The sequence below is a fragment of the Poecilia mexicana genome, unplaced genomic scaffold (genome assembly GCF_051168715.1).
Source record: "Poecilia mexicana isolate PSO_F unplaced genomic scaffold, ASM5116871v1 scaffold_18, whole genome shotgun sequence".
Lineage (NCBI taxonomy): Eukaryota > Metazoa > Chordata > Actinopteri > Cyprinodontiformes > Poeciliidae > Poecilia > Poecilia mexicana.
The window spans coordinates 26,282,498-26,354,586 of record NW_028263387.1 but is presented as its reverse complement, the minus strand read 5'-3'; the positions used below and the strand labels follow the sequence as shown (position 1 = coordinate 26,354,586).

Here is a 72,089-nt window from a genome sequence, read left to right as displayed (position 1 = left end):
CTGTGATTCAGTGACGATGAAAGACGCTGCAGTTTGAGCTCTGATTGCTTCTCAGGACCAACCAGGCAACATGCAGGCGGAGGCAACCTGATCAACATCTTCACTGAAAACAGACTAAACATGCAGCTCTTTTGTCTTTGTGTTGCTTTGTGCGGCTAAAAGGAGAAAATGTTCTTCACAGAGAGAACCAACAAAGACGTCTGTTGATGTCTTGTTGTGGTTTAAAGATAAGAGTTAAGAAAAAAAACATCTTTTGTACAGAGACGTAATTTTGAAGTTAAGCTCGTAGTTTGAAACAGAACCGTCCTTCAGAAAATGTCTGGCCATGTCCGTCTGTTTAGTCAGTCTCTTTAAGAAGCTCCTGCTCTTTCATTTTGCTGTTTAAAACCGTTTTCAGGAGCGTTGGACTGAAAACGCTGATTCATATGATGAGCTCAGCAGGTTCACAGTTCCACCAGGTTTTTGCTAATTGCTGCTGCCGCTAGTCTATAGGAGCCATAAGATGGGCTTATTCTGCAGAAAGTGGATTATTTCCTATTAGTAACTCATAAATGATCAATCAAGACAACTGCGGCTAAAAAATCCAAAATTTAAAGCAGCCATGAAAGCGATTGTTCATGATTTTAGATACAACCAGTAAAGCAGTTTAATCGTTTAAGATGAGTAATGTCTTCGTGCATGAAGTCCTTGTCTTTCTATTTTTGGCCTACTTTTCAGCTACAACAGAAAATCACCTTTTAAAAACATTCAAATACATCTAATGTGACATCAGTGGTTCAAAACTTAGTAAACATCAAGTCAATACAGACATTTTACTTAATTTTATCTCCATTCTTGTCTGTAGCGATGCAGGTTTATGTAGCCAGAGTCCATTTATTCTGGTCATCATCTGAGATTAAATTCATTCATTCATTCAGTTGAGTTTATTTATGAATTTACAACAAATGTAGTTTCTTTAAATAGAACAACAAACTTTTCATCAACAGAAATACAGATTTAATTCAATCCAATCAAACATCCAGACTCACAGTTGATCAACATGATCCAGTTTGATCCTCTGCTGATGGAGGGCGGGGCGGTTTGGTGGGTGGAGAGCTTAACGGTGCGGCAGATCAGAGAAATGAGAAGGAGAAGCTTGTAATGTCTGGGAGTCCAGCGGAGTGAAGCTAAAACGGGGCTGAGCTCATGTTTACGATGCGCTGGGCAGCAGAGAGGGTAAAAACTCGACCAGCCACAGGAAGCGCAGGACAGTGATCCAGCTGAGTAGCAGTGAAGGTGGGTTAGCACCGCTCATAAAATAAAATATAAGACCTACATCCACTCAAAACCCGAGGTTTTTAATCCTGACTCCTGATATTTGTTCAGATAATCGATATCTGCTGAAAAACTTCATGTCAGTGTGACTCTGGTTGAGTTTTAGGAAGTCGGTTTGTTTACAGTCCAGTCCGAGAAGATGTCTATATTTATGTCTGGATGTTAAAGAGTAACTTCCTATCCAGACAACTTGTGTCGTCCAATAGAAGCTTCCCAGAAAAGGCGGGAATCGTCATAGCAACCAGTGACTCGGCAAATTCTTTTGTCCTGGTGGATAAATTCCATCATGGCCGCTGAGGCGACTGTGTTTAACTGTTCTGCTGTGTTTTCCTTTCATTAAAGAACTGAGGGACATGATTTATTTTTTAAACGCTTCATCTTCATCTCGTTTAAACTGATCTGAGTTTCTGCTGTTAAACTAAAACAAAGCGTGACAAACTAGTGGCGGCTTCCTGCATCCAGGTGTTCTCCCACCCAGAGGCCCGACGTGACGGATCAGAGAGTGACTGGTGGTCGGCGCCGCCTCGGCCTGCCGGACCGCCGTCCCCCTCCGGCGCGGCGCCCCGCGGCCACCGCTGCATCTGTTCACATGGTTACATAATCAGGAGAAAGCCTGCAGCGCTCCTGCTGCGCCGGGGTCCCGCCGCCCCCCCACCCGCCTCCTGTTACCGCGGGCTGTCAGATACCAACACACACATCCACATCCGAACGCCTGGAGAGCTGAGGCGAGCCTGCACTGACACTTATTTACTTTATTCTGTTCTTTCACCACGTAACGACTGGATCTGGGATACAGATGTCAGGGAGTTAAAGTCACAGGCCTCAGTGTGAGCGGTTTATCACCCCACACACACACACACACACACACACACACACACACACACACACGGACACAAACAGAGCGAGAGTGATCTGATGACTGCTGGCAGCTGAGCTTCATCCCCACGCTTCCCCTCGCGGCGGCCGGCGTTCTGCTTTAGCCCCGCCCCCCGCCACATCTCAATCTCCCGTCCGTCAGTGGGAGGCTCCGCCCCTGCCCCGGAGGGCGTGTAACCCCGCGGACCCCGTCACCACGCACGTTATCCGACGTCGCGTCCCTCGGCTGCCCCGGGCGACAGCGGCACATATTGCCATCAAAGTCGCCGTCTAAAAGATTCTCCGGAGTTTTTTTTTCGTTTCTGTCTCATCATATGTTGAAGGCCGCGCCGCGTTTGGACGGTCTGGATATTTATCCTCTAAGGCTCACAACAAACACAACAAGGGAAGACAGGAAGAGAGAAAGATGAGATATGAGGATTAGTTCTCCGTAGCTGCTAGCTTGTTAGCATGGTGATGAAGAGGAGGGAGCCAGATCTGGGCTTGTCTTCATCGCCCTCTTTCCTCTGGCTGTCTTCTTTTTCTTCCTTTTTCTGTGTCCTCCAACTGTCAACACCGACTACTCGCGTCACAGGACACAATTCACCATTTCCTTAAAGGAGACGTTGGCGCGGCAGGTCTCAGGGAATCGACTGAAACACAAAAGGATTCCAGTTTCTGCTGGTTCCAAACGGAGCGGCTCAGTGAAACCCAACGGTTGTCACCGGCAGTCTAACTCAGACGGCTTTAATAGATTAACAATCGCTGCTAATCCATTACAAATATGCACAAATCTTTCAGTATCCTGCTAACATAGAAAAAACCAATTTCACAATTTCAGTGTTTTCATTAAATAAGAAATTAAAATCGCATGTGAATAAGCTTGTTCACATGTGATTTTTACTAAAAATCATGACAGCAACAGTTAAACATTTACTCAGTTTGAGTATTTTTACTACGCTGTACTTGTTACATTTACTTGAGTGATTTTATTACGAAGTATTTCTTCTCTTACTTGAGTAAATTACTGGATGAAGAACAAACATGTTTTAACCCTTCTAGAGCGGAACGTGTCGCCGGCGACACATCCAAATTTGCAGTACCGTAATTCCGCCACACTTGGCGCTATCTGAAAAATTCCAACGGTTTCTGAAAGGGGAGACGTTGCGCTTTCCAGCCACTATCAGGTTATTACGGTAATTTCACAACTGCAGCTACAGAGAGTGAAATTAATCTGGGAGACACTCGTTTAATAGACGGTAAATTGCGAAAATAACTGGCTGGATATTGAAAGTTCCAGTTGTTATGGATAAATGGATAAGTATATCATCTCACAGGACATTTAAAGAACTACTTATTAAAATAAAGAAGAAATATGTAGGCAGACATCTGAAATTCAGGCGTAAAACAGAAATCCACCATCACAAACACACCTTCAGCTTTTGTTAATGATTTATACGTTTTTATTGAAAGAAACTGATTTGGAAAAAAAATATTTAGCCTGATTTTATTTTTTGTTACTTATACAAATTATTGTCATTTAAATTTTCCCTTAACTTGATGTTTTGATCCGTCTGATTATGTAATTCTTAAATATAAAGTGATTATTAATTTGATCAGTTACCCAGTACTTCAGTTTGACTTTTTACGAAATACTTTTTGCTTTTTCTTGAGTATAATTTTTGGGTTCTCTGCCACCTCTGCAGTTATGATATTTATATTCATAATTCAGCCAATCAGAGGAGACGTTGGTGTCTTATTCAGGCGTTGGCGCTATAAGCCCCGCCTACCTGGGAGTGTTTACCTTTGTGTTGTTTAGGGTAAATTGTAGTTGGCGATTTTACAGTAAAGCTTTCAAAAGTCAAACTGAACTTTTTCTGAATACAAAAATAAAAACAAAGCATCTTCCTCCTTCTACTTCCTGTTTTCCTCTTCGTAGTTTTCGCCAGTAGTAACATCTGCTCATGATGTGACTTGAAAAAAGTGTTTCCATTGAAATTTTACAAAATCCATCTATTTTAATTTGACTGAAAAACCACTTCATTCCAGCACAAAACTTTTTATTGGGAAATGTGAGTTTTTTCAGAACATTAAGCAAATTTGTGTGGATCGTTTGGTTCCACGCTGCTGAGAACGCGTCATTTCTTTTCCTTTAATGGCTCCACTCTGAGAAACAACATGGCCTCACAGTAATCTTCCTCTGCTCCTGTAAGGGAAGTTTGTGCTGCTGTTCACGGCGGCATCAGGAGGTGGGAGGCATGACGGCTTGTAGACGGCAGCATCAGTGACGCGAACACCTTCACACAGCAGGCTGCCACATGCATCTCTGCTGTTCACCAAGCCGCTGCGTGGCTGCAACATGACAAAATGTCACACAGTTCTGCTGCTTTTATGGCTTTCCTGCTGCTTTCCGTCAGAGTTTTCTTCTTGCTAACCCTGTTACCGTTTCCTTAGAGAAAACCCAAAAGCAAACGCAGGGAGGAGGATTTCACAGCATCGAAGTTCTCCTGGGAAAGAGTCGGAGCTGGAAACTGACAGGCTAAAGGAAGGAACCTTTAATTAAATTAGACGTGCGGCGCCAACGCATCTGAAATATGAATATTCTTTAAACTAATTAGAGATAAAACCTCCAGGAATTAATTATTTAGGTTTTAATAAACAAATGTTGGTCTATTTTCTAGAGCAAATACCTCGCTGTATTTAAATAAGACAAAACTGATAAGCAACTATTTGTCAGTATGTATGTTTGTTTTAAGTCAACAATTCCTTAATATTAATGAAAAAGTTCTGCTTCTATTGGCAGATTATTTTATTTATAACATGAAAAATATTTTGTTTTGTTTTGTTATATTTTGTTTGTTATTTGTAAGTGAAATAATCTGCAACTGGAACATTTTCATCGATATTAAGGAATTATTGACTTAAAACAAGCTCACATATCTTTCTGAAAAGTTACTTATCAGTTGATTTTGTCTTATTTACATTAGAAACTAGACCAAAATGAGTTGGTAATATTTAGTGTTTTTGCAGAGCACATGGCTCACAGTGACTAGCATCAATAGCAGTATATACAACAGTTACATTAAAAATCTTGATGTGTTGATGTTATTATTATCAGCAGGCGCTTTAGTAACATCAGTAAGGCTGAGAAGTGAGCAGGCCGTCGTCACGTCGAGGGAAATGCGGAGCAGCCATCCACTGAGGCGGATTAAGTAAAAGCAGGAGCGACAGTAATGCTGCGTGTCTGAAGTTGGAGCGCTGATTTGGGAATTACGTTTAAACTAGGAGTTAGAAAACTGCTGGGATTGTGGAAGTGCTATATATATATATATATATATATATATATATATATATACTTAGTTATTGACTAATTTTAGTTCTTTGTATGGTTTAATGGGATTCACACTTAAAGGAAGGAGCCATGTACCGTATTTTCCACACTATAAGGCGCAGCTTCAATGAATGGCCTATTTTAAAACTGTTGTCATATATAAGGCGCACTGCATTATGCTACAGTTACTGCAGCCACTCCACGTACTCTACAGTTGTGGATGTGTAATAATAAAGACATGGTCCCCTAGTACATTATATATTAGGCTGCCCCAGTCATTGCTTCACTCATGGTGTTGCGATATTGTACCCAACTGCTTTCTGGGTAACACAGACCAACCGACACGCTGCCGCCGCAGTCTCTGTCTCCTCCCGGCTTTAAATGTTTCGGGGCTGGTCCCTTGGTAACCCCAGTCGAAGCACCCCGATGAATGTCTAAAGCCACTTTGTTGACATAAAGAATGTCAACAAAACAGTCCGACTCCGGTCGGCGAGGAGAGCCTTCCTGGGCCGGGCGTGGCCGGACGATGGTCACCCTTCTCCATTGGCGCACAGCGTGTTGGTGGAGAACGTGGTGCTAAATGACCTGCAGATGACCTGATTATAGACGGTCGGTAGGTAAATAGGTCAAACTTTATTAACAAACCAGCGTTCTGACAACTATCCCAGCATGCACTCTGCATCCCAGCATGCACCGCGCGCTTCTTCTTCTACGGGCGAAAATGAAGTCGGCGGCTGCTTACCGTAGTGGCTAGACCTGTTGTGGCTCAATATTGTCCATATATAAGGTGCACCGGATTATAAGGCTCACTGTCGGCTTTTGAGGAAATTGAAGGTTTTTAGGTGCGCCTTATAGTGCGGAAAATACGGTAGATATTTCTGAGTTTACTGGGTGAAATCCGACTTTCTGAGTGGGAAAACCATCTTTAGTGGGCGTTCTTGATACGTTTTTACTGGGAGTTTGGATTTAAGAAAGCAACACAAAATCCAGGACCAGCAGGGGGCGCTAATGCAGCAAACTGTCGAGTGTAAACATGAACGAGGAAGAGTGAATTATTAATTAAACAGCAGAAAATGAGGGGAAAAAAGAAAGTCATTTAGATGTTATTTAACAAAAGCTGTGAAAGGTTTGAAACTAAATATGAAAATAAATCATAAAATTTTCTCAGCTGGATCTTGTCAATTTTGAGAGTTTATTTCTGCAGCTGAACATAAAACCAAAGTACTGGAGGAAACTGTAAAATGTTCTGGTTACAGTGGGGTGTTGGAGCCAGATGTCCTCTCAGGTTGAAGCTTTTTTATTCAGTTCTTTTCAAGCGAACATTTCCCAGGCGGAGAGTCGATTCAGGCTCACCTTCCTCCTCTGTCTCAGGTGTGTTCAGTCCTCAGTTTCAGGTGTTAGAGGTGAGATGGTCTGGAACAGAAAGAGCCTCTTCCTGAACCAAACACCTGATCACTTTAAATATTCTCCTAAAAGTTTTACACCACTTGTTGCGTAATCAGCTTACATAATGTCTGCTGCTTTAGGTGTTGGGTGGCTGGTTCTGCTCTGCGTTTAAATGTTTGTGTTCACTGACGTGGTTTTCCTGATGCTCGGCGCGGCGCTGCGCGGTGCGGCGCGGTGCGGCGCTGCGCAGAGCGGCGCTGCGCGGTGCGGCGCCCGTTGGAGCGTGTTGTCAGTCAGAGCGAACCCAGAGCTGGAGATGAGTTGGAAGGGGTTAATTAAGGTCGCGCTTAAAGTCCGCCGTGTCAACCAACACAAAGAGCCCCATTTATTCAGGCTGTGCAGCTTTACCTTCAGTTCTGCTTCAACCTTTTCTCATTAGCTGCTCTTGGCAATCGTTCGCCGTCTCTTTAGACGTGTAAAGAGCAACAAATGCTGTGAGTAAATGGTTTCCAGCCGCAGAGGTCAAACATGTAGCAGGGAACCGGGATGACTCACCGGCTCAGGCCTCAACATTTCCACTTCATCAAAATTCTCTCCCCTTCTCATTTGTGACCCACCTTTCCGTTATCTTGTCCTCTCCTCGGCTTCACATTAATCCTTGCTGCGCCAATCTTCCCGCTCCTCCTGGATCTATCAGGGGAATTAATTAAAGGCGATTTTGTGATCGAGGTTACAGACAATTTGGTGGGAGCATAAAGCCATAAAATGCCTTGTTTGTCTCCTTATCAACAACCTATTACCGCCCACGTTCACGGAGGTTATGAGTGCTCTATTAGCCAGATGGCCAATGGCTCTGTTGTCTCTCTGCACGCTGCCTTGCCTGGTTAATGTAGGTTAAAGATGTTTTCCTCTTTTATTGACGCTCTTAGTCCATTTGTTCGGTTTTTCCACCCTCAGGGTTCTGGGTTTTCATGTTTTCTCGTCGTGTGAAACCAGTTTGCGGCGTGCTACTGTGACAGTTTTGCATTCTAGCCCATAAATTTCTACTTAATTGAATTTGGAGAAAATAATTTGCAGTCTGGACCTGCAGTCGGCGGATCTCATACTGCCAATGTGTCTGAATGTTTTAGCGTGATCTACTGGATGTTTTATGTTTGTAGTAAACTGGGAATTTACAAAAATATAACAAGAAAGGAAAGATCTGCTTTTATGTATGTCTGACGCAATAAATCAATTGATCGCATGATGAATTAAAACAAACTCAATGATTCAATTTGCATGATTTATTCTTTTGTGTTTTGGTCTCAACTGACTCTTTGAAGGACAGTTTTGGTTACAGAGACTTTATTCTTCATTTTATTTGCTGTTTCTGTTGTTTTGTTGGATATTTAAAATGTCTTCCAGCTCCAGTGTTAAATGTTCATTAGAGTTTAATGTTTAATGATCTGAGAATAAGTTCTTGTTGTTATTATGCTATTATTACCATGATGTTACTTAAAAAAGGTCCCAAAACTGCAGTGTTATCGTTTATTGCAGTTTATCGTCCAGCTAAACGTGTTATTATGACAGGGTTTTTATATTTAATGAAGAATCTGGTCGTCTGTTGAAAACCAGCCTGGTCCTGGATGGTTTGAGGGTTTTGATCGGTTCTGATGTGTAAATCCTGTCCTGTCTTTGCGCCTCTTCGTACATATTGTATAAAATCTCGTTGATCCGTTTGGACCCGGCTGAGCGGAGCTCCAAGCCGTTCACCTGCCAGCCGGTATTGACATTTACAGTGAGCAGGCTGAGTCACGGCTCCTCTCCCTCCTTCCTTCGATTAATTTCACTTCAGTCCACCTCAGCTTTAAGCGACGCAGCAACACAAACCGTCAGCCAGGTGGCCTGCAGGGGGAGCCGCTGCTGAGGGCCAGTAGGAACCTTTAACCTGTTCAACCTCATCGTTTGTATCACCTGATTCAGTGCAGATCATTTTCCAACCTAACCCTGTGAGTCTAACTGCTCTGCAGAAGAAGCTAATTTTATCCACTTTTGTTCACTTTCTGCCTGAGCTGATGACTGAATGTGAAGGTTGGAACATAAACAAGTAGATTTATTGATAATTTCACCTAATTACTACAACAAACCAGACAGATGAAGCTCCTGAGACTCCAACTTAGGACAGAAATGAACCCTAATGAGCTGCTTTTCCATCACAAACCTGCACAAAACTTTATAGATGCTCTGATGATGGTGGAAACACAATTAAAATCACATATGAATAAGTTATTAAAAAACATGCGATGCCATCTTCTTCCTGTCGTCTTCTTTGTCGTTTCTGCCAGTAGTATCATCCGGTTGTTCATCATGTGACTCGTGTGATGTGAAAAGTGTTTCATTGCACTTTTTTGAAAGAAACCCATTTAGATGCAGCTGAATAACAACGCTTCGTCCCAGCGCAAAAACTTTATATTGAAAAACTCAAAATTTTGGCGTTTCCATTGAGAAAGTTAATTTTTTGTAATTCACACTTGTGCAGTTTACCAACTCTTTGGAAATAGAGTCCATAACTCAACCTTTGGTGTTGCACCTGATTTTTTTTGTAGGTTTTCATTAAAATATCATTAAAATAATCAGAGTTCAGACCTCTGTGCTCCAACATGTGCAGTAAAACATTCATCTGTTAGTTTGTGATGTCAGATTAATAATTTCCTCTGTCATCCATGGACTTCCTGTGGTTTCATGGAAGCGGCTTCCTGTCTGCGCCGTGCGCCGCGTCCCGCCGTCTGACTGACCATTTTGGGTCTTAAATCTCCTCTCTGCTTAGGAAGATAAACTTTGACAGTCCATTTACTTTACGGTGTCAGACTATATTTATCTTCGATAAATTCAGCATAAATTCCACATATGAGGTTTGATCTGAGCTTTCTAGTGGAAACATGGCAGCTATCAGTCTGAACCTTTCGAAGCAGTGAATCTGCTGCTTTACCACTGACAGTAGGAAGATTACTCTGCTTTTAACCTCTGAATATTTCAGCTTCTCTTTTCATACCTTTACAGCTAAAAAAATCCCCCAGCAGCTGAGCTGATTAAAGTTCAACATGCTCCTTTTATTTACTCTTCTCCCCGGGATCGGCTCCGTCCCGCCGCCTCTTCCCTCTCTAATGCATTCTCTTTCTGTCTTCATTTAAATCTGCATCTCTGTCCGCTGATTTATTCATCACTCCATTTTTTTTTCACTCCTGTAACTTGCAGCACCTCTATTTTTGTCCCAGGGAGCAGAGAGAGGCCTGGCTGCGGCGCGTGTCACTGAGCTGAGCGTTTGAAGCACCAACTGTGAGATTCAAGATGTTTTTGCTGCTTTCGCTGCTCATCAGGCCTGCAGGTGAAACCCTCCTCATTAAGTAGCTAAATAACCTCAAGCAGAGTCACTTATTTGTTCTGTGCTCCTCATGTCTGGGAAAGCAACCTTATTACATGGACCTTAATTAGCTTTTGGAACAAACTTTGAAATCTTTCACCCAAGTACATGATTTGTGCTTTAACCTTAAAATAACCTGTCAAGTCTCCCGTTTTGGCCTGGAAACTACCTATTTTACTCCCATATTAGCATTATACCGTTTTTCTTTAGTATAATAATTTTAAAAACACTCCTGTTCCTCTCCACATTCTGTCACTAACTTTATAAGAAATGCCAGCGGGAGCCAAGCAGGTGTTGCACCATAAACCCCGGAGTGCATTCAGCCTGACTGAGCGTCTCATCGAGTCGTTTTGAATGTTTTTATCAGACATTTACTTTTTTAGACAAGCTATGTTCACAACAATGACAAACATTTGTCTTGTTTATCTTTTTCTGCCCAGTGAAATGTAATTTCTGCATGAATCACTCAAAGGAGTTATATCTCACAGATATTGTGGACTTCAATAAGTGTTGCACTGAAAAACTGTTTTTTCTTTTCTGACAAAAAGTGTTTAGGCTTCATTTTCTGCCCAATTAAATGAGATTTAAATTTGAAATGGCACTCAAATGAATTATATTCTCCTCTTGTGTTTTGACTTAGGATTACATAGGAAAGACCACAGCAGTTCAGTGTCAACAAAGATTCTGGGCACATGACTGTAGTTTGGTTGACGGGTGGTTATGTTGACAGGAAGTTGTGTTAGACTTCTTGTAAACCAGTCTGGTAATGTGAGGGATCCTGGACCTGGTTGAGCCGGTTGGCTCAACCAGGTCCAGGTCCAGGATCGAAGGCGGCTCACAGAGGAAGCTGAAGCATAAAATGCTTGAGAAGAAAAAAACGTAAATCTGCTGAAACACTGAAAATGTAAATGTTTTATTATGAGTTTCCACAGAGCAGCAGAACATTTTAGAGATAAATTAAAACGTTCTGCTCTTAACCTGAACACATTCAGGATTCAAACCTGTCAGGACCTCCAGATAATCCTGCAAACAGCATCCGTGTTCTGGCCGCCATCTTTGTGAGGTCACTGTCATCATCCATGATGAAAAACGGTTCGGATAATTCACTAGCATGTGAATAAACCACCATTTTTTTATTTTTAGGAAAAGCAACGATTTACTAAATGTCTGAAACTTCAAGCTGTGCCAATAAACTAAAGGAAAAAGCCGGAGTCATTTACTCAGTGGCATTAAAATGTCAGCGATCATTTCTCCTCCCGCAGCTGTTTTCTGACATTTGAATAAATTTGGCATTTGAAATCTCAGATCCTGAGAAGCAAACACTAATCTGAGCCGTATGGAGCAGGACCGACTGCATCCAGAACCTCTCATTGGTTTCACCTGCTTGCTTTTAATTGGCCGTTCATTTAGCGAAAGCAGCAGGAGGCGCAGCTGCTCCTGTTGGGCAGATCGATTATCGATCGATCGCTCCTTCTGGTGTTTCTGTCGGATCTTTGTTTCATTTCCTCTGACTTTGTGTTCAGTCTTCATCCTGAAAGGAACCAAAGTTGTTTTTTAAAAGGCGCCTGAAGGCTGAAATATGAGCCTTTCTCTTAACGGAGGTCAGAAATCATGGATGATTCTGAGCAGGAATGTGATTCGTGTTGAAGGGTGGAGCCGTTGTGACATCCAGAGGTCACTTCCTGGTTCCCAGTATGACCCTCCAGCCCGTCTCTGGGCTGCTGGTGTTGGAGGAAACTGATGTTTTGTTGCCTGCTGACGTCACAGAGTTGCTTCCTCTGGTCGTCGAGGCTTTTTAAGACGTTTGTGACGCCTGGAAAAGTCGAAACCAAATATTGACAATGTTTACTCTGTTTGACATCAGACTGAACGTAAACAGTTTTTAAATATATAATTTTAATTATTTATTTTTTAAAGCTATCATTATTAATTTCTTTTAAAGCAGTTATTTTTATAATTTTCCCAAAGACATCATTTCTATTTTTTAAAACCACCAATTTTATCATTATTCTTTTAAAACTATTGTTTTATTATTTTTAAGGCTATTATTTTTGTCATTTATGTTTTTAAAACTATAATATTTATCATTTATCTGTTTTATTAAAGCTTCTTTTAATCTGATCGGCACTAGCCCAGGGCGGCATGTTTTGGGGTCCACAAAGATTTTTGGTTATTTAAATGAATGCATATTTAGCAGTATTGTAACTTTATATATTAAATAGATATGCACACATAAAGTGACGTGTTTTTAATTTTTGTTGGACTTTTGTCAAGACAAACTACCCTCAAATATTTTAAAAATATGAGGTCATAGGTCATTTTGGTGTATTTCAGAGATCGCATTGCATCAACTCAACCCACCCAGGAATGGTTCCTAAACAAACCTTTGTTTCCATTTATGACATTTCAGTAAAATGTGCTGCTCGGTCTTCTGCATTCTTCCTCTGATCAGTTTGTCCTTCACCATTTTAGAGGAGCGTTGAGTCATCGAATGTTTTGAACCAAACCTGTTTCTCTTTACCTTCTGACGGTTCGGACACCAGAACGGGCTCCACAACAGACCCAGCCTGATCCGATTCCTCTTTCATGACATAATTTGACTCTTTGCTCATGATTGTTTAACTCCAGCATGTTGTGCTGCTATCATTTCCTCTGCCGGAGAAGTCTCCAGCTCTTCGTGCCCAGCGTTGGCTCCTCCGGACTAATCTGAGCTGAAGTGGATCCGCGGCCTCCGGTCCGGCGGCTCTGAATGATGCACACTGATGCGATTTCATTAAATCCTCCTAATGAGCCGCTCTCGGAGGGGATCGGTCCCGTTTCGCTGCTGCAGCTGTGATACGCTCGGCCCACAGAGGCCCGACACAGCAGGCTGCAGACGATGATCATCCGTCCTCCTTTGCGTTTTGTCTCGGGGCCCCTCCCGGTTGGCCCCGCTCAGATATTTCTCCCAGAGAGGTTTTCCCCCCGTCAGATTTAACAGGAGCTGACCTCTGTGGTTCTGGATTCTGCGTTCGTTCAGCGGTCGATGCTGATGGTGAGACTTCCTGCGTGAGAGCAGCGCGGGGCCGCGGGGCCCCTGTCGCCTCCGTCTGACTCTTTTCTCCTTGCTCCAGCATCTGACGGCGCGCTGTGATGGCAGAGGACGAAGCTGTTGGACGCGTTTATCGTTTCAGGAAACAATAGCAGATCTGACCTTCCATGTTTACATTCAAACACACGAAATGCTGAGCTTCATGCTGACATAGAGGAAAGCTGAGGGCTGATGGAAAACCTGGAGGAAGGTTTGTTAGGAAAGGTGGATTCAGGTGGGCAAACAAAGTGCGGCTCGGGGGCCATTTGTGGCCCTCAGGCTGATTTTTTTGAGGTCATCTGCAGTTAAAAAATGATGCAAATGTGGCCTGTAGATGCAGATGGAGACTTTAAATTTGTAATCAGGGTAAAAATTGTTACCAACATAATTTTATTATACAGGAAAATATGGTGGAAGGACTTTTTGTTTGAAAAATGTCTGATTGTTTTTTTATTTATTTATTACTACTTTTTGAACTTGAAACATCAGATTAAGTTAACTTTAGTTTTCAACTCAGTAGTAACAGATTTTTAGTTATTGTTTTGTCCATATTTTTATATGAAATAAAGCATATTGTTCTTTAAACAATCAAGTCAGAAGTGTGTGAATGAACCAACCACCTGTTGCCACGGCAACCTTTGATAGATGTTTTTGGCTCTATAAACTTAGAAGGTTTGGTTTTATAACTGATGTAGAGAGAAAATGTCGGCAATGTCAAAGATTGAGTGACAAATGGGTCAAATATATCTATAATATTGGTAAATGTCGACTATCGCAGTAATATGGATATTGAATATCAATATTGGACCAAGTTTTCGTATCGGTGCATCTGGAGTTCAACGTTAAAGACTTTTCATCTCAAACTTTAGAGACTTGGGACGAATCACAAGAGACTAATTAGCCGGTCGGAGACGGAGTTTGACAAATGTGAAAACTAAGTAAATAAATGAAAAAACGGATTTTCAGTAAGAGACAAAGACCTCTTGGTTTCCAACATAGTTGACATAATAGCTATCGCATGACAGGGGGTTTTCACAACACGGTTTGTCTAAGATGAAGAGCAGATTTACATGGAAGGTGAAAACACAATCATTATCTTTTATTCATCATAAACCAATCAATTAAAAGTGATCTGGAAAAACCCTGCAGATGAAATTCAATCTTCAAAAACCAACACAAACCAAATAACAGGTTCTTAATTACAGGAGAAAATAATCCAAACGCCTCAAACAAAACAAAATGTTCTCAAAACTCATCAGGAGAACAAACACGATGTTTCCTGAGTCATTCCACAGCTTTGTGCCTTCAGATTGGTGTAGATTTTAATGAAAGTTGAGTTCTCAATGGGAAAACCTCTCAGCAGCTTGTTGTTGTTTGGCTGATGGGACTGAGGTTCAGTGGCCCGTCTCAAATCACGTTACTGCATCATTACCACTCCACAGGAGGCGCTCTGCACCATCGACTGGGATCATCACTGCTTCATTCTGGGATCCAAACATTCGGCGTTAAATAACCGTTTCTCATATTTAACAGCCAACAGAACGAGAGTCACAACTGGGTCAGCTGGGATTGAGCTCCACCATTGATCAGGATCCAAATGGACCTTTTGGACTGGGCCAACCAGGCTCTCTTTAGGACAATCGATTAGCCGATTCAGGGTTAGCGCCAGAATGAGCCGCTGTAGTTTGGTTTGAAGAGCGAAGACTGGGAGGTAAATGATCTAATTCACAATGAGTTTAGGTCAATGTTGTGGAGGAACACTGCTCTTCAGAAAATGCTACCTCAGTCCTAAAAGTTGGTTATGATCTTATTAACTTTTTTGGATAATAATTTATCAGTCTCTCTTCTCCAAGACATTTGATTCAGTTAATCATGAAGTTTTAATACAGAGGCATCACAACACTGGATTGTCTGAAGAAACTCTTTGTTGGTTTGAAAACTATCTGACCACCAGGTGGCAGTGTGTTCAAGCCACTTCCTCTTCTATAATACTCAATGGTGTTCCTCAGGGGTCAGTTCTGGGGCTGCTTTTGCTTACTCTCTATAGAAATGGTCTCTACTTAAATGTGCCATATGCGAAATTAAATTTTTATGCTGCTGATGCTGTTTTATATCGTTCTGGTCTCTCGCCCAGCACTGCAGTTCCAGCAGACAAATCATTTTCACCTTAACCTTGTTTTAAATGCAGATAAATTAAAAGTGATGCTGTTTTCTATTTGGAGATTTGGTGATAAGAATCATTACTACAGCTGGAGGTCTGAAAGTTGTGTTACATTGTAATTATTAAGGATTTGTAGTTGATTCTTTATCTTTCAGACATTCTAGAGCTGCTGAAAAAGCAACTTGATGCCACTTTTATGTCTGGAATATGGTGACATTTTCTTAAACGGGTTTAAATGGTTTTATACGTTTTAGCCCATAATATATGTGTAACGGTTTTATTTCAACAATATTATAGATCTTAAGTGTTTTAGTCTTTTGTTGAATCTAGAAGTTGTTTCTCCAAACATTATTATTATCACTATTGTTACTCTGGACAGTTGGTGTTACCATAGCAACCAGGAACAGACCGTTGTTCCCTCCTTTTTCTGTTGCCGTTGGTAACTATGGTATTTACTAGGATTAGCTCTGCTTCCATTACAAGTATTATATTTTAACACATATTTTAGACACATTTAATCATATACAGTGTTTCATGAGTAATTCTGCTATGTTTTGTGTATGTTTTTAACTGTTATCAGTATTGATGTTTTCCATTTTAGCTGTGTTTAATTTCTGTTTTCTGCTGCTAGCTGCTGCTAGCTGCTGCTAGCTGCTCATTGGAAGCTATTACTTGTAGTTTATATTTATTTATTGCATTTTATGTAACGTATAGAGGCAGAAGCTGCTGGACTGATGTTAACCAACTTGATTTCCTCTTTTGTTAGAATAAATTCAGCGAACCTCAGTGTGTCTGTCATGAATTCAACCTACTGGACCTGAGGCAAAGACCGGTTCCGTATGGACGACCTCGGCCATCTGTAGGCTCCATCGTTGGGATATTTTTATTTACAGGGCCGTACTTTGACTTCTTCCTCTGTATTTAATTTTATTTCTCTCTTATCCTCTCTTTTATTTAAAAGAGAGGATATTCTCTAGTGAAAACTTATTTTTCCTTTTGGTGCCTAAAAGAACTTGGACTGAACTTGGTAAGAAATCTTTTTAACTTTCTGCTTCATCTAGTTACAGAAAAACCTGAACTTAAAGTTGCTGTCGTCATAAAATATCTTTAAGGATATTCTTACTGATTTTCAGAAGGAATCATTTGCCAGTTTTTTTTAATTGAAGAATCTTTTTGCTAACTTATTTATGATGGTTTTCCTGTGAATTAAAGCTATATAATTATAATAAATTCCTAGTTGGAGCTTACCGAGCAGCCCAGTGTGTTGGATCTTTTATAGCTGCTGCCACATATATACAGTGCAGTTAAATGTTATTTAACATTTCATTTAAATAAAGTGTATGTTGAGTTTGTTGGAGCCAAACTCTGATGGAAATTGTTTTGACTGTTTTCAGAAGTTAAAGTTTGGACTGAATCTGGTTGAATTCATCTCCTCCCTTCCTGGTTTTCTCTGTTTTTATTCAGTCAGTGGAGATGAAATGTCTCAGTTTTATTTAACGAGGCTTTTCTGCCCTTCTTTAATTGGCTTATTAGCAGTGACTCCATACTTCATCCAGTGGTAATTAAGCTCTTAAGTCTCTGCCGGTGTTATTTTCAGGAACTGAAAAAGTTCCTTAACGTATTTTGGCTCATTGATTTTTCCCAGACTACCAACAGGAATCTCAGGGAGTTTTACTCTGAAAGGTTTCAAAGTCGTCCATAAAAAGAGCGACTTTAATTTGTTTAATGCTTCAGTCGTTACTTGGAGCAGCTTTACTCGTTTCTCCTCAGCAGCATCAGTCAAACTGACTTCTTAGGAGTTTTTAAGAATAAAATGTATCTGGCGGAAACAGGAAGGTCTTGTCTGACATTCAGTGTTTATGTTCTTGAATGATTCGTCTTCAGAATAAAAACCTCTGAGACTAAAAGCAGGATAAGAATCAATTTGAACTTTGTAAAGCGTTTTGTTTTTAATTGTTGCCGTTTTTCATTTCTTCGGATCCGTCAGACGTTTGTTTCCAGGAAAGGCATTTTGATTTTCAGTTTCTAATCAAACCGTTTCTGGTCTCAGGAATGTTGGAGGAGGTTTTTTTTTATGTTCAGTCTGTTTCCAGTCCCCACACAGGGTCTCATGAGGTCAAGGTTTGACCTCTGACCTTTGATTATGCTGAGGATGTCACTTGTCTTAATTTTCAGCTTTTTGTTATTGGTTTGTTTTGGGTCATTTCCAGTGATCCCAGCTCTGCTTCAGTTTCTGATGCTCCTGATGCAGCAAAACATTCCCAAAGCATGACACCTCCACCTCCATGCTTCATACTAGAATGCTGGTTGGTTTTGTAAACATTTCCTCTGTTCTGGTTCAGATAATTCAGTTTTTGACTCATCTGTCCAGAAGAATCATCTTTGTCTAAAGTTAAACCTCTTTCTAGTTCAACCATCTTGTTCTTTCAACTGTGAGATTTCTGCGAGAACATTTTAGGATTTGGGTTCTTCCTTCAGCATTTTGCAGGCAAGGCAAAACGAGCTGCAAACACATGAATGATGCAAACTCCAAAACAAAACAAGCGCAGCAGAAAAACACAGCAAAACCTTGAAACTCACATCTTTTGTAACGTTATAGAACAGCAGCGTATTTGCATCAATAATCTTTCGTACTCCAGACTCCCCCTGGTGGTCTGGAGGGTTTCCATTTCATGCAGCAAGTTTGCAGCGTTTTATACTTGCTTTATATTTGTGGCATTTTCCTTTTTGCTTCTGTTTCCATTTGCATTTTTTCTTCAGATGCAGGATTCTTTTGTTGCATTTGGGTTTTTGTGTTTTGGAGTTTACAACATTCAGGTGTCATTTACTGTGTGTGCATCTGTCAGCCACTGCAATTAAATATGAGAGGATATCATTTCATTCCATGTTGCACTGTACTACAGTGTGTAAGGAAATGGTTTTTCCCTCTGAGGATTTATTTCGACTCAGTTCTGCTTCTTTCTCTCTAAACAACATGCCGATTGCCGTCTTTAACTTCAATGTTTTTCCTATTATTTGGGTGAAACTTAATTTAAAAAATACATGTTTTTCATGCTTACAGTAATGGTAAACAGAGTCCAGGCCTAAATAGAAAGCAGGATTTACTGAAGCTGGTTTAAGTTTTGGTATTTTGTTTAATTCTTCAGCAGAAACGTTGTTTTGTTCTGAGCAGTAAAATCCGAAGCGACTGACTTCTGCTTGGTGGAATCTCTTTCTTCCATGCAGAATCCAAATCATTTGGCCTGCAGAACCGGCGCAGACTGTTTGTTGGCTCTGAATCGCTACATGGTCCCTGTCATGATGAGTCAGAATGAGTTCATCTCTTCGGTTTGACCCCGTGAAGCTCGAGCGAAAAAATAATCGTCCGCAGCAAATCTGACCAGATCCACCATCTGCTGAGTGTCTGTGGAGACACTTGAGTAAAACTAATGAAGCCGGCCGTCTGTTTGCTTGGTGAGAATTAGAAAACGTGCATATCGGTGTCGGGAGGTAACTTGAAATGTGAAATCTGAGTCAAAGTCAACAAGTGTACAAGGTGTGAGGAGAGGATTAGCAGGAGAAAACCATTACGAGGATTTGTTCTGGAGGAAACTTTAAGGTGAGAAGAGACGGAGCCACATTAGTTTATTTTAAAGACTTTTATCCAGAGGAAACATTAGCAGCAGCGGTTCTGGTTGGAGGGATTATGTTTGCAGCCTGTAGCTCCAGCTCTGACTCTCAAAAAGAGGCTTAAGACTCACCAGGCTTTTGTTGGGAAATGAATCCTCTGAAGTTAGAAACTGTTTCTTCTTTTTGTGCAGACTTCGTTCCTGCAGCTGCTTCCCTTCTGAATGGATAAAATGTCATTTCCTGTTATCACTGAAGACTCAGGAGCTCAGAATGACGATGAATTAGTTTAAGCAGGTCGATTCATGGCCTCACTTTACACCCTTTATTATTATTTTTATTCCTCATCTTCAGTCCAACACTTAAAGTATAAACTTGGATCAAAGGCCAGAAAATCCTTCTTTACTCACTCGCTTCAATAGATTAACTTAAACCAGGTTGTTTCCACAGTAAAACAACTAATTTGTGTTCAAAACTAGCTTGGATGCAACAAATTAAGAAATAATCTTGTACATTTTCCTCTATATTTTAGCATTAAAATGTATGAAAATGAGACTTCTTCACACTAAGTTTCAAAGTGGAAAGAAAAAGGAAAATGAGTGCAGGATTTTCACATTAGACCAAAAGGTGAGTTTTTTACTCACCTATTTGAAATTAGTTCTAGTCTGAAATCCGACTGTAGAGTTGAATTTCTGTCTGACAAAAAACAACAAAACTGTAATTTATAAAGTATATTATATTATCTGAGCAGCTGTTTGACCCAAATGAACATTTTTGATTCTATAAACTATGAAATTAAAGTGAATACAGAAACTTTGTTAATAAATGAGAAATCATTTCTGCTGCTCCTCAGATTTTTATTAGATTTTCTTCATTTTGGGTGATCGGCGATCGGCTGTTCCTTACATGTGAAGCTGATCTTTTCCAGCGATCTCATCTGACAATCGGACGTTTGATCTGCCTGGTTTTTGTTGCTATATTTAGTGACTTTTTAGACTCCTTTTGTTAAATGTTGTTCAATAAAATAAAATTGGAATATTGAAGGTATATTGTGACATGTAAAACAAAAATCTATCTTTTTAAAAGACCAGTAATCAGCCAGGTCACTCCTTGTTTTTCTTCTATTTGTAATAAATTTGTTCGTCTGTGTGAATGTCACCCTGAACATCAGAAAGACACACATTCACCTGAAATGACCTTTGACCTGCGCTTTGAAAACACCTGCTTTAAAGCATCGATGCGTCTTAAGAAAACAGGTTTGTATAAACTAGTGGTGCATCACTGCTAACCACATGCTAACATTGGATTTCTAATAGAAATGAAGGCAAACACTTTAATTCATTTATCTTATTTGATTGGTTGCCAGAAATTGGAAAAAACTAAGTTTTAAAGACAAAACAGCCACTTTAAATGTATTCTGCTTTCACATAATTCATACTATGACTCCACAAAGCAGTGAAGCTCTTTTATCCTGAGCCGTAGGAATGTCAGGTTGACTTCAACCCTCCTGCCTCTCTGCACTCATCAGTCCTGCAGCAGACGGACAGATTCAAGTGCAGGAGGCTGAGCTGCAGCTGGTTTGATACTCTGCTGCACTCAGAGGGTTTGTAAGAACGAGACAAAGAAGTGGAACATGGAGCTCAAACATCAGTCAGATTCTGATCCCTCATGTCGATGCAGCTTTAATGTCTGCAGCAGAAAAAACAAGACGATTCCTGGAAGAAGCGACTCAGGAGGCCAAACCGCCACCGAACCGAAGCGTCAGCCTGAGTTTGGGTCAAACTGGGAGAACCGAGTTTGGTGGCCTGCAGAAGCAGCTGATGGTTCGTATTTTTAGAGCAGAGCGGAGAAAATATCTGGCTCTTTAGAGTAAACAAATGTTTAAGCATTAAGAGAAAAACCGAAGGTCTGACAGCTGCTTCATGTCGGCTCTTTAAAGCTAAACGTTTCTGCTTCTAATTATAGGTTTTATTCTCGCAGCTGAACGACTGATTCACATTTTTACAAACTTTATTCATTATTGGATAATCTAAAGTAGCATCATAATTAGCCTTAGTGTGACTGATTTTACATCATAAGGATTAGAGGTGAACAATATGATGAAGTGATGATTAAAAATTATCAAAAAACTATTGATTACTTCTATTTTTGGTAACTGACCACATAGAACAGCATTTATAGGCCCATAAATAACTTTTAATAATTTTAAAATCATGTCATCATTACAGTGCAGAAAATAGAAAAAATTACATTTTAGTGAGTTTTTTAACATTAACTGAATTTATTGTGACAGTAATAAATAAAATTTCTTATCAAGACAAGAAATGGTTGATGATGCAATAAATAATAATCTAGTAATATTATTAACCATGAGAATAAACCTTATTAACAGATAAAAACCAGCTAAAAACCCAGTTCCTGCACCACACCGGATGGTTTTAACTTTATTTAAGCTCAAATATCCTGAACTCACTTTGGATGAGGGTGAACAGATTTACATCATAGAAATCCAGCCAATAAATCTGCAGGATTTTTATGATGTCATCACTTCAATATGGACCGACCCTCTGGAGGTTTACGACACCTTGATGAATTTATACTAGAACCTTTGAGGCAGAAGGCCGTTTAATAAAAAGACCTTAAAAGAAACATTTCCTGTATTTAATTATGTTTTTGATGGTATTTAAATTCATTAAAATATAAACCCAGTTGTTGAAAACCCAGTAAAAACCTGTGAAGATGAAGCCGTATGTAGGAGGATATTTGTATTCCTTCTCTTTCTGTTTACAGAGCTGTGAGACCTTTTATGAGGTGAGCCTGTAAAAGTGTCTTTGCTGCCTTTTGTGGCGATTTGGGCGCCGCCACTGATCCCGTCAGCCGAGCGCGAGCTGAACGCCCTCGGACAACTTGCTCAGTGAAGCGGCTCGGCGTCGATGGGAGGGTTTAATCCCACGTGGGTCCGTCTGCCAGCGCGGCCGCATTCACTTTAACGATGCTGCATCGTGTGTGTGTGTGTGTGTGTGTGTGTGTGGTGGGAGGTCTTATCTGGCCTACATTGCGCAGCAGCCAATCGGAGAGGTCACATCTGTACGTGCAGACGATTGTTAAAAGCTTTCCCGGCTGGTGAGACGTCCTCCCACCTGTAAACTGCAGATTAACTTTCAGTCTCTGCGTTTGAGGCAACAAACCGTCTGAAGAGGCGAGTCGGTTCTGCTGCAGCGGATCAGCACACCGATCAGCACCAACATTCATCTGCTTCTAAACATGAACAGATCTTTTATTTTATGCTCTTATTTAACTACTGGCCTGTTTTATTTAAGAAATTATAAGAAACGTTGATAAATTGTCTGTTTTTGTCTACTTGTCTTTTTTTCACTCTTGTGAAAGAAGTTGAAAAACTGGAGATCACAGGAGGAAACATGTTGGTAAAATTAAATATTCTACAATATTATTGCTATAAATGATGTTATTGTTTTGAGACCATTGTCAAATATTAGGCACAGTAATGCCACTTCACAAAGACTAATAAACTTTAATTTAGTAAAGAATGCTCCACACTGGACCTGGAAGACGTTTTAAATATCCAAAATAAAAACAAAAACAATAAATATAAAAGAAATAAAAACCAGTCACAACTGAAACCATAAATAAAATGGATTATGATGTCTCTCTCTCCCTTCAAAAATGATTAATAATCAGGAGGGAAATTCTGTGATTAACTGATTAATGTGACGGGTTTAGAGCAGAACCTGTCGGATGTGAAAAATTTGTGTTTTTTTATTAACATTTGGTTGAATCGGCATATAAACGACTTGGATCAATGATTTTTTGTTTCTAACTTCTCCAAACAGTTTGCAGATATTTTGACATGAGCTGGTGCAGCAGAATCGGGTTTGCAGGCCGTTTTTAAATTTTAGCTCCGCCCACAGACGTTCTGTCCGACTGAGGTCAAGACAAATAAAAACTTTGACTTCCTTAACCTGTTTTCTGCCAACCTGTCCGTTTCCAGACTGATGGATGCTTCTTACAGTTTTAGCAGATGTGTTCCTGTCTTTGATTTCCAGACCTGCTGTTGTCACCTGGCTGCTTTCCCTCCTCTGAGCATCAGCTCCGCACTTCGAGCTGTAATGACTGACAGACACACTGGAGTCTCTTTTCTACTCCTTCAAGTTAAACTTCAGTTCACATTTTAACGGTTTCTGTTTGCTGAGTAAATAAGCCAAATCTTTGAGGTATCTTTCCCTCTGCCCACAGGCAGTAGAAGCTTATTTAACGCCTTGTTTGTGTTTTCTTTGTAGATGTTAGCAGCCTGAGGGTGGGGGGGCCGCGGGGAGCTGCCCAGCATGGCCGCCATCTGCTGTTGCTCTGCCTCATGGAGTCTCAGAGATCCGCTGAGACGCCTCAGGGCGCCGATAAACTGGAGGGTTTACATCTAGAAAGACGTGTGACTGAACCGGACGCACAGAGAGACGGTGCAGCTCCGCTTTTCAATATCAGGCTGATCAATCAGTAACAGACCGACTTCACCAGAAGAAAGCTGAATGCCGTTTTCTCCGGAGCATTGACTTTGCTGCCCTTAAGCGAATTTGTAATTAATTTGGCCGTGTGCTTTGAGTCATTGACTTTTTGGATGATGTATTTATCCTCAAGTTTTAAGGAAAAATTCACATTTTGCTTGTTTCTGCTTCCTTTAAATCTCTGCTGCTCCTAAAAACAACCCAAGAGCTTAAAAAAAATAAAAACACCCAGCCAGTTTTTGGCAATGACTTTATATTTTCTGGGGTCTTGAAAATGAAACGTCACAAATCAGCAGGAACTTTCCTGTTACCTAGCAACCCCGGCCGAGCACGTCGTCACCTAGCAACCCAAGCTGAGCTCCAGCACATTTGACCAGCTGGTTTTACCACGGTATTCTCTGTACAATGGCTGCTGGAAAAGACAAAGTGTTTTGTTGTTACCATCTACTGCCTTACCATCCAGAAACCACTTTCTGCGCTCTGGCTGGTTGTGCAGCAGGCTCCACTTCTGCTTTTCGAAATGTACAGTTGTATATTTGTGGATGTGTTTCCAGCCATTTTCACATTTGAGTGTAAGCGCTGAACTTGGGGGCGTGGCCAGCAGAAGCTTATTTGGATTTAAAGTGACAGAGCCCCTAAATCAGCTTATCCCAGAATAATGAGGTTTTATGTTTCAAAGAAAAATCACAAATGGCTGAACTTCATCCTGAAGCGTCAGTTCAATAATCCTTCAGATTGATTCGGCAGTAACAGATTATTGACTGAAATGTCAAACCAGTTCTATTTTTAAAGATGAAACCCATTTCTTTCGTTTCTTTTATTTCCAATGCACGTGAACAAAAAGCAGGTCAAGTCTACCTGTTCTGTTCTTAATCCGTTGACCTAGAAAGCAACATGGAATATCAGATTACCGCTCACACGACATCGTCAGATAATCTGGGAACTGGAAGTGTAGATGAGATGGAGAAGCTAACATTCACTCTAATTTAGGATTTCTCCTTTTCATCACTGAAATTAAACGTCCTGCTCTACTGACCGAGAGGAACAACCTGCTCATAATCTGATCAGATTAGTGATAATCCATAACCATCCGGCTAATTTGTAGCAAAGAGTTATTATACAGTAAAAAACATAGATTCTCCTTCCACTCACCTTTTTCACAATATTCACATTTTATGAGACACAAATTTAAATTTGTGTCTATTTAATTCTGTGTCTGATCAGTTTATATAATAAGAAATTTTCACATTCTGGAATGAGATATAAACAAAAATCTGAACTTTTTTATATGAAATTCAGATTCTTTTGAGCCGTACTTGTTTTAACATATTCCTCTCTCACCAATTACCGTGTTGAAACTTCGCCGGCATGAAGCAGTTATGAACAGTTATGCTAAAATTTGCTCTTTTGCATACTAAAAACCTACATTTATGTTCATCATACATGTTTTCAGTCTTTTTACCTGCAGATGTACATGGATTCATCCATGCAGGCAGATTAAAGCTAAAGGTTAGAGTTGCTGCTGGATTTAATCTAGCTGAATAATTTTAGAAGAAAATGCAAAAAATGATGTAAATTATTCATAAAAAGGAAGAAATTTTAAAAAATAAGAAGAAACACATTTTTCAGTTTATGTTTAAAGGAATTAAGAGGAATGAAGTTTTTAGAAAAGTTTTTCACGCTTCACTGAACTGGCTGCATGTTAATCTCATTGTTCACATCATGCAGATCAGATTATCAGTAAGATGAAGTTTGGAGTCGTTTGGCTGCTGAAGCTTTTTCAGAGAAGAATAGAGCTGCAAATGAATATAATGAATTTAAAAGCAGACTGGATGAAAGGACAAATTAATGTAATAAAAACGGAGTGCAGTAATGTTTTATTAGCGATCCTTGGTGTGAAGTGTGAACCGGTTGGTAATTTAGTGGCGTATTTAATCCAGGAAGAGGCTGCTGTCGCTCTCAGTCACCTGATTCGTCCGTCACTAGTTATGATCCACTTCAGGCCAGAATCATCTGCATGCAGGATGCTGTGTGCTTTGCCTCTTCAGATGCAATGAGCATCAGCGGCTGCTGAGTTTTTTTCATAACATGTCAATAGCCACAAATACAGCCGAGCTGAACAAATTTTCCCAAGTGGCTCTTGAAAACCCAGAGAGTATCCTTCATCAGTAATTACCCAGATCAGAGCCCGGGCTGTAAATAGAGCCGTTTACCCGTCATTCATCATCTTCTTCTCCTCCTCCTCCGTCCAGCCGGCACAGCGAGCTGCAGGAGTGAAATGGAGCTGCTGGCCGGACACGTTTGACCGGACATGGAGGCTTTCGGAGAAGTCAACGCCACGCAGGAGGAGCTCCACTTCCTGCCCCCGCCTGACAGCGACCCCAACAACCTCGGTTACCATGACTACCCCCCAAACATCGGCATCCTCCCTCCGGTTCTGCCAGCCGGATTCGAGGGGGTGAATTTTCCAGAAGACCCCATCCGACTGGTGGGCGTTCAGGTACGGGTTTCTGCTCCCAGAGCAGCCTCCATCTTTAATTGGAGCAAAGAAAAGGTTAAAGGTCACATTTCACTTCACATTAGCATGAATACGTCTGACAGCTGTTTGCTTTTGTTTGTTTGAAGGTGGTGTTGATCTTGGCCTACAGCACCATCATCGGGCTGGGGGTTCTGGGTAACTCGCTGGTCATCTACGTCATCTATCGCTTCAAGACGCTGCGGACCGTCACCAACTTCTTCATCGCTAATTTGGCCGTCGGTATGTTTAGACACACACACACACACACACACACACACACACACACACACAGCTCAGCGCTAAATTAGCTGCTTGTCAGTCATCGTTAAACACTTCCATGTGTTTTATTTCTATCTGGACGTAAACATGACAGAAATACATCAGAGGACCAGACAGGAAGTGCAGACAGCAGCTCAGTCGACGCTCCAATAACAGCAGAATGGAGATTTTATGACTGGGGCGAATCTTAACGTCTGTTTTTATTGGGTTTGACGTAACGGGTCATGACATCAACTGTGTTAGCGTCTCAGTTAATAGCTTGTTAAGGTCAAGTTTGGTTTAGAGGAATAATTTAGTTGTTTACGCAATGTTGGTGACGGCAGTCAAATTGGTCAATAGTCTGCATGAGGAAGCTAACAGCTAATAAACTTAAAAATGTGAACTACCAGTATGAGCGCTTGTATTTCTTATAAATAAGGGAAAATGGCTCAAAACTTTAACAAATCCAGAAGTTAGGCTCAATGTTGGATTAAGTTTATTGTTTTTAAGTAAAGGGGAGCTTACATTTAGTTTAAGTTTTGAAAGCCTTTAAAAACCAAAAGTTTCTGTTGAAGATCTGAAGTTTTTCTCCGATGATTTCTGTGTTTTCTCCCTCTAAACGGAAGAGTTGAATTAAATCCCGTCAGAAGTGGGTTTTCATGTTGCATGCCTGGGATTGAGTGTTGAATTTTCTGTTTGTGGAAACTCTTTCATTTCCTCCTGGGACAAAAGGTCCCCATGTTCATGAATTATATATGTATATATGTGTGATGAGATGGCTTTAGAGGAGACTGATGTAAGTGTGCGTAATGTGCTCTGAGCTAATCTGAAACATGTTGGACTTGATTAAGTCGTGGTTTGGTGACAGAAATCTAAATGAATGTTCGCTCTCTTGTGTTTGAAAGAATGAAACCTTTGAGCCGTTTGACGGATCTGCTGGTTTGAAATAAAACTGTCAGCAGCGATGAACCAGATTTCTGCTCCGATGGTGATGAAGGTATTAAAACAGATGAAGATGAGCTTTACTGCAGGCAAAGCTGCATGATGACACGATCTGACTTGTTTTAACCGAAAACACAAATGAGAGAGACGTGGAAAAAGATCTTTGACTTGAATTTGAAATTTTAAACTTTGATCAAACAAACCTGATTGCTTCTTTTTAATGAGCCACATTCATGTTTAATATGAACAAAAGAAAAATATGTAAGACAAAGATAAAAAGTGACTCACTGTGGGCTTTAAAATGGTAACCAGATGCATTTTATGAGGAAAATAAGTCATTTTACCAGCATTTTATCATGGATTAACATGAATATCTGCCTACATGCATCAGGACTCTAATGCTTATCCATATGATGACAGTTTATGACATTTGCCTTCCCTTAGGGATAAATAAAGTATTTCTGAATTTGAATTTTACCGTTTGTTGTTGCTAAAGCTTTTAATATACAGATTTCTGTTGGACTGTGTTTGAGGCTTCCTGGATGCGGCTCAGGGAACGGGAAGCCGTCGGTCCGCTGACTCCTGCTGCCAGGAGGACACAGAGTGGTCATTACCTCTAAAATACAGTCTTTGTGTTGATTATAATTGCAGTTCGTTTCTCGCTTTGAACTTCAAAGTCGGATCATAATGGCATCAGATCAAATGTGATTAAAGAAAAAATCGCCAAAGAAGTGAAGCGGGAGCTAACAAAAGGTGACAGAAATGTGCGTTAAATTGGTTTTCTGCCAAGAAACAGAACTCCGCCTCCGTCCGGACCCTTAAAGGTTAAACCAACAGAAAATGTTTTATACGGTAAATATGATTAAAAACAACCCCATTAGGGTGTAACAATACACCAGAGTGTTGGTTGGGTACTGATAGGTACTTTTCTCGAACCTACATAAAAAGACCACAGACAACGTATATGAATTTCATAGACAAGCTTTTGCAAAAGGAAAACTCTCCATCAACAACCTCATCAGCCGTTCACAGAGAGTTCTGATCTGCTTTCACGTGAGCTCCTTCTTTTATTGTCAAAGAAAAACAGTCACAGGGGGCAGTCAGGAAAACAACAGAGGTCGTAAAACATTTAACCTAAACAAACTAGCAACTCAGTTCCAGGTGTGATATCTGATCTACGGTCTGAGCCCAGTTCAGCTCTAGGTCAAACTGTCAACAAGGAGGGAGGATAAACAAGAGACAAAATACGACTGCTCACAGGCAGTTAGGAGGTATTCTGGTTGATAAGAATTAAAGTCTGGGAAACACAGAGTTAAGTGTCTCACATAAAGATAAACAGACAGTCGTAACCTCCAGGTCAGTTTATACACACATAAGCAAGAGAACACTTTAAACTAAAAATACTAATTAACATTAGACTGAATATGAACTAAAGTAATAATGATAATACCAAAAAATATCTAATATTCCCCCCTTTTTATCATTTTACTATGTGTGTAAACTTTATGCAAAAGCCAAGCATAGAAAATAAAAGAAAAGAAAAGAAAAGAACCAATAAATGCAAGGTTTTTTTTTTTTTTTTTTTTTTTCCTAAGCCAAACACAGAAAATACACAATGAATAAATGTAATATAATGAAATAAATGAAAATAAAAGAAACAGCAAAAATCAAATGCAGGTTTCTCATCACTACACCACTTGTTTCCACATTTTCGGTGCAGGAATCATTCAGCAAATGAATTAATCTGTTTATTGATTACAGAAATTCATCATTGTTCAGAAAATCGTCAGAAACTTGGAACAAGTCATCTTCAGTTGTCTCATAAGATGCTTTTGCCAGCTGATAGTTGATAACAGTTGTGTTAACTGTTTTAAACATCATATGTCGTAGACAAGGAATAATGCAACTTGTGAAAAGACAGAACAGAACTAAAACAATCAGAACAGGTGTCACGAGCTTTAACAGCAAGGACCACCATGGTCCAGATGTAAGCCATGAAAGCAAATCAAAAGAGGATGAGCCGCGTGTTCCGCTCTCCACATACTGTTTTAAATCTTCCAGCTCGTATAGAGCGTCAGAAATAGTTCCTCCAGTTCCTGTTTCATCTGGCACAAAAGTTCAGCACGTTGGGCCAATGATTTTGCAGACCCCTCCCTGAGGGGCAGTGAGAAAGTCCAGGACAACACGGTTTTGCATAACCATGTTTCTCAGTCCAGTCAGTTCTTTCATGGTGCCATTGGCCAGCTGGTATGTGATGTTGATTAGTCGCAGTAATCCGTACCTGTTTATCTCAACGTGGTCCCGAATCTCTCCTAGACCAACCCACGGAAACAGGCTTTGCATGAATTTTTCTCCGCCGTTCCAAATCCTGAATTCCCATGGAACTCCGGTATGTGTTGTGAGGCCTCCCCATCTTTTGACCTCTGACATAACTGTTCGTTTGGAGCGGGTGTGTAGATCATTCTGTGCTTTCCTGATGAACGCAATCGGGTTGATTAGAGGCACCACAGCACACAGTCCTCCCCAATTTTTCGGCAAGAACATGTACGCTTCATTCCCGCATATGAAGCACCAGTCTGCCAACATCCGTGAGCCATAATCTCCTGGCACTATGGCGCTGCACGGTGTTGTCACTTGTCTCCTCTTTGTCTTATGCGTGATGTTGAAACTCCTTTCCTGAAGCAGGTTGTCACAGTCTGGGTTATCCTTCCAGACTTTGCAGTGTGGAGTCGCCCTTTGACCCCTGCAGGCAATGTAGTTGATGTAATCCGGTGTCTGTCGCAGTAGGTGTATGAACAGTTCATAGATCCAAAAAGTCCTTTTGTGGCATCTCCTGTCCGAAGTAGAACAGAATAATCTTTTTTGCACCATTTGCATCCCATTGGCACGGGGACGCTGAGTCGTGGTTGTGTTCTCAGGCCATAGAGACACATCTGTTTGTCATCAGTGATGCTCTCTGGGTGCAGACCTGAGTTGTGTGTGGCGATTGGTAGCTGCACACACACACATAGCTGTTCACCTTGTTCTCCTCGTGAGCAGTCCTGTTCATCAGCTTCCACACAGATTGGTGCTGTCATGCGGGTGGAACTCAGGCTCGCTTCCTCCTCCAAACATCAGACATGCAGCAGTCACAACGCAGTAGAAGATCCATCTGGCATATGGAGTCTCCATTGCTGCTCGGCGTACAGAGATGTTAGAACCCCCAAACTAAAGGAGTGAGAATCTTAGCGTTTCTTCACCGGGTTTGAGACGAACTACACTAAAAAGTAGAACCCCTTTGCAGTCCGGCCTTCCTCTCTACTCCGAATTAGGGGTTCAACACTCTTTGCAGCTTGCAGTGACTGAGATGTATCCAGCTGGGTCTTTCAGCAATCTTTACAGCTGTTGGTGTGGTCATCAGCACCTGGAACGGTCCTTCCCACCGTGGACTCGCTCAGTTCTTTCGTTTGATGACCTTTATGTAGACCCAGTCGCCTTGCTCGATTGGAGCGGCCTCCTGTACAGGAAGAGAATCATAAGGCAGTAACTTTGCTCTGGACACTTCCTTCAGTTTAAGAGTCCTGATCATATAATCTGCTAATGTCTGATCTTCATCAGCTTTTTGTATTCTGGAGCAAACAGAGGCAATCTGTAAGCTCTCCCATGAATTATTTCAAAAGGTGTTAGACCATCAGCTGTCGGGGTGATTCTCATATAGAGCTTCACCAAATCTAAGCATTCTGGCCAGGGCCGGCCAGAATCTGCCATGCATTTTCTTAATCTACTTTTCACAGTACCATTTGTTCTTTCCACCAGACCTGCACTCTGTGGATGATAGGCACAGTGATTTTTCAATGTCATTCCCAAGTGTGTAGCTATGTTTTGTATCACTTGGTTTACAAAATGTGGTCCATTGTCACTATAGACAGTCTGTGGGATGCCATGTGTTGGGATAATAGTTTTACAAATAGCCTTAGCTACTGTCAAAGCATCTGCATGCTTTGCTGGAACTATTTCAACCCATTTAGAAAAAGCATCAATCATCACTAGACAATATTTATATGGCCCACTTTGTGAAAGTTCAATAAAATCCATATGCATGGTTTGAAACGGATAAGATGGTTTTGGGAACCTGCCTCGTTTTGGCCTTATGTTTCCCTGAGAATTGTATTTCACACAGACTGGACATGCAGTACAAAAATTTTTTAAGTAAGAATTTAGTAGTTATATAGTATTACCTCACCATTTTCCCGTTTCCCCCCTTTTTACACATGGCATTGCCCATGTGTCACAATCACTTAAGCTTCTAATAAAGTCTTTGGGAGGATTAGTAGTTAATGCAGGTCAACTCATAGGTTTATAGAAGATATTTTAGCAGACACGTATTTTAAGTGCAGGGTTATATTGTGGTTTTTCTTTGTTAAACTCTAAATTAAATTTTTCAATTAAATTCAACGAAATATTTCATAATATTTCAACACTGCAATATCAATTTTTTTCAACACGTAGAGATGTTTAATTTAGTTCCAAACTAGTAAATAAAACATTTGAAAATCATTATTAGCTTAGGATCTCTAATACATTTTTCTAATTGGTGTAATTTAGTTGCATAGCTCTATCAGTTTTTTTGTTTAACTTTTAATGATTATAATTTTTCTTCTTCATAGTTTCCCAACCTATGGCCCGTGGGCCCTAAGAGGATCACTGGTCCTTCTGTTAAGGACTGAGTTAACGGGTACAAAATGAACGATTGTATCTAACATTGTACCTAAAAACCTCTAAAATGTTCCTTTATGGGTAGATCATTCCTACATGCAAACAGGATTAGTGAGCACATTCTTTATCACAGCGGTGTGTGTGTAACTTATCTCGCATTTCTCCACTGTCTCACTTCTCGCTTCCCCCTCCTGCTGTTGGCATCGCTGCAGCTGGTCCTCCCCCCGCCTCTCCTCCAGCTCCCTGTCAGTCCAACTGGCTCTGGTGTTGGATAAGTTGTCCAGATCGTCCCTTAGTGAATGTCCAGGTTGTCCACCAATGAATTTAGTTCCAGTCCAAACGTCCAGCAGGACTCCATACAGTAGTTTGCTGCATGGCAGTTCCCAGATGTCCAAGAATCAGGATCAGCGGACATCTTAGTGCCTTCAGGTGGCAGAAATCATTGTTTTCTTTTTCGCTTCTTTATCAATTGTCATTGGCTGGTGATGAAGGAGGGACATCATCTGATCTGGCAGGACAGGTTTGAGTTGAGGTCGGAGGTCAGACTCACCGCAGCAAGGCTCAGACAGAGGAAAAAGAAAGAAGCAAATAAGAGTCCATTAGGGTTTGTTTGGCTTTCTGTGTCTTTTTTCTTTTTACAAACATTTTCCATATAACTTTTCTCTTGTGATCGTATAGTGTTTAGCCGCTTATTACCCAACTTTTTAAGAACTCATAAATCCTTTCTTTATTCAAACACATATAAACATGAAACATGTTAAAAGTTGTAGTCTCTTTTAACCTGTACAATATTAACCTTTAAAATGTAGAATGTAAGTTTATGTTAACTTCATCTGAGTCACATCTCACCAGAGAACAATGGATTTCTCTAAATTTGTCGATCTTAGTGCTGCAGACTGTGAGGTCAGCGGGCAGCCCTCCTCTCAAAAAGGCCTAAGAGAGTCAAGAGGCTGGATAATGTCCAGGTCGGTACCTTACTCTGACCTCTGACCCCTCCAGTTATACAGCCAAAGGATCATTTCACCAAGTCGGTGTTATAATCTGATTACGACACAATATATTAAACACTGTTCTCTGGGGAGAATTTTATTATTTTATTTTATTTTTCAGCTTCTCCTCCTTCAGGAAAGTCATAATTCCACTTTTAGCATACAAGGAAGTTGTTCCCATGTTTTTATTTCAGTGAGACGTCTCTCAACTGATTTTTCTTTGAAAGTGTAGGAACACTAAAAAACAAAACAAAACAAACAAACAAACAAACAAACAAAACAAACAAACACCAGTGTTTCCTAAAAGTAATTATTTCTGACTTGTGAGGCTTAAACCTAATTTTTAGTAACATTAAATATTATTTTGCATGCATTGGTTTTGTACAGGAATTCAATTTCTTTTATTTATTTATTTTTACTTAACGTGTAACAAGCTGCACATGTGTCCACCATTTCATCAATTTAGTCTGGTGGTTAGTCTTTTTGGGGTGTGGTAGAGTCTGATCATGCTGTGTATTTCTCCTGTTTGTGATCCCCTCACTCCACCATTCCTCTTGTTGCCCCATGCAGCATTCTTTGAAGGGCAGTTTCTTGACCAGTGGCCAGTATTGCCACAAGTCCAACAGACATCGTTGTCCTTTGGTTTATGACTTAGGGGTCGCTGCCTAAGGTGACCTCTTCTGCCTCTGTTTCTCCCCTGGCCTGTTGAGGAGCCGCGGAAAAAGACAGAGGTGTCTACTTCTCCAAAATCCTCCAGATGAAAAACTCTGATCCTGTTTTTTGATTTTTTGACTACTTTTTCTGCATGACGTGCCCACGTCATCAGCTGTGGGACTGAGGCAGCATCATATTCAATCAGGTGTTTTTTAATCCAGCCCTCAATTTCAGGGCGGAAACTAGACATTAAAGCGTTTTTTTTTTTTTTTTTAGTTGTTGTTGATATACGCTTTCAGGTCCTTCATCATAAGTGATCCCACTGTGAACTTTGAACTCCTTCTCAAATCGTAGACGAAAATCGTCCACGTCTTCTCCAAAATTCCAACAATTGTTTGTCATTGATCAATTTTTAGCTTCGAAAATTTTATTTATTTAAATTTAGTCCAGGTTCGTTGACTCCTAGGGAGTCCTATGAACTGGAAATCTTTTCAGTAGGCCAGCAATTAAAAATACCTTGTTGTGGTATTCTCCACTTCAACTCTTTTGAGTGGGAGAATCTCGCCTTTGCATCCACAAGAGGTTTGCTGCTTACAACCCTACTGTGTTATATGAGGTAAAATACTGAGCAGTATTTAAACCTCCAATCACTCTTTCACGCACACACACACATCAAAGCAGCAGACAAACCAGCAATGACAAGACAGCAAAATTCAAACATCCTATCTACATGAGGGTTTACCCTTATGGGGTTTCCTCAAAAAGAGAAAGGTTCTAGCAACACTTCTCCTCTCCTGAGTACAGATTTTTAGTTAAAACGCTGTTTAACAAGGATTCTTAAACCTCAGAGTTTTAGTCAAATCGCTGTTTAACAAGGATTCTCAAACCTCAGAGTTTTAGTTAAAACGCTGTTTAACAAGGATACTCAAACCCCAGAGTTTTAGTCAAAACGCTGTTTAACAAGGATACTCAAACCCCAGAGTTTTAGTCAAAACGCTGTTTAACAAGGATACTCAAACCTCTAAAATAGCCATTTTAATTCACCTACGTTTCTGTAGTTTTCGGGTTGTCCAGTCGGATCTCGTCACTCCGCCGTTGGCAGACAAAGTCGGACATGTGTCGCTGGCCCAGCGAAGAATTTTGCTTCCTGGGTCTTTCTTTCCAGGTCCTGTTGACTCTGGCCGTGCACGGATTCAGCGCGTCTTCCTCTGCCTGACAGCGGGCGGGGAGAGATCCCGGGTTTCAGCACCAAATGATAGGTACTTTTCTCGAACCTACATAAAAAGACCACAGACAACGTATATGAATTTCATAGACAAGCTTTTGCAAAAGGAAAACTCTCCATCAACAACCTCATCAGCCGTTCACAGAGAGTTCTGATCTGCTTTCACGTGAGCTCCTTCTTTTATTGTCAAAGAAAAACAGTCACAGGGGGCAGTCAGGAAAACAACAGAGGTCGTAAAACATTTAACCTAAACAAACTAGCAACTCAGTTCCAGGTGTGATATCTGATCTACGGTCTGAGCCCAGTTCAGCTCTAGGTCAAACTGTCAACAAGGAGGGAGGATAAACAAGAGACAAAATACGACTGCTCACAGGCAGTTAGGAGGTATTCTGGTTGATAAGAATTAAAGTCTGGGAAACACAGAGTTAAGTGTCTCACATAAAGATAAACAGACAGTCGTAACCTCCAGGTCAGTTTATACACACATAAGCAAGAGAACACTTTAAACTAAAAATACTAATTAACATTAGACTGAATATGAACTAAAGTAATAATGATAATACCAAAAAATATCTAATAGGTACATGGGTTTAGATTCAAATACGATGCAGGAAATTTCACGTAATTTGATCTGATTTTCAAATTTAAGAGGTAATACAGAGGCACAAAGTGTCATTGTTACCGAAGCTGGCTGCACACCGAGCGCTCAATCTGAGCAAATTACCAGAGAGCCGAGAGGAGGGAGAAACTGTTACAGAAAAAACTCACAATTAAGTGATGCTGATTTCATTTTCCAGGAGGGCTTGGTACTTTACCGCACTACCAAACGTAACAAACGCTGGTCCACTGACCGTCGTGCTGCGGTGGTGATTGGTCAGAAAACTGGCCTGACCAGAACGCCATGGAGAACATACGGAGATGAGAGAGCAATGCAGAAGGTTGTCATAAAGCAACCTGGGCCTTCATTACCATTCACCAGCCCTTAAAGGGATTCAGGATTAGTTCAACATGTTGGCCTAAATATGTTGTTTTCCTATCAACTAAAAAAAATATGTTTGTGATAATCCAAAACTCATAACTACTTCAAAAATGTATATATTTTGTTATATTTTCCACCCATGGAGGTGGCCAAAAAAAGTGATAATTTCCCACATGAAAGAAAAAGGAGCGCAGTGAGAAAACCGAACACAACTTCCAAAGGACCTACATTTGTGCCCTCAACATTTCTCTCCAGAAAACTTTCATTTGTACGAGCAAAACAGACAAAGGCTCTAAGAGGTTATAGTTACCTTAACGAGCTAAAAATAAATGCCGAGCTGACAGTTTTTATCCACAAAGCGCCTAAACCCCGCTGCCACCAGAGCGCTGGAAGCTCTTTAAATGCTAACGGAGCTCGGTGGCTGTAGCTTACCTTGTTATAATGTTTCTGATTAATCCATGAGACGGGCACTAAAATGACATGACAGAGTCAGAAGAGGCCAATAAACCAAGACGATGCTTGATATAAGTTATTCGGGTCTCAGAGGCAATAATTAGTTTCAGTCTCATCGTTCACAAGCAAGTAGTTTTCACAGAGCCACTGTTTGTATGTGTGATACATTTAATCAAGAAGAACAGCTTTAAATACTCAGTTTTCCTAAAATTTGAGAAGAGCTGAATGTCATCAGCATAGAGCATTATTTGGTCAAAGGGGAAAATGCACCAAAGACTGAACCCTGTGGTCAGGTTGTTATTTCTCCTCTTTGTCATTTTGTTCCTTTGCTTCCTGAGTCAGCTGATGCCTCCTTCCCTCTTTTGTAATTACTAATAAATGCTGCTTTTAGTTGCTCCACAGTTTTAGAATAGTTAATATTGTGTTTAGAAGAGTAATTACCTAGTCAGTAATTGTAATTTGTTGTGTAACTATTACATTTTGAACAAAGTGCCTTCAGATTCAAAGTGATCAGCCTGCACTGCCTACAACTCTGAATCCGTGAAAGGGCAGAGGAGTGAAGTCACCACTGAGTCTTCAGGCTGAAAATCTTTAAATATTCAGAAACGCCACCAGAACCTCAGAGCTGCAAACACTTTCCCAGTCATCTGCTGCGGCACATGGAGGGCGATCTCACCTCCACTTTATTTATCTGAGTGTGAACAGGAGTGATTCGCACATCCCACACCTCTACATCTGATGCTCGCATGTAACCGCCTAATCAACCCAATTTAAAGTCTCTATAAAGACCCACATATTTTGGTGACACTAGAGTCTGACTCATCTCAAGACAATCCACAAGTGTTTCTGAACAATAAACATGACGGCAATTTATAAAATTAGATTTTGAAGTTGAAACTAATTGATTAAAACCTGCCAAACTAAATCCCAGTACTTAGTAATTAGCGCCTAAACAATAAAAATTGTAAGACGAAGCATAAATTTGCACCAGGAGTTTGACGATGTAGCACAGATAATGAGTTGTAATGAGGTGCAGAGTAATGCTTTGGTATGTGAGCTTTTAATCAGGAAGATTAATTATTCTTTGCTAACGATGTGATTAGAAATAAGAAAAACTGCAGGAGGCAAGTCAGAAAACCCCGACCTCCAGCAGAGCAGGAAGGAACAGCAAAAAGTTTCTAAATGTTGTTTAAACTTAAAACATTCGTTCCACGTCTCCGTGCAACAGAAAGATCAACTAAGATCGTTTCAACTGTGGCTGAGCAACCAGCAGAAATCAGGATGATCTTTTCACCAAACTGGAGGAAAACAAAAGGAAAGGAGGCGAGCGGATTGCTGCGTCCCGACCCGCTCTGCAGCCGGCCGGCCGGCTCCATCTGTCGCACCGAGCTAACGAAACAAGAAATCACATGGAGTCGTCATTGTTTTCCACAAGTAGGAGTTTATCTGTGTGTGTGTGTGTGAAATGAACGACATATTTTCATGGCCTCCAGTGTGTGTTGTTCTGAGACATGTTAAGAAAATGAGATGCAAAGCAAACCTCACTGCTGGCTGTAATTAATGATATCAGAGACTATTTACGGTAAATCTTATGCCTTTTTGAAGGTTCTTAAAGTTTGGAACCATGATTTGAATATTCAGATTTCATTATTTTCTTTTCTCCATGCCGTGTCCAAAGTGCTGCTGAAACATTGGGTGCATTTTGTGGTGGGTTGTGTTTTGGTCCCGCTCTTTGTTCACTCTGATGTTTTTAGGTAGAATAGTGAACACACTCCAAACCTGAATGGTCTCAGGATGCTTTCAGCGCAGCACTCACCGTTTCTTCTCATTATCAGGATTTCTTAAGATGCTTCATCTCAGAAAATAAACTCCCTCAGTTCTCTGTGCCGCCTCCTCAAGGACAGTCTGTTTTTCTGTAAGGAAAGTGTTTTCCTCTGTTATCCCTGCTGTCCCTGCAGAAACTCTTTGACCTGCTGACCTTTTTATCAAGCTCTTCACTGGTGGCTCCAATCCTTCAGCTGAATTCACTTTGTGTTGGTAATTCAGTTACTGGTTGGTTGGGATTTTCTGGCTTGCAGCAGTTTTCTTGCCTTTTTGATGCAAAGTGACATTGACAGTCTGTTTTCTTGAAGGAAAACAGACTGTCTACGGTCGACACAGGAATGATTTCAGGAACCGGCGCCGTTGAAAGTTACCTTTCTGATTCATGTGAAATGAACTGCTGGCTTCAACACGGATCTAAAGATAAGATCTCTGGGATGATGCCAGCAGGCCACTTTGGTTTCGGTTCCCGGTTAGTTTTCACTGCTTTTCATTTGCCTTTTGTCTGATCGGATGCCACAGGGGATATATTCTCCCTCGGTCCTCCTTCCAGTGGCATTTACCTGGAAAACCCAGAAGGAAAAGTAATCGGGACGGATCCGGAGTTTGAACGACCTCGGCTGGGTTTCAACGAGGGCCAGTTGAGTTGGCGCGCTCATTAAAACACAAGATCTTACCAAGTATGTTTTGTTTAGTTTCTAGTGCAAATATCTTAGAAATAAGGATTTATGAAAGGAAACATGTTTCCATGTTGTAAGTGCAGAAAAAGATCATCTTCAATTCATTGGGCTTGTTTCCTTTACCATCCAAAAAACAGTTTTAAAGACAAAAATGAAAGTTTTTCTTCTAGTAACACCAATTTGAAAGAGATACATGCACAATGTGCCAAATCTGGGCATTTAGTTGAATTTATTGACAATAAGACTCAACTGGGTGCAACATTAGCTCTTCATGACCAAAGGATCATCGCTGAAGATCAAACCGAAGGAAGCCATAATCTGGTCTCCTTTGACTGTCATCAGTTTTCTGTATTAGAGGATGTGGATGGTGCAGTTGGTTCGTTCCTGAGGTGTTGGAGTTTTTCTCTCCCCTCAGTGATTCACAGGTCAGATTAAGGTTGGTCAGCGAAGAAAACATGCCTCTGTAAATGACCAGCTGGTGTGAAAAATGTCTTCACCGTATCAAATGTTTTTGTCATCCTCGTCTGTGTGCCAGCCGGACGTCATGCAGAAGAAGCTCCTGCAGCGGCGGTGGATTCACAGCTTCTGCCTGAAGGACCCGGTTGTTTCCCGCCTTCACTTTGTTCACGTTTCCTCCTGCGCTTTGTCTGATTCATGTGGCATTTCTTCACCGATGTCTAATTTCACCCCCATCCCCAACCTGCATGTGTTGACAGAAGGTGTTTGAGTCGGTTCATCCCAGGGTCAAAGCCAGACTCGGGATTATTCCACGTCCAAGTTGTCAAATTAAGAAACTCTTTTTGTTTATTGAGCGTTTTATTCAAAATCCATTTTAACCAAAAACAACTCAGCAATGCAATGACCCATTTACAGTTTGGGTTTAATCCGTCTCTGCACAGACTGCATGAAAGCTGCAAGGCAAGATTCACTAAAGAGGAACTTAATCCATGTCCTGTGATATGTCAGCATATTCTGGAGGATTCTGGCTTTTACAAAACGCCTCAGGACTCAGATTGTGACCATCTGAGGACAAAAGCTGATGTTTTTGGAAGGTGTGCAGATCGCTGTAGGTCCTCTGTAGGGCGACATGCCTGTGCTGCCTGACTTCCTGCAGCGTTCTCAGCCGCCGGTGGTCTGCTGCTTCAGATTTGACCCCCAGTTATGGGTTGATGGCGAAGGTCAGGGCTGTCAAACTCATTTTCATTTTGGGCCATATCAACAATCCGAATGTTCTTAAAGGGCCGGTGTGCCAGAATATAGTGATTAAATCAATTAAACTGTTAAAATATCAATAAATAAATAAATAAATAACTGTTCCTCCAGGATTTTATGATTGTTTTAGTGGGTTTTGCAATCAAAATGACAGATTTTAAGGTTCCAAATTAGGAATGTTTGTAAGGAATTTTATATTTGTGGTAATGTTTGATAATAAATCTGACTTTTTATTACTTGCTGCATCAGTAACAGTCTCAGGCTGTGGGAGCGGTCACTTAACTCAATGTTTTTTAACAATTTGAGAAACTTTGCAGTAAAACTAGAATAAAATGTGGAGATTTGCTGATTTTGTGTGAATTTTGCAGATTTGTGAAAAACTGAAAGGACTTATAGATGTAATCTGGAGTCTAGAGAGCCACACGAGAAGCTACGGAGGGACAGATTTACAGTTTTCTGGAAGTTTGTTCCAGATTTGCAGTGCCTAGAAGCTGAATGCTACTTCTCCATGTTTGGTTCTGGTTCTGGATGCAGAGCAGAACCAGAACCTGAGAGGTCAGCAGGTCCAGAAGCAGCAGATCTTTAATCTGTTCAGTGATTTCTGAATTGCTAGCAGTAGTTTAAAGTTTCTTCTCTCAGTGAAGAACTGTAGAACCAGGTGGTGTAGAGCCGGGTGGTGTAGAGCTGGGTGGTGTAGAACCGGGTGGTGTAGAGCTGGGTGGTGTAGAGCTGGGTGGTGTAGAGCCGGGTGGTGTAGAACCGGGTGGTGTAGAGCTGGGTGGTGTAGAACCGGGTGGTGTAGAACCGGGTGGTGTAGAGCCGGGTGGTGTAGAGCTGGGTGGTGTAGAACCGGGTGGTGTAGAACCAGGTGGTGTAGAACCAGGTGGTGTAGAACCGGGTGGTGTAGAGCCGGGTGGTGTAGAGCCGGGTGGTGTAGAGCTGGGTGGTGTAGAACCGGGTGGTGTAGAGCTGGGTGGTGTAGAACCGGGTGGTGTAGAGCCGGGTGGTGTAGAGCTGGGTGGTGTAGAACCGGGTGGTGTAGAGCTGGGTGGTGTAGAGCTGGGTGGTGTAGAACCGGGTGATGTAGAACCGGGTGGTGTAGAGCTGGGTGGTGTAGAGCTGGGTGGTGTAGAACCGGGTGATGTAGAACCGGGTGGTGTAGAGCTGGGTGGTGTAGAGCTGGGTGGTGTAGAACCGGGTGATGTAGAACCGGGTGATGTAGAACCGGGTGGTGTAGAACCGGGTGGTGTAGAGCTGGGTGGTGTAGAGCTGGGTGGTGTAGAACCGGGTGATGTAGAACCGGGTGGTGTAGAGCTGGGTGGTGTAGAGCTGGGTGGTGTAGAACCGGGTGATGTAGAACCGGGTGATGTAGAACCGGGTGGTGTAGAACCGGGTGGTGTAGAACCGGGTGGTGTAGAGCTGGGTGGTGTAGAACCAGGTGGTGTCTCTACCCTCCTGGTTCTAGTCAGATCTCCAGCTGCAGCTTCTGGGTCGTTAGTCTGAGCCACTAAACCAGGGGTGGCCAAGTCCAGTCCTCGAGAGCTACCATCCATCCTGCAACTTTCAGATGCATCCCTGCTTCAACACACCTGAATCAAATGAATGGCTCGTTATCAGGCTTTTGTAGAGCTGATCCCGGTCTGTTGGAGTAAGGATACTTCTAAAACTTGCAGGATGGTGGCTCTCGAGGACTGGACTTGGCCACCCCTGCACTAAACCCTGGATGAGTTTCTCTGGTCGGAGACTTTCGTCCTGAAAGTTTCAGTAACATTTCACTGATCCTGATTGCTGCTTCTCCTCGTATGTTTGACATTTATTCAGTCATTGTGCAGCTGAATACTTCCTGTGTTTGTTAAACTCCTTCCTCTTGTGTCTCTCCATGATGTTTTAGGTCAGATTCCAGCTGAATTACAGAAAACTGTAATGTGACTTCTTTAAACATCGTTGCTTCCAGCTGCTTTAAGCCGAGACATGAGACGAGTGGCTCGTCATGTTTGCTTTGTGTCTCCGTCCCCACATCCCGTCCCGCTGCGTAACGCAGCTTCTTCCCTTTTGAAGTATTTTCCCCATGTCTGCGCTGAGCGTGCCGCTCTCTCTCTCTGTCTCTCTTTCTCTCTCTCTGTCTCTCTTTCTCTCTCTCTGTCTCTCTTTCTCTCTTTCTCTCTCTCTGTCTCTCTTTCTCTCTCTCTGTCTCTCTCTTTCTTTCTCTCTCTCTCTTTCTCTCTCTCTTTGTCTCTCTCTCTCGCTCTCTCTCTCTCTCTCTGTCTCTCTCTCTGTGTCTCTCTCTCTCTGTCTCTCTCGCTCTCTCTCTTTCTCTCTCACTCTCTCTCTCTCTCTCTCTGTCTCTCTCTCTGTCTCTCTCTCTCTCTCTGTGTCTCTCTCGCTCTCTCTCTCTCTCTCTCTGTCTCTCTCGCTCTCTCTCTCACTCTCTGTCTCTCTCGCTCTCTCTCTCACTCTCTCTCTCTCTCTCTCTCTCTCTCTCTCTCCGTCAGAGTCGTCTGAGGAAACCAGAATGTCATCTTTTCTGGCCGAGTGAACAAACCGTAATGGAGAAGAAGTGGCAGACGTCCATTTTGTACTTTTTCAGCACTTCTTGCATAATGAGAAAAGGCAACAATGCTGCTGAGAGGTACATAATGTGAACGAGGCCGTGAGCCTTTTGTGCCACAGGCCCGGTTTCAGAGGACGATCCCAGAAGTGGGGCTGAAGCAACGACTGCAGGGTTGAGTTTGAAATGGAAATCAGTCCAGTGCAAGGCTGTCAAATGAACCTGAACAAATGATGCCATTTCACCTGCTATCACAAGGCTGAGGTATTAAAACTTTCTTTTTCTTTTGAGAGCTGAATAGGAAGGAGGAAAAAGGAGGCGTTTGAAAAGCAGCAGCACTAGAGGCAACATCTGAAGGAATGAAGGGAGAAATACGACTCAGTGAAAGTCAACAACTGCTTTACAGACTGGAGTCATCTGAGGCTCTGCACAGAAAACGGTTGATTTAGCAGATCGTTCGCCCGTCCAGGCCTGTTTTTGTAAAAAGACTGAAAAGTTTGAAATGACGTGTAGGAAGCTTCTGCTCTGGAAACGCTGCCTCCTCAGGAGAACTAACTCGTTTTTTAACCTGTGAAAATCTGCTGATGCACGTTTGAAAAGTTTAACCTTTAATGTTTCTGTTTATCTATGAGGCGTATATTTAGCACCCCGATAACTAAGGCAGACGGATCCCAGCACTTTGTTTCTGACCCTCAGATCTGCTCTTCCTTAAAACAAGGATCAACTTCTGGAGTAAATCTGTCCAGCCCAGCATTTGGCATTTTATCAAATTATAAGAATGATGGAGGATGAAGGAGACTTGTTTGGGTTTGGCTCAGTGATGAAACTAGGTCTTCCTGCTGGGACTTTGATTTGAGCTCAGCTTGTGTTTTTGAGTTTTTCTCAGTTTATTTGGTGGCAGGTTGGATTCTTTTGAACTGCTGCCGTTTGATGTTGCTGGTTCTGTTTTGGAGATTTCAGCTCATGCAGCCCCAAATATTCATCTGATTTGTTTGTTCAGCTTGTGGAGAAATTGACGTGAAGAGTCCCTTCCTGCCGTCCTCTGTGGAAGTAAACACGCCGTTAGAGGAGCTTTCTGTCAGCCAGACACGCAACTTGATTTGTTGTTGCTGCTAAAAGTTTCTGGATGAAGCTGAAGGAACAACATGCTCCTTCTGATCTACTTTTATTTGAGAGTCTTGGTTTTTCTTTTCAGCTGAAGGTTAAATAAGGAACATGAAACAGAGAGAGAGAGAAAGGTTCACGTATTCAAAAGATTCCTTTCTGTCATGACTAAGGAAGCCTGGACACAGAGTTGATGCTTCTTTTTCTTTAAATCAATAAAAGTTTTGCATTTATAGTCGACATCTGCTGCTGCTGCTTCCTCCTGTACTGTAACGCACACTGCCTGGCAAAAAGAGTCAAACATTTTGATTATTACATCCTTTGTTGTGACAATTTCACAACGATTTTTCCGCCCAGAGTTGCAGCAATCTTTCACAAAGCTCTTGTGCTGGATTGTTACTCCTGGAGTAATTTTCGGTAGTTTGGTGGCTCCTGGGAAGGTTGAATGTTTTCTTTATTTGTAGATAAAGGCTCTCAGAGTTGGTCAGTCGAGTCCAAATCTTCAAAAATCGTAGTGTAACTTTTTCCATCCTGATAAAAAATGTTTCTGTCCTTCTTCTTTGTGATTTTTTCAATTTTATTTTATGAAGTAGAACCAAAACATGTAATATCAGGTTAGTTTGGATCTCCTGTGTAAAGTTTTTCCTGATACTACAATTGATTTAGTTTGAAAAATACAAGTGAGCCAAAAAATGCAAAACCAGAAAATACCTTTTCTCCACCTAATTTCAGTTGCTAGTTATAAACGTAAAATGTGTTTCCTCATAAGGTGTTTGTGTTATTAGGCTGATTTGTCCTCCTCATCCTGGTTTGTCTTTTCTAATTTCTTGGTTTCTCTCCTCCTGCTGTTTCCATCAGTCTTCGCCTCGAGGCGCCGCATTAAAAACAGGGGAAGCCAAACTGCAGCCGACTCGGTGCAGAGCTTCGGTTCTGGTCTAATCCGCCCTGACAGAATGCGCTTATCGAAAACTTAGTCATCTAAAGTCCTTGTGTTCTGCAGGGTTTGACCCGACCCGCCTTGTGGAGAAGCGGTTTCACTGGACCTTCTGAACCGCAGATTTAATGTCTCGTCAGAGGAAAAGTTCAGCTGAACGAGTCCTGATGCTGTGAATCTGTAGCGTCTTCAGAAACATCTGTTTCTGTTTGTTTGTGCCTTTAAATGCTGAATTTACTTTGGACCAGACGTCGTATGTTTTCAGTTTACAGCAGCGTTTTTCAACCTTTTTTGAGCCAAGGTACATTGTTTTAATTGAAATAATCTCGAGGCACACCACCAACCAAAAATGTAACCAAAGATACTCTGACTATATATTACATATATAGTCATTCTGATCAAAGTGTCTTGAATAGGAATCAAATAAACACAAAAATTTATTTTGATCATATTTTACATTTCTTATTTCAAATTGCACTTAACATGTCCACTTCAAAAATACACCTGAACACCCACAACACTGTCCTGTGTGATGCATGAATGTAGTAACCAATTACCGTATTTTCCGGACTATGAGCGCACCACGCTATAAACCGTATGTTAAAATTTTTTGAAAGCCCCCCTGGAAACTTACAGAAACGTACATACATCAGCCGCACCGGGCTGCAGGCCGCTGGTATCTCTGCTGCTCTCTGTTTCCCATAAGGACCCAGCAGAGGGCAGCAGAGAGCTGCGTCCTAATGACTGCTGGATATGACACAGTTCTCCGTCTCCAAATCCGGTTTTGTTCACGCCGAGTTTACGTGCAGCGGCTTTATTTCCCTCCTGTGCTGCCAGATCGACAGCCCTCAACTTAAAAGCTGCATCATATGAGTTTGAAAACATTTCTCTGTCGTGCGTGCTGCTAGCATGTGGTTGTTCTAAATGAAAATTAGTGCGTTCTGTGATTTACAATTTTGACTTCCAATGATTCACTTCCTGCTAGAGAGCCCCCTGGTGGTTGAAGAAAAATCCACAGAAAAGCTGCACCGGGCTACAATCCGCATGGTTCAAAGTTTAGGAAAAAGTAGCAGCTCACAGACGTCCACATCTTTAAAAACGTCTCATGAATGAAACTCTGTGAAGCTGAATGAATAGAGCAGCACTTTGCACCAATCTGATGGTTTAATCACCTAAATAACAGATAAATAAAACAATATCTGTGTTGCTTTCAGATTGAAAATGTTTATTTTGTCAATTATATGTGTTTTGATTAAAATATGATCGATTGCAATTAATTACAGATTCTGCAATTAACTCCATTACTACAAAGTCCAGTCTCACTGTCTCCAACACTGGACGAAGACACGGAGACAAATGGACAGGATGGACTTCAGGACCAGTGGTGAATTAAAACTCGGAGCGCTCAGCTGTTGTCTCCATAGCAACACTGATTCAGACTCATTTAAATGAGTTTTTGTCTTGTTCGCTTCGTCTTCCAGCTAATCTTTTTGCTTCCCAGTATCGGGATTATTTTAAAACATATCCAAGAGGATTACTTTCATGGCTTAAAACATAAGAGCAGCGTATGGACTGGACCGCTGGACCGGGCTGCACTCAGTTACAGGAACTGAGGAAAATCTGAAGTTTGCATCATTGAGTCATGATTGTTGGTTTGGGCTGCAGATGATGTTTGGCTTCATGGGGGCTTCAGAGGTCATGTGACCTGCTGTCTCTGGGCAGATGGTGTCACGGTTCCCCGGCCGAGTCGGGCTGGACTCTGAGGCCCGGTTCTGCCTCTGCGCGTCCTCAGCTGACTCAACAATAATCTCTGGATCGTGACATAAGAGCAGGCCTGAAGGAGCGTCATGATAAATAAAGATCAGGGGGGAAATAATTTGGGATTTAAAAGCACAACAGACAAATTAAACCTGATGTGGAATAAAACCACATCAGCTTAAAGGATTTGGCTGTTTTCACTTTGCCTGTTTGGAAATAACAGGAAGCTGCTTTGTTTTTTTTTTTTGTGGTGATTTGGGTCCATTTCAGTTACATTCCTGTTCAAACATTTAAAGTTACGCTGTGACATACTATATTCACATTAAAATAAAAATGTTGCGTCATCCGACTCACACTTCTTCCTCTTCATGGAGGCTCATAAATCTTTAACGAGCGTTTCTATTTATCTGAAAAATGAGTCTGCGTCTCTGATTTAAGCGCTTGAGAAATGATTCGTTTGGCTTGTTGAGCTGTGTTGGCCTCGTTGTTACCAGTTTGCGTTGCGATCAGAGCAATCATCCTCGCCCAGCTGAAACGATTAATTATCCGCCATGAAGGAAAGATGCAAATCCCAGAGAGGTCTGGTGGAGGATTGATGCTCAGCGACTTCTGCTGCTCATTCAGAAAACATTAAGTGGAGGAGGATGAGAGACGTTTCTAATGACGGCAAGATGAGCTACTTCAGAGCAGAATGTCTGATTATGCTTTGTAAACTATTTAGATATCTGATCCTTCCCAAATCAGACAGAATTAGACAAATGGCTGCTAGCCGGCCTGTTTGTCCATTGAGCTTTGCTCGAAGAGCTGCATCAAATCCATGAAGGCAGTAGTAGCATCCAGAGGCTAATAAAGATACTTTTACACTGCAGTAGAAAACATTTCTGACAGCCGTTCAGACTGCAGTAAGAATCCTAAAAGGTAAAGTTCATGACAATAGATGCATACTGAACCAGTGATACTATCTGAATGAATAAATGTGACTGAGCTGCTTTTCTGCTCCTGGTTTCATCACTGGAGCAGCAACGTTTTCTGATTTGTTCATTATTTTGTTGGTTGATTCCATGTTTGGACATTTACTCTCTGGTTTTGGATGCTGGAAGGATTTTTCCTCTTACATTTTTACTTTTGGATGTTTGTTGTGATGTGTAACCGTGGCAACACGGCATTGTTTTTACAACTGGGAGCAGCTAATTAGGTTCTCAACAGCTTAGATAATACCCAAAATACAGCCCTGGATCTCAGAGGAGTTAAAATGAGGCTTCAGCAGGAAAACAGAACATTTCCTTTACTCCAGAGTCTCTGCCAGGTTTTCTAACCATAAGACCAGATGGAGACTTGAAGAGGAGCAGCAAAAACAAATGAGGTGGATTAGCAGAGCTTGAGAACAAATGATGGTGGCATCCAGGAGCATCGTCTCTGCTGAATGGATATTGAGCTGTTATCATGTCAAGAGCCAGAGACTGTTGCACAGCAAGTCTTCAGTCAGAGGTTACTTCAGATTCACTGTAGGACTGACTGCTACTGGAGAGTTTTCCTGCATCACCAGAACGACTGGAGGATGATACGTGGATGATATCAGATATTTTTTAGCCTAAAATATGTCAGAATTGAATTTTCTGACAAAAACATCAGTGTTATCCAAATCTAATGAAATGTAATCTTTCCTTATGATTATTTTAGCTGCATTAACATCAGAACCGACCCGTTGAGCCAGCAGAACCGACCCGTTGGGCCACCAGTAAGACACCTGGAGGAATGATGATCTGAGCTGGTCCAGCAGCAGTGAACTCGTCTGAAGTTCTGCAGAGTTAAATATGAGTCTGTTTACCAAACCGGGTCAACAGAACTATGATCACAGCAGCAGATCCACAACAGACTGACTGAAAGAGAAAAGATCGAGATGCCATGTTGACCTAGTCAAAGTCCAGATCCTGTGGTTCTGTGCTGTTTTTGTGACTGAACTAACGGTGGACCTGTGTGTTCTGGTCCTGCAGCCGACCTGCTGGTCAACACGCTGTGCCTGCCCTTCACGCTGGTCTACACGCTGCAGGGCGAGTGGAAGTTCGGCAGCACGCTCTGCTTCCTGCTGCCCTACGCCCAGGTCCTCGCCGTGCACGTCTCCACGGTGACGCTCAACGTCATCGCCCTGGACCGCCACAGGTGGGTGGAGCTTAGCATCAGTCAGACGTCGTCGTCTGCTTTGGTTTTAAAATGATTCTTCAAACCTTTATGCCTAATTCAGACCTAAAAACATCCAAAGGTTCATTGATTTTAGATCAATTATCTAAAATCATGGAGTGAATTCTCCGTCGTCTCACAGATCAGATGATCGGAATAAAATCCACTTTTTGAAAATACCTTATGTCTTTTGTAGAAAAGAAAATAATGATTTTTTTTTAATCTAGAAAATTATATTAAAATCTGATCTGGTATGAAATATAGATACATTTATTTTCAGAATTTTACTTTTAATAATAATTTTAAGTTATTTTTCATTTTAAAAACAGAGCTGAAACATAAATATTTTGAATTTCTTCGTTTTTCCTGGTTTCCTGGTTGTCGCCTGCATTCCTTCGCCTGATTGGCTGAACTCTGGTCACCATAATAAATTATTCAGAACAGCAGGAAACCTGGAAACATATTTTACTCATTTTGACTTAAAAATCTGAACAAGATCTGATTTTCATAATTTAAATCTGTTCTACCTTACGGAGGATTTCGACCTGCCGGACATGTGGAGCGCTGCAGGCTACATGATTTGCATCCAGAGTTAAATTTTAATCCTGGAAACAGCAAAGGATTAAACTTTAAACACTGTTATATTACATTTAGTCCATTGAGATTCTCCTGAGGGCCTCGGCGGTGTCATGACGAGTTTTCTTCTCTTCTTTCTGGTCGGGAGAAATCCCTGGTGTTCCTGTTTCTGAGTCAGGCCTTACTTACATTTTTATGAGATATATGCATATTATTCTTTGTTTTCTTTTGTTTTTTCACATATTTCTTCTTTTCATCTTGTATGATTTGCTAGTTTTACTTTTCTCCATTTCCTTGCTGTGATTCCAGTTTATTTTGAACATAACCACAAATAAAAGTTTTATTAATAAGCATGTAGGCTGAGAAAATGGACAGATATTGGCAGAGATTCAACCAGTAAATGAAAATCCTGCTAGATGTAATCTGAAGTTTACTCAAATTACATCTAGTAAACTGAATGTTTTCAGTTTCAAAAAACTGAAAACATTCAGTTTTTTGCAGTTTTGAGTTCTGCTCAATAAAAGTGGCGGTTCTGAAGGGTTTAGTCTCACATCCATTACATTTCTTATGTTTTTAAATCTCCATCATCAGTTATAACCAGATTTACATGCATTGCATTAAAACACAACTTCTTGCTTTTCTAGGAAACTATGAGAATTAAAAGTATTTGTATTCTGAGTAACTTGAGACATATTTTTGTTTTATATTTTACTTTCTTCATCTGGCAGAATTGCCTTTTAAGGGGCATAATGGGTAAAAAGAGAAGTAATTTAACTTAATTAAGTTGGTTTGGCTGTTTTTAACACAAAGCTATGAGTTCTGTTTTATTGGATTGAGAAATAAAAACATTCTAGTTCTATTTAATTTGAGCCTGTATTTAGTGTGGCTGCTTGTTTGGAAGAAAAATGCTTTGAACTGAATAATGGATTCGGTTTAGTTGGCTGGGACTTTGTTCGTTCCCAGCGATGCTACAGAAAGTTCACCAGCTGGCCCAGAATCGCTTCAGGAAAACATAAAAATGCTGCTGATGCACAGCCCATTAACTTTCTCTAATTCTTAATCAAAACATATTTTAACGATTTGCGTTCAGAATGATTTAAATCTGTCCAAAAATGGAAGCTTTTCTCTTGTGTGACCATATGCTGTGGATGTCCAGCACCTGCTCCACCAGCCGAATCGTTTCTGTTGAGCTTTAAACCGTTTCCAGCTCCGGAGGCCAGAGGAAACTTTTAATCTCACCTTTGCACAGGTTAAACTCTGGCCACTGCTCAGGTGTTGTCGCGCGTTTGTGCTTCGGCTTTGGCTCCAAAGGGAGCGGCGCTAGCTTTTAATCCTCAGCAAACAGATGGCTGCCAGAAGACCGCAGAGGTGCACTTGGCTGACGAACTGTTCACCGAATATAAATAAAAAGACAGACAGAAAAAGAGCGGCGGAGACGATTACGACTCCGGGTGTTAATCTTTACTGCTCTCTGGAGGCAACAACTAAAAACCAGGACAACAAAGTCAGTTTGTCTTTGTTTCACCTCCAAAATAAGCAGCAGCCGGACACGTTTACTGAAGTGTTCAGGCTTTGATTTTGTTGCCTTTAGATCCAGTCCAACAGTTTAATAATTTAATGACTGGAAATTCTTGAGCATTTTCACAGAATAAGACTTTGTCACCTCAGGCTAAAAGACTTTCTGATGGCCTTGAATTGATCCAGTTAGGCTGTTAATCAGGCAGATTAAACGAGTTTTCTCAGTCAGGCGGTTAATTAGCCATCAGAGGGAGGAGCTGCCATGTTGGCTTCACTTTACCTGCTGCACTCTCTCTCTCTCTCGCCTTGGGTGACGGCATAACCAGGGTTGTTGTTGGATTTCTTCCCAAATTACCGACAGAAAACTCAAACTGGGACGAAATGTTTTGTTTTCTCACTTTGTGGGATTTTAAATGATTGTGTCAGCAGTTGGTTCTGAGTAATGTGACAAAGAGGCTGATTGAGTGAAATGACCTGAAAGATCGCTGGGAATCGTTTACTTAAATGTATCTGCTTGACATTATTTTGTCAAAATAAAGTATATTAAAGCAGCAAATGTTGAAGTTTGTTCCTGCTTTAGACTTCTGCAGCATTGTGATGAAGTGATCTAATGGATTTAATTTGTTTTTGCTTTCTGACCCATTTAAATATGACAGATTATAAAAATATACCAAACAGAAACAAGATTCAGCTCTGATTTCATTTAATAAGCCAAAATCAACCAGGACTTATATGAAAAACTCAAATCTAAAAACTAATTTTTAAGTTTCCTGAGATTGGGGCGTCATTTGGGCCTTTTAAAGATCTTTTAGCCTACTTCGTGTTGTCAGACAGGTACTATTAAAGAGATCTGATCTTGAAATTGTTTATGTTTCAATAAGGAGCAGTGGTGAGAACGTGAACCAAAATGTTAGCTGCATTAACCGTAAAGCACTAATCATAAATATTAGTTCTGCTAAAGCTGAAGCGAAACACAGTATTTAGTAGAAGCTAAAGCTAAATTGCTAACTTCAATTAATATCTGCTATAGAAAACCTACAAACCTCGAGCACCAATTTAATTTTGTTCTGTTCTTCTTTACTGTCCAGTTAATTGGGGAAGAGGAGAGAAAAGATGAGGACATACTTCAAAATAAGAGCATAAGTAGAAATGGAATAAATCTAAACTGACAACTAAAACTTCAACAATGATGTCGAACTTTTACAAAAACAGCCAAGTAATTGAGAGGTTTTCAAATTTATCTGTTAAAATTATTTTAGAGGAAATGAAGTGCGCTTTTCAAAGCTAGCAAAATCACTAAATGAAAAATTAGCGCTGCTATTAGCGCATTAGCAGAAAGAAGCACCACTGCAAAAGAAGAAGCTTTTACTTATCACAGGATGATTTTGGAGTCTTTGTCCCTTTTATGAATGAATGAATTTATTAATTATCACTTACATTAGTACAAAAATTCAAAAACAACAGGGGTAGAAAAAATGTCCCTGTTATTTGACAGTTCAGGTCGTTGTCATGGTTACGGTTCAGGTCGTTGTCATGGTTACGGTTCAGGTCGTTGTCATGGTTACCCTTCAGGTCGTTGTCCTGGTGAATTGAGACCCGGCCAGTCTTGATGTTTTCCAGTTGTTAACATGTTTTTCTTCCAGGATTGTTCTTTAATTTATAACTTATAAAAATACCAAACTGTTAATCCAAGCAGGCATCAATTCACTGAAATGCGTCCAATCGTCTTCCCATTACCGAATTTCCTGTTGGTTTTCCATTACATGTCATGGAGTCACGATTCCAGCTGTGGGTGGAATTGAGTTGCATTAAAGTCCTTCATTAGCTTTTCACCTGCACCTCTTCCTCTGCTCTTTATGTATGCATCAGAGTCCCAACCTTTCGCAGAAACGCTGGCAGTGAGTGACTTAGCATTCCTGATGAGGCTGCAGCTGGAATCACAACATCAGCTCCGACCTGCAGCTCTGGCTCAATATAATGATATAATAATATTTTTTTAATAGTTGAGCTTCATTAGTTTTCCCAAGTTGGTGATAATTGGAGTCTGCAGGACGATCTGAGCTTAAGTGGAAGGGGTTTTGGCTGAATGAGGAAAAATGTTAAATTTAGAGATTAAAGTTGATATTTTGGAATAGCCTTGGAGAACCTTATTATAGATGTGACTGTTACTGTTGGTAGTCATATAAAATACCTTCTAACCAGACTAATGATCTTTTGGCAAAATTAAAGTTTCAATGAGTCACAAAAAGCTGATTAACTGACTGAACACTAACTATCCCCAAAAAACACTGCCAACTGGACTCCTCTAAAATTGGGTTGAGAACCGTCCAACACAAAACTAAAAACTGGAAGGAAAGAGGGGAACCATTTTCTTACTAACTCTGTGATCGGTGATCAGTAATCGATTTCCTCAGGTGTCTTTAACCTCCTTTATCTGCTGAATGAAAGTCTGTAAAGACGTGAAAATTCACATTTTCAACCACCACATATTTCTTCCACTCATCATCTAAGAATGGCTTTGATAGGAGTTACGGCTTTTACACTGTGACTGAGGTTCGAACTTTGAAAACAACTGCACCAGAAAAGGCAGAAGTCTCCATGGCAACCAGTGACTCAGCAGCTGGAGTCTGCTTCTTCTGGAACAGCCTTGCTGATGGTTCGCGGGCGCCCCTAGTGGTTCGCGAGGTACTGCATGTAAACGACCGTTTATTTGCCGTGACGTCAGCTCAAAGCGCGACGCTACAGCTAGCTTACCAAAGGATTGTATTAAAAAAATAATTATGGATAAATGGCTTAAACCAGTCACTCAAAAGAAAAACTGAAGACACCGGTGGAAAGAAAACAACGGCAGAAATATTTATATGATCAGAGGAAGCTGAGTCAGACCTGCTGTACTGAAACTAGTCTCAGTTGGTGAGAACTGATCTGATTTTTAGGAGTTTGCTCGCTAATGATGCTCTGCTTGCACGTCAACAGCTACTGTTATTTTTATTTAATTAGAAATTATTTGATTGGCAAATAAATACCTTAGGTAGAAATGGGTGGATCATTTTTAGTTCAAAAGATGATTTTTATTGCTGCCAAATCAAGTCAAGTCTATTTTTATTTAATTGTGTTTCTAAATTACAAGTAGCCATAAAATGTTATTACTGCACACAACCCTTGGAAATAAAGAACTTATTTTTTGCTTCCATGTACTTGACATCATTGAAATCTTAGAATCCATATTTTTAATTTCAGGTTTTGTGGTTCTGAGTGTTTGTTGAAAGGGTTTAGATTGTGGAACATGAAGAAAGTTGATGTTCCGTCATTTTGATCTGACATCTTCTGGTCTTCGTTGTGCTTTAAATAAAACCACACAGTGAGTTGTGCAGCTGTTCCTGGATTATAAAACCGCTGGGATGCATTTTAAATAACAAACTGCTCCCACAGAGACATCAGCCTGAATAATCCATACCGCTTTTGCTGCTGCTCTCCCGGTGCGGGCCGGAGGTTAAGTGGCAACATTACAAGGGCGAAGCGCTTTCCTGCTGCTTGTTCATGAAATTCCTATCAGCTTCAGCATCCATTATTAATCTGAGGCCATCATTAGTGTCAGTGTGTGTTTTACAAGCTGGACTCAGCCCTGTGTGTGTGTTTCAGGTGCATCGTGTACCACCTGGAGACCAGGATGAGGAAGGATGTGTGCTTCGGGGTGATAGCGCTGACCTGGGTGCTGAGCGCCGTGCTGGCCAGCCCCATGGCCATCTTCAGAGAGTACGGCTCGTTTGTGCTGGACCCGGGCCACACCTTACAGGTACCGTCAGCCCAGGAGGGCAGAGGGTTCACCCAGTAAACTGTAGCCGTACAAGAAAAGACTCAGGCTCTGAGTAACTGATCAAATCATTTAATGTTTAAAAATTACATCATCAGACAGACCAACATATAAGACAAGCGTGTAACAAAAAACATTACAAAATCAGGGAAAAGAAAATGTTTCCAAATCAGTTTCTATCAATAAAAAAGTTAAGAAACTTTAACAAAAACTGCAGCTGTGTGTCTGTGTGGTGAGTTTTTGGTTAAAACATGTTTGTTCTTCATTCAAAGGGTAGAAAATCCAGTAATTTAACTCAAGTAAGAGCAGAAATACTTCAGAGTTAAATGACTCAAGTAAAAGAAAAAGGTGCAGCGTAGTAAGAATACTCCTAAAAGTAAATAACAAAAGTTACTGAAGTAAATGTAATTGAGTAAATTTAACTAGTTACTATCCAACTCTGCCAGTGATTCCCCTCACACACACACACACACACACACACACACACACACACACACACACACACACACACACACACACACACACACCCACACACACACACACACACACACACGCTTAAGCAGCAAACATTTCCCCTCAATCCTGTGCTTTGATCCTGCTGCTCCTTCTCTTCCTCCGTTTCTCCCTTTCTGACTTTTTCTCCTCTTCCCAGCTGCTGCCTCCTTTTCTCTCGCTTTTATCTTTTTTACCGTGGATTTCTGCACTTAGCGTAATTCCTGCACCTGGATGCTGCAGAGCATCACTTTTTCACGTTTTCCTTTCATCTTCCTGGAAAAAGGAACTGCCGTGTGTCACTTTCCTCATCAAAGTGTGAAATATGTAACGATCGTAGCAGCTGCACAGAGCGGCTTGATTAGGAATGAGAATCATTTCTGTGGTCTCTGTCAAACCTTCATTTCTGGATATTCTCCTGCCAAACAGACGGATATTCTTTGGTTTTCATCTACAGTTATCAACACTTTTTGAACATCTTTTATGCTTTTAATACTCAGATATTTGTTAAAAATGTCTCTGCTGGTTTTCACTGAAACAAAGTGACACAGATCAGGGACACAAGCCTGTTAGGCTTAGAGGGAACTTTAAAACTTTTCTAATTTTTTTTACCATTGTTTACTACAAGTATACAGAAGTTCACCAAAGATTTAAAAAACCTAGAATGTCCAAATGATGTCAAATGAAGTGTTTTGCTTCTCCAGACTTTGCTACAGATGTTTCCTGTTTGTCTTTGAACCTTCTGAACTGAACGTGTGGTTCTGTTTCCTCAGTTCTGTCGGGAGAAGTGGCCCGGTAAAGGAACGGACGGCACGCTCTACAGCATCTCCATGCTGATCCTGCAGTACTTCCTGCCGCTGTCCATCATCTCCTTCGCCTACGCCCGCATCTGGTCCAAGCTGCGCGGCCACGTCAGCCCGGCGGAGAGCGGCGTCAACAGCAGCGCCAGCTCCGAGCGACACCGCCGCCGCCGCAAGACCACCAAGATGCTGGTGACCATGGTGGTGGTGTTCGCCGTCTGCTGGCTGCCCATCCACGCCTTCCAGCTGGCCACCGACATCGACAGCTCCGTGCTGGACATGCGCGACTACCGCCTGCTCTACACCATCTTCCACGTCATCGCCATGTGCTCCACCTTCGCCAACCCGCTGCTGTACGGCTGGATGAACCGCAACTACCGCGCCGCCTTCCTCGCCGTCTTTAAGTGTCGCAGGGACCGCGGGCGGGGCGGCCGGCTGGACAGCATCCACCCCGTCGGCAGCGGGGCAGCCGGCGCGGCGAGGGCCAAGAAGATCGTCCTGGAGACGCAGGACCCGGTCTCCACGCACCTGAACGCCACCGACGTGTGACGACCGCTCGCTGGAAGACGGAGGAGAAACGGAGGGAGATGATGGAGGGAGTTCCTCAAGCCGGGGAGGACGAGGGATTAGAAGATTTTATTATCCAGAGACAGAGGAGGACATGGAAATGATGGAGGATTAGAGAGACAGAAGAACAGAGAGTGAATGAATGACTCCGAGTTGTGGAACAACTGAAGCGGCGTCTCTTTGAAGACGTGACCTCGACGTGATGGAGAACTCCCAAACGAGGAAGAGGAGGAGGAGGAGGAGGCGTCCTCTGGGGCGTCGGTTCAAGTCAAATTCATCTCCATCAGACAAGATCATGAGTGAAACAGTTCAGCTTGGTGATGCATTCTGGGAACAGGGCTGAACTCTCCCTGTGAAGCATTCATTTAACCTCGAGTGGCTTATTAAAGTCCCGCAGCAACCAGGCTGCTTCCCGCTGCAGGAGGAAACACGAATCTCTGCGCTTGATACGTGAAAGCTGGTCAAATTTAGACGGATTACGTTGAGGGAGAAGGGTTTTGGTTTTTAGATGGAGGAGGAGAAACAAAAGGTTTGTGTCATTTAGAAAAATGTGTTTTGCATCAAATGAGCTGGAAACGATCCCTGCTTTCCGCCAACACATGAATGTTCAACCAGACTGTCGCTTACGCGGCTGATCCAGTCGCAGCTTCATTATTTTTGATAAAATGTTTTGCTAATTTCTGCTGTAAATTTGTGATTCGGTCCGGCTTGTTAAAGAAACGTGAGCGCCGGAGTGTTTTTTATTATTTCCAGTTTTTGAAAAGGTTTGTGCTTTTGGTGCAGAGCTGATTGATATGCATGGCTGGCCGACCCTCATGTGACCGAGACGCAGGCAGCTGGATGAGGGACAGGAAGCAACCAAACGTCTCTGATCTTACACGATCATTTCTGTCCATTTGCAGTTATTTTTCTACTTCCTGTTGTGATCCTGTGGTTGAAGCATTCAGGTGAGGCAGAGGAACAACATTTTGTTTTTTTTCCCAACACACCTACAGTTGGACAATATTATCCTCTTGCATTCTCTGCAGCTTATTGATATTTTTCCCGTTGCATCGATCAAGTACTCCTGATTTGCAACATTTCAAAATAACGCCTGATCAGTTTTCTATTTATTCCAAGAAAATATTAAAGTAGTGTCAGGATGTGTAAGAAATCTTAAAATAGATTTGTTTTATTTTTATGTAGTAATTTCTTGCACTGAAAAGTCCCTTTAAAAGAGAAGCAGGCCCGCAGCATCACACATCCTCCACCCTGCTGAGCAGTGGGTATGAATACGAGTTAAATTAGCTTTTTGTTTCAAAGCTGACGTGTTTTTTAAAAATATTTCACCAGTTAAAGTTTCTAACTTGGCAGAAATTACACCCACAAGAACAACTAAAATAAATTATTTCAGAAAATAACACAAATATGTAAATAATCTCAGATGCAGATATTTTTTTGAAACACCATAAAGTATTAAAATAATAAAAATATTTTTATCGATCCAGGTTCTTGGCCATCATTTATCTACAAGCACAGATAAATTATTGCAAAAAAAAGAGATTAAATGAAAATAAAAAATCTTAATATCAAGATAATGTAAAATATTAACGAATGTGACCTTCATTCGTTTGTTCAGACGTCGGGAGGATTTTAATGGGTTTGAATCCAACCTGCTGTGTGACGATGAGGATGATGAGGATGTTTTCCTTAACGGTCTTCATCACTGCTGAACACAGAAACACGGCTCCCTGCCTGAGTTTTAATCTCTGAACAGCTCCATTGTCCCAAATGTTAACAGACGGATTTAATTACGAGTTGAAACGTTAATTGCTTCATTCATCATGAATGGATGTAAAATAGAAACATGAATAAGTGAAATCAGTGTTTCAGGAGATAAACTAATCAGAACCAGAAAAGGGAAATAAAAGAAAAGTTCAGGCGACCAGAACAAGAGAAAAAATCTGATTTTCCTCAACTCGTCTTTTCATTTTCACTCCTTTGTGTTTTAGAAATTATTTTTATGGAAAGTAAAGATTCTTCTTGGCTGAAATAATTATATTGTACCACAAAGTGCTTTAGTTTAAAATTTACTTTTAAAAAAGAAAACAATTTTCTTTTTTTAATTTAATAAAATAAAAAGTTTTTACATTTTTTGCTCATTTTTAGTTCCTTGAGCCTTTGATGTTACATTATCTTTTTAATATATTGTTTTTATGGAATACTTTAAAGCACAATTTCACAGAAAAAGGAGGAAACCCTGTGGGGACATTAATATTTACTATGAATATTATTAAAAAATAATTTCAAAAGAGACTGCCAAAGCATTTACTTATACTCTGTGTAATGTTTAGATGATTTATTACTGCAAAAATGCAAAAAAAAAATTTTCCCAGATATAAACTATCTTTAGAAAAAATCTAAAAATCTCATCAACCATTTATAGAAATAATTATGTTTGGATTTTTTGTTTCATTTTTCCTAATTGTCTCTAAAATGTTAAATAAAAGTTAAAGAAAGCAGCAACTATAAGTTGGTGATATCGACTTAAAATTGCATCACAATATTTTGTAATATCATGATAATGAAACTATTTATTATGTATTTTTAGTGTTTTTAAGTAGCTGCACGGCTGTGACTGCATGACGGCAACCGAGTTTAAATAAAACATTTTAAACAGGCATCTTCAGGACACCAAACTGCACAGTGACTGAATTTAACAGATTTATTGATACTTTCATCAGACAAATATTGTAGAAAGTACTGAAAATAACAATCTTTTACTTTTAAGATAATAGTAAAAGATACAATAAATCTCCATCTCCAGCAGAGACATTTAGTGTTGAAACTCAACAAAAGTAAAATTTTATCTGATGAATGTTCACATTAGGATTATATGAAAAATAAAATCTGATTTGACAGAAATCTGAAAACCTTTTTAATTACATACTGATAAAATGTTTAAATCTTGAAACCTTGATGGTTAAATCTGTAAAGTTTGCCTGTTGTGTCTGAAGGCAGGAGAATTTGGTCAGATTTTTCTCTTTATTTTAGGATTTACTGAAGCTAAGATAAAATCCTTTTATCCTTTTAACGATTCCAGTTAGAAAACTAAAACTGACCTGATGCAGGTTATTGGGTCCATAATAACACGTTAACCACGTTTCTCTGCTTTGTTTTATGCTTTCTGTATGGAAACATTTACGGTGGCTCAGAAGGGTCAAGAAAACGCAAGAGCTGCAACAGAAGTGATGCTAAAATAAAAGCTGTGCTAGTAAATTCAGCATCACCTTGGTTGTGACTTTTGGCTGTTGTTTCATTGTGGCTTTTGCATTTTGCTGACCCTTCTGGGCCACCGTAAATAATGCAGTACATTTAATTATTGTATTTTTATTTCATGTTGCTATAAATAAACATCCTCTCTTTTTTGTTAGACTTATAAACCTTCTTTTGGATCAGCGTGAAGGACTGGAAGTCAAACTCTTATAATTTCTTTTTTATTGCTGTTTTTGCTCGTTTTTAAAGTGAAACGTTTCATCTTGTCTCTGCAGATGTGAAATATTCTGAGGTTTGTGGCAGGATGACCACAGATGCTGCTTGACCTTCTACCAGACGTGAATGTAAACCGCTTTGTAACATGGCTGTAACGTTGTAAAGTTCATTATTGTAAAGTTGTGTGTAAATATGAACTGTGTGAGCGACTGTAATCAAGCACAACCTGTTGGCCTTTACTTGTGTCCAACAACAGATGTACTATTGTCAAGCACAGCATCGTCTCCTGGCTCTTTCTTTCTGCATTCGGCTCTTTTATTCGCATTTTCTGGAGTTATTGTAACTAAAGCTTTATAAATTTCACACCTTCCAAGACATAAAATCACAAAATGCTTCGTAATAAGTTAATACAACCACCCAAGATGCAACAATGCATGAAAAAACAAAAAGAAATATTAACAAAAGTAGATGTATACCAGAGTCCATCAATCTGTCCAGTCTTTTTAAACTAGATCTGATTAAAATATCCTGTTTTTATTTATCTTTTGGTAGATTAAAACTTCTAAAACACTTCGTTTCATCATCCATGAGCCATAATCATCAAAATTAAAAGACACAAAGGCTCTAAATATTAATGAGTTTCGCTTTGTTTTTTTTAATATATTAATGTGTTCGGTAGGACTGGAATTTTTAACATTAATTTTGACATTACAAAGACTTTAAAACATTAAAAATTTTAATACAATTAATTGCGTTTCTCAAACATACAAGACATCTGGAGGGAACCTTTGTATTTACGTGTTTCTGGTACGCCGGTAAACCTGATGCACACATAACATCCACAAGCTGCGATGGACGACAGAGCGGCTTTTCTTGGCACACTGGGGGTTAATTTCTGCTTCCATCTGATTGGATGCTGGGAAAGATTACTATGGTGTTGAAGTTGTGCTAAAAGGAGTTAGCTCATCAGTGAAGCATCTCCATGCTAAACATGCTAACGCTAATGCCAACATTTCTAATGGGTTGATAAACACTTTGTACCAATCTGATGGTTGAAGGACCTAAATAACATTAAAAACAATAAATATATTTGTCATTGAGCTCACATGTCAGTTTATTCAATAATGTAGCAGCAAAAAGTGTTTTTGAATTAAAGTTGTTGCTGGTTTTGTCACTATCTAGTTTTACAGTTAGCGGTTTAAAACACGGCGCTGTGCCAGCATCATTCAGGGTCACATCTCAGAACTGGAGCTGGATGCCAGCCATCGAGACCAGAAGCTTTGTGTGGAACCATTAAGAACCGTTAGTTACTTTATTACTTCTCGACCTTCTTGACTCACTTTGTAATAATTCAACCTTCACAGTTGGACACAAATCCTTCCACTTTTCTCCTCACAAGCTGAAAGTCATTCTGAGCTGATGGAAATCAAAAGCAGAAAAGTGGGCTGACTTTGACGAAGTGCAGCAGGACGCGGCTTCATGAGCCCCGAATTATTATGACTGAAACGCCGAACGATTCTGGTCATTAATCATAAAGTCTTTGTTCTGTATGAAAATCATCCATTGTGGTGGAAAACGGTTAATTAAAATACGTCTAAAGGACACTTTTGAATGACTTGGAAGTTTAAGGATGATTACCCATAATGCACTGCTTCTTTTAGGACTCTATGTAAATATGCCTGAAAACGTTCAAATGCATCTGTTGTGACAATCTGCTGGTTAATTTCTGATGTTTTCCTCAAAGCCAAACTTTTGTCCTTCAAGAAAAACATGAAGGCCAAATTAAAATGGTTTCAGATGTTTAATTCACAAATGAGTGAATATACAACAAGAGGTATTGATCTACAAAATAAATAACAAGAAGGGATGCATTAAACTGTTTAATATTAACAAAGACAATAGAATAGAACAGAAATATTTATTTTATCAGCAAAGTCACAAATGGAGAAATGTTCTTTGGACAGACGAGTCTAATTTGGACACCAGGACAGAGGAGATGTTTTACATTCCTGATATTCAACAAAGGTTCATTTTCTGCATAATAATAATAATAATTACAAATTAGTAACTTGGAGTTCAGAAACCCAAACGTTCAGACTCAGGTGAATCAAACTGTATTTTTCAGTTTTTCTTCGTTTATCACTGCTCAGGTTAATTTTCTAAATGCAGAACAAAAGAGCTGGTTGTGCTAGCAGGTAGCATGTCTCCTCGTCTGCAGCTGGGTTTTCTCCAGGTACTCTGGCTCCTAACGTTCATGTCAGGTGGTTTGAGCTGCTCTCTGGTCTGAGATTTCTAGAATAAAAAAATGAAGGACTCAACATTCATTTGGGTAAATTTCAATCTATTGCAGCTCTGAAAACGTAAGAGCCCAAACCTCACCGAGTGTGAGACGGATTCAGAGCGTTTCCATGGTTTCCTGTTGCGGTTCATTCTCAGCAGATCCTAATTAGGACGGATAAGTCCTCAGGCCCGTAGAACGAACTCTCTCTAGACACTTTTCATGCAAACAGTGTTTGAGATCCAGTTGAGTTTGTTTTCCACCTCATGATGATTTCAGATCCCAGAGCCTGTTTACATTTTAAACCCAGCAGAACCGACTCATTTCATTACATTTAACACCGGAGGGTTTAGTGGGGCTGGTTTTCACACACGCACATTTATAACTGGTGTCTTAAATCAAGTTCATGAACTTACAGGGTTTATTTTATGTTGAGTGGAGTGGTGAGAATGAAAGCTGTGGATGTTCATTATATCAGGTTAAATGGCTCCTATTTTTGGTTGGAATAATTAAATTCATTTGTGTTTGCTAAATGCTGGTTTCATCTGGTTTCATCTTGTTCCATCTCGTTTCATCTGGTTTTTTATCTGGTTTAATCTGGTTCCATCTGGTTTCATCTGGTTTCATCTGGTTTCATCTCGTTCCATCTCGTTTCATCTGGTTTTTTATCTGGTTTCATCTGGTTTCATCTGATTTAATCTGGTTTCATCTGGTTTCATCTGGTTTCATCTGATTTAATCTGGTTTCATCTGATTTAATCTGGTTCCATCTGGTTTCATCTGATTTAATCTGGTTCCATCTGATTTAATCTGGTTTTGTCTGGTTTAATCTGGTTTAATCTGGTTCCATCTGGTTTCATCTGATTTAATCTGGTTCCATCTGGTTTTTTATCTGGTTTCATCTGTTTTTTTTATCTGGTTTCATCAGGTTTCATCTGATTTAAACTGGTTCCATCTGGTTTTTTATCTTATTTCATCTGGTTTTTTATCTGGTTTCATCTGTTTTATTTATCTGGTTTCATCTGGTTTCATCTGGTTCCATCTGGTTTTTTATCTGGTTTCACCTGGTTCCATCTGATTTAAACTGTTTTCATCTGGTTTCATCTGGTTCCATCTGGTTTTTTTATCTGGTTTCATCTGGTTTCATCTGGTTCCATCTGGTTTTTTATCTGGTTTCATCTGTTTTTTTTTTATCAGGTTTCATCTGGTTTCATCTGGTTCCATCTGATTTAAACTGGTTTCATCTGGTTTCGTCTGGTTTCATCTGGTTTCGTCTGGTTCCATCTGGTTTTTTATCTGGTTTCATCTGGTTTCATCTGGTTTCATCTGGTTCCATCTGATTTAAACTGGTTTCATCTGGTTTCCTCTGGTTTCATCTGGTTTCGTCTGGTTTCATCTGGTTCCATCTGGTTTTTTATCTGGTTTCATCTGGTTTCGTCTGGTTTCATCTGGTTCCATCTGGTTTTTTATCTGGTTTCATCTGGTTTCATCTGATTTCATCTGGTTTCATCTGGTTTTTTATCTGGTTCCATCTGGTTTTTTATCTGGTTTCATCTGGTTTCATCTGATTTCATCTGGTTTCATCTGGTTTCCTCTGGTTTCATCTGGTTTCGTCTGGTTTCATCTGGTTCCATCTGGTTTTTTATCTGGTTTCATCTGGTTTCATCTGGTTTCATCTGATTTCATCTGGTTTCATCTGATTTCATCTGGTTTCATCTGATTTAATCAGGTTTCATCAGGTTTCATCCATTCACAGCCTCAGCAGCAACGTCTAAAAGAGTTAATCCGATCAGAAACCTCCCTCATCAACAGTTCAGTAAAGATGGCTGCCATCCGTCCTGCATTACAATTTCATGAGTTTTTAAAGTAAAAAGTGTGAAGTTTGAGCCTCGTTCTGATTTGAGGTGATTTTCTTTAACTGCCTCAGTTTGGATGTTTGTGAGTTTTAACTCTGGGCTTTTATCCCCATAAAGAGCCTGTTGAGCTAAGTGGGAACACTGGGAAAAACACTTTCCACAGTAACTGTAACATGATATTTGCTGTGATTGGAGAGAATTGAAGTGCATACTCTGTGGTATTAAAATGTCATTTTACTTTGAGAAAAGACCCTTTGCATTTCCTGGAAACGATTTAGTTCTGTGTCTGAATGTGCAGGTAGAATGAAACCATGTAGGTGAACAGCCATTCGCTGAAAATAACCAATCAGGCGGCTTCCTGGTCACCAGTTTGGTTGGTTTGAGGACGTTATGTTTGCAGTGATTGCTGTTTGCTGACTCATCCTGTTATATATTCACTGCTCTCTCATTGCAGCTAACAATAAACCTCTAAGTCTCCTTTATCCATATGGAAATGTTCCTCGGAGCCAACGCTTAAGCTTTTTCTGAAACAGGAAATGGAAATGAAATGGCTGAGCGACCGATCTGCAACTCTGCTCAGAGTTTTCACCATGGGAGAAACGGCACCATCGTTGGTTTTCATGTACGGCTGTGTTTTGTTCTCAGTTCATTTATCTGTGTTTGTCAGAACGGTCTGCTGCTTTCGTAACTGGAAAACCTCCATCTGACTGAGCAGAAATTATAAACTCTGAAGGTTTGTTTTACAGAGGCGTTCATGGTTGATTCAATGGATTCGGCTCCCAAACAGCCCCCAGCATCACCTTCCACCACCGTGTGTAACTGCTGGTATGTTTCTGCTCACGTTTCTTTTTCTAAATCAACACTTAATTAACTAAGTATTTTTCTTTTTGTGAATAATCTTTCCGCCTGTGTGGAAATCGCCTCCAAGTTGTTCATAGATTGAAGCTCCAAAATAAAAAATAAAAATGAAACCTCTGTCGGAGCGGCCGATGCGGACTCCCCCACTCCAGACTTTTCCATTATCACTTCCCCCTCAGTCAGTACGGGTATTGACTTCTCTGGGAGAAAATAAATAATCTGCTGGTCAGAGCTGAACTCAACAGGTGTGAAGCAGCAGCAGCAGCGAGGCATCAATTAAAACCTGCACAGCAACCGACAGGAACTGATGAATCAGGCTGGAAGGAGACAAACAGACGACTTATTTCAGTCCGAACCGACCGGGTTGTTTTCAGCTGACGGGGTAATGGAGGAGCAGGGACCTGCGTCGCCCTGCGTGACCAAACACCAAAATCCAATTTCATTCTCTGATATAATGACTGAAGCAGGTGGGAGTCAATTATTACCTGCAGCGTTTGCTCTGCCGGTGTTCAGGTTCACAATATGATAACGCTGAGCTAATTTTCAAGGGTCCTTGTTTAAGCAGAAGGTGGTAAAGAAATGAAGGCCGGAGAAGAAACAGCTCCATTAATCTAAAGGGAAACTTTGACTAGGATGATTTTATCTGGGCTGAAAACGGAAACAATCAGAAGACGTTATTAAAGCTTCTGTAGAGGATAAAACCATGTTGGAGTTTCAAATTCATGAATAATTAATAGCTGGACAGACAAATACAGGCATAGAATCAATTTTCTGTTGATTTGATGAAACTACCAACACAATGTGGTGCAAAGTTGTATAGTAGAACCACAACGATGCGTCGTTTGAAAGTTTGGCGTCTATTTGGACCGAGTCCAAACTTTCCATCTTTTCCTGCAATTAAAACCACTAATTTTTTATTTTCTTGGCACCATTTGTAGCTGGAAAAATACCTTTCTGATAAACCCTTCAACTTTCGGCTCTCCTGTCGTCTGAAGTTTCTCAGTTGGCTTGAAGATTTAGACAAAAATAAAAAACATAAAACCTGAAAATGTTTTGCCATCGTAGCTCAACTGAACACTGAAACCTTTGGCTGTTCTTCATCTCAACCTCAACCGGGTTGACCAGAGAGAGGTGATGCATTTTCACATGCAAGACTTAGGTCTGGACTTTGACTAGACCGTTCTGTTTTTCTGCTCCAGACAAACTTCCAACCAGATTCCCTGGATCTGCTGGGGAAGGAGACATCTTCACAGCTTGATGGTCTCCAGGCTTAAAGCAGAAAGTCCCTCCTGACTCTGGGGAGGAAGCCACCATTTCCTGGTTGGGCTCCTGGGATGTTGGCTGAAAATCAAGGAACAATCTGAGGTTCTTTGCTCTCACAGGCCAACATATACAGCAGTAGGTGATGAAGAACATGTCTGGACCAACAAGGGAACTTTGATGGAACAGTTTCAGTTCAGACAGGACGACTGATGAAAGCAGCAGAAACACATCGTTTGAAAAAATCCCAACGGAGACAAACTGATGTCTTTATTCCACCCCCAACAATTTCCTTCACTAATTATCTGCCCCATAATTAGGTCGTTGTTTTGCCAAGAAAGTCTTTAAGAGTGACTCCTCACAAAATCTACCCAATCCTCCCTGGAAAATCAAACCTCAAATCTAAACAAGAAAAGAAGCTCAATTCGACATCCATCAGTGGTTGGAACCTAAAAACCTGACAAACACTGAGATAGAAACACAGTGAAATGATCTCCAGATGATTCCACGTGTTGTAAGTTGTTTCAGAAGAACCAACCAGGAGGTCTGTGTGTGACAGAATGTAATTAACTCATAAGCTGTGAATGCACAGCTGCTCAGCTGAAGCTTAACATTTAATATGTTGCTGTGACAACAAATGTCACTGTGGGAACATCCATGGAGCTGCAGCCTGGCAGAAACGTCGTTCAGAAATCTGCTGCCCTGAGCGTCTGTCCTCCTAAAACCCGGCTGTGTGATCGGCTTCACCTCGACCCAAACACCAAACACTCAGTGAATAAAAACTCAGCAGTCACAGCCAGGCAGGCAAGAGCAAACAGTTACCACAGCCAAACCCGAATCCTGTGTCAATCTGTGAGAAAGCTCCAGATCCAGGCCCAGGCTGGAGAATGAAACACCTGTTTGTGCTGCTCGGCTCACATGCAGCACAGACAGAAAGCGCCGCTCCGCTGCTGTGTGCCCGCCTGCAGCAGCTCCCACAGCGAGGCGGCCCGTCGCCGCTGCGTCTCTCTGTGGGGAAGCATTAACTGCTCTGTTAAAGTGGGACGAACTCCTCCTGTGACGGCTTCATCCATCAGCAGCGACGCTGCTCATTAGGCCTCATCTTCTGTCACAGACAGTCATGACAGAAAAAAATCCGTTAAAAGCAAATATCAGGATGTTTGTAGCAACTTTTACAGCTCTAACCAGATTAATAACTTGAAACAGAGAATGTGCAGGAATAGTTTGAGCAAAATAAATGTCAGACGTCAACAGATTTTTTTTCTGGTCTAAATGAAGAAGAGAATTTGAAAACTTGTTTTTGGGTGTAGTTGTTCTTTGGAGTCATTAAAGTTTAAAATGATGTAGATTCACACAAAACATTCAATCAATTTAACTGAAAAACATAAAACATGCAGGACTTCAGTCCTTTCAGTGTTGAATTGAACTACAATCATCAGGATTCTTCAAAACCAACAATAAAAGGTCAGAATCAATGTGCAGAGGAAGAGGAGCGCTTTGAACCGGCTCAGAGAACTGATCAGTCCCCTTTCTCAAGGAATTACAATAATCTATACCTTTGAAAGGGAGGCGGCCGTAGCAGGAGAGTTTAATCTGACAGCAGAAGAAAAGAGAGAAAACAAAAAAATATACCAACGTTTAAACAAAACATCCACGGAGGATCTGACAGTCTCAGTGTTTTGATTAGGACCAGAAGCTCAACAACGGCCTTAATGACTCAGCAGATTTTCTATTATCTATTCAGAATCAATCTTGTAATGGAGAGGAAAATGTCCTCAATCAATTATATAGAAGATGATATTGGAGGAAACTGTGTCCAAATTAGACTCATAAACTTTTTACCTGCTTCAGGATTGAATGAGAAATAATTTAGAGTTTTATGTTTGACGTTTGATTCATGTTTCAGTTTGGATCATTCAGTTCACAGATTCAGCTTTAGTTCTAATGTGTTTATTATTATTTTTATGCATTTTAACGTCCCAGATTCAGCTTTGGGATCTTCATCATGTTTATCTTTCGCCTGGTTTTCCCTCAGCTGCTTCCACTTCCTCCTGATTAGCTTCATTTCCAGTGTTTAATCCTCTGTCCTCGTTGCTCCTCTGGTTTCTTCTGTTTCTGTCTCCTTTTGATCTTTTCTGTCGTTTCTTTACTTTTTCATTAAACCTCCTGCTCTGTAAATTACCTCTGGATTGTGTTTCATCCTAATCATGACATGTGGTTGGATTAATGGTGACTAAACTAAACTAACACCTTCCTTAATGAAACAGAAACATGTGAAACGACGGCCTCACTCTTCAGACTTTCAGCTTAGATCTTTTTCTCCTCTTGCCGTGTTTGTGGCCAATCATTCTCCTTTCTCCACCTGCTTCACCTTCACCTCCTGGTACCTGCAGAGCAATCAGTCTGTGTTTCATGTGCAGGGATCTGGCTTTGTGCTGTTGAACCATCGGCTGAACTTGGAGCTGTCATTGTCTCCAGGCATGTCTGGTTTCTCACATTCAAAACAACACGATGTGATATTTTAGTCTGTCGGTACAAGAAGAGGCCGACATGTAACCACGTCAGTTTCCAGCATGAATGTGCAGAAAGATGATAAGTTCAGCCTAAAATGAGAAAAACCAGATCAACAGTTGAAATGTTGAACTATTAGTGATACTTAGGAATGTTAATGAGAGAGTCGGCATGTGTTTGGTGATTATGATGCTGATTATTACAGGTTGGAGGTCTGAGGTAAAACTGAAATCACTTTCTACATGATATTAAACAGGATTTGTGTTCCTGACACATTTCTTCTGTCAACAAGCTGAGCTGTAAAATACGAAAAATGCAGTAAAAATTTAGACTTTTCAAGATTTTTTTGTGCAAATGTATAAAACTTTCATGATCATTTAATGTTTAAATCTACCAAAAGTTTTCAGAAGTTTTTAAGCAGCAACTTATTTAACTTTTTTTAATCTCTTGGAAAAACATGTTTAGAAAAATCAGGCAGTAAAAGCTTGAATATCTTCCGAGGCTCAATAACATGACAGTATAATAATACAGATGACGGGACTCCAGTGTTTCTCACCCCGGCTGCAGTAAATTGATCGACTAAATGGTGCATAAACATTTGGGTCAGTCCATCTTGTCACATAGAAACAGCGGCTGGTGGAGCCATCAGATAAAACACCAATTTAGCTCGAAGCGCTGCTGCTCCAATGAATCCATAGCTGCCAGACCCCCTGTGGCTTCAGCCGGTCATTTCCATATTTCAGCCCTCAGCATCAGACAGTGTCTCTGCGGGGCGATGAAGAAAAAACCTGAGAAGAGGAGGTAAACAAATCTAAATAACTAAAACTTCCTGCTTCATTTTCCTCTGAAGTCAGAACATCCAAATTAGCAGCTTTCCATTTAATGCTCACAATAACATGTTAAGCTTTACTTTCCATAACCAAACATCACTTTTCATTTTTTCAGTTTAGAGCTGCAGGTGCTGCATGTAACTTTCAGATGAACTCTTACAACTGTGTCTTATCAAACAAGCAGGATTATTGATGTGAGGGGCGGCCATGTTGAGACTGGGATGGTCGGAGTTGATCCCTTTTCCCATTGGGAAGTCCGACTTCTGGAGGCGTTCAAGTTGATTTCTCTGACTGGGGAGTCGGAAGTTCAGGGTTCCGACTGCAGATGGAACGGATCCGTAGCACTGAGGCTCCTGGACAACAAAACATTCCAAAACAAATTATCAAGTTTAACTTTGTCTGATCTGCAAACACCAAACACTGAGGTAACATAACAGGAAACTTCACTTCACTTAACATGAACTAATTAATCTATAATGAGTCATAAAAATTAAAATCCTGCAGATGCAAAGTAGAAACTCTGACTTTTATTGTTCTGTAGAAACCAGTAGAGTCTGTAGTATTTATACTATGAGTGATCATGATGGTACTCCTGACATAAAGTACATTCTCTTTAGAAATATTTTTCTATTTCCAGCCAACAATCTACATCAAAAACCACCGACTTTGACATCTTATTGACAGTTGCAGCAGCTCTGCCTCCAGTCAGCCACTTCTTCTTCTTCTTCTACTATTAGACTCACTTTCCTTCAGCAGCACTTTACTACAATCAGTCCTGTCTGCTACCTCTGGCGACTGCTTTTCTGCCGCTGTGAGTCTGTCAGATTTGAGGCCTCACGCCTGCTCCCTCGGGCGCAGCTTCATGGGAAACTTGTCAGTCAGTGTGACGCACGGCTGGCCAAGGGAGCATTAATAATTTGGTTCTGCACACATAATCATGCCTGAGCTCACACACAGCCGGCCTGCACGGCGCGGCGCAGACCCAGTCCGTTCAGCAGCTCTGTGGGGAGCGCTGGAGATAGCTTAGCATTGTCTGACGTCTAATTAACAGTCTGACCTCCTCCAGCAACAACTGAAAGTTAGCAGTGAACAAACTGGGAATCCATTAACGAGATAGCAGAGTGACTGATAAAAATCGGTAAAGATTTGAACTGCTAAGTTCAGGTCTGGATGGATGTCCTGGAGCTGCTGTGATAAGCTGTTAGCGTTACTGCGGCAGGATGTCAAACTCATTTACATTCATCACATCAACATCACGAATGTCCTGAAGGCTGGAGCAGAACATAAACGCATTAACAAACTGATCAAATATGAATAAGTAGCTACTTCTGCCTTCAGTAGGCACTTATTAAAGTTAAATAATATTCAACATATTTTCACATTGATGTAATTTTGCAGCATACACACAAAAACTGATTCAACTTGATTAGTTAAACAATATTTAAGCACAGAGCTAATGCAAGGTTTTATTTAGATGTCCTGCTACAACTTAGAGGGCCACATAAAAAATGACGGCGTACCAGATTTGGCCCCCGGGCCTTGAGTTTGACACAATAGAACCAGCACACCTAGTTAAAGGTGGAGTTTTAAAGTGAAAAGTTCAGGGAAATGTTTTTACAGTCAGTAGGTACAGACACAAGAAAGTGTTTCTTCATTTCCCTTAGAATATACTTAAATTCTCATGTAATCCAAAAACCATGAAATATCTCATATCCTGGTGTTTTACCTCCCTTACGCCAGAGGTGTCCAAACTTTTTGACAAAAATGTCAAGTTGAAAGATCTGCAGGAGCCACACAATTTTTAGTATTTTTAAATATGTTTGCAAAAACTACTTTTTATTTTTACCAGTTCAAATATAAAATAAAGTCACAATAATGATTAGTGGAATAAGTAAAGCAGTCAGATTGTTGTTGATTTAAAACATTAAAAATGTCTAACCAGATGTAAAAATGAGAAACATTTCCTAAATTTGTATCTATTTATGATTTATGACTCTCTTTCTTTATTATGGCCTCTCCCATGTGTTCTAGTAAAAATCACAGCATTTTTCTTCTCCCTTTTACTATTAAATAAGTGCAATTTAAAGCAAAAACCTGGATGAAAACTTTGTGTTGCACTGAGATGCAGGATTGTCTGCAACGTTTTTGAAAGGCCTTCGACCAGTGAGGACTCACACCATCTGAATGGATCCTTCAGTTTAAGACTGATTCTTACATGTGACCCTCCACCAGAGGCTAGCATGAAGCTAACGGCTCCTGCAGTCTGCAGTGTGCAGAGCGTTGCGGTTGCCGGATCATGTTGTAATTAGTTATTTGCATTTGATTGGCCTCCTCCTTGGGGAAACTGTGATTACACGACCTGAACCAGTCATTCCAGCGATCATTGTGTTGATGATTGTAATCTGTGTGACTTGCAGCACTTTACTGAAGATACTGAAAGCTGCAATCAGCCCCATCTCGCCTCCCGCAGCCTCTCAGACGGACACACTCTGGCAGGAATCAAGAGATGAGATAATGACTGGTTTCCTTCACACACATCCAAAACCTGAGGAGTTTCTGTATGAAAACCTTCAGACGTTGGTATTCGGCATGTTGGGCAGCTTTAATCCTTGACTTTCATAAGCAAACATGTTCCTTCAACCCACACGTTTTAAGATTTTTGCCAAATATT

The 72,089-nt window shown here is 40.8% G+C and overlaps 1 protein-coding gene and 1 pseudogene across 1 annotated transcript; one reads left to right on the top strand and one right to left on the bottom strand.

Annotated features, from left to right (window-relative positions):
• Window positions 1-25,841: 25,841 nt before the first annotated feature.
• npy2rl (neuropeptide Y receptor Y2, like) lies at window positions 25,842-56,483 on the top strand. Its single transcript, XM_088015926.1, has 5 exons — window positions 25,842-26,140; window positions 26,266-26,398; window positions 48,405-48,570; window positions 54,325-54,478; window positions 55,762-56,483. Exons 1-5 carry the CDS (start codon window positions 25,952-25,954, stop codon window positions 56,335-56,337), a joined length of 1,218 nt encoding a protein of 405 aa, XP_087872052.1. The 5' UTR covers window positions 25,842-25,951; the 3' UTR covers window positions 56,338-56,483.
• On the bottom strand, window positions 28,324-31,545 carry LOC148154370 (uncharacterized; annotated as a pseudogene).
• Window positions 56,484-72,089: the final 15,606 nt, after the last annotated feature.

Bases quoted from the DNA above. Each gene is read 5' to 3' on its own strand.
- npy2rl (XM_088015926.1), top strand. From the start codon at position 25,952: ATGGAGGCTTTCGGAGAAGTCAACGCCACGCAGGAGGAGCTCCACTTC. The intron at 48,571-54,324 runs GTGGGTGGAGCT...TGTGTGTTTCAG, and splicing joins ATCGCCCTGGACCGCCACAG to GTGCATCGTGTACCACCTGG. The intron at 54,479-55,761 runs GTACCGTCAGCC...CTGTTTCCTCAG, and splicing joins ACCCGGGCCACACCTTACAG to TTCTGTCGGGAGAAGTGGCC.